The sequence below is a fragment of the Centruroides vittatus genome, unplaced genomic scaffold (genome assembly GCF_030686945.1).
Source record: "Centruroides vittatus isolate TY-2023 unplaced genomic scaffold, ASM3068694v2 contig_2574, whole genome shotgun sequence".
In the NCBI taxonomy this organism is placed as follows: domain Eukaryota; kingdom Metazoa; phylum Arthropoda; class Arachnida; order Scorpiones; family Buthidae; genus Centruroides; species Centruroides vittatus.
Window position 1 is genome coordinate 7447 of NW_027121635.1, and position 72089 is coordinate 79535.

The following is a 72089-nucleotide window of genomic DNA, read 5'->3' on the forward strand; positions in this document are numbered from 1 at the left end:
ATAATCCTAAACAATAATATGTCTAATTTCAGTTAGTCTTAATTAATATAAACGTGATAATGAGGTTGAGATTATGGGATGATCTCAATTTATTCTTTAACTGCTTACTATTGAGACCTTAGTGAATAATTATTGCTTTTAGAAAGATATTTTATTCAATAACATACTTTTTTTATAATATGTATTTTGGCCAAATTAATTTGGCCCTCTTCAATTGTACTATAAATTAAAGTACATAAAAGTTTCAATTATATTAATGAGTTATTCTAAGGGATATTTTTACAAAATGAACATAATAATTAAGATAAATCTGAAATGTCTTGAGTTGTATAATGTATAAACTGTACATGTAATGATAAAAATAAAAAATTTTATATAGGTGAAACCAAACACCAATTAAAATTCAGAATTAAAGAACACAAAGCTGATATTAAGGTTAAAATGTAGAGAATCTCCATGGTTTATGCATGTCACAGAACATAAATGTAAAATAGATACAAATAATAATAAAATTTTATGTAAAGAAAAAAATTTAATAAAAAGGAGAATTAAAGAACACCATTTAATAAAAAAGGCAAAAATCTGTTAAATTTAAATGATGAACTAAAATTAAACATGTGTTGGAAATATGTTGGTGTGACATCATTCATCAATACACTCAAACCTGTTTTTGTGCGGTCTTTTTTTTGCGATTTTTTACACGTGCAATGTGTTTTGTGCAATTATTTTTGTGCAATATACCAATCTGATTGAAATTCATAAATCACACAAAACAAATCGCACAAATAAAAAATTGCACAAAAATAGACCGCACAAAAACAGGTTTGACTGTAAATACATAGGTTCTATGAACTACATTAACACATTAAAAACTAATTCTAGGAGAGTAGTTAAAGTGTACAAGAAGGGAAAAGTTGTAAAGTCAAATTTGTAAAACTACTTTAATATATACATATATTTAAAAATGTAACAAAAATCCAAAATGTAGTCATTTTATAATAATTTTAAATATTTAAGTAAAAAAACTATAATAATCATTTAATTTTGATGTAACCTAGTAAAGAAAAGAACTGAAAACATTATTAATGAAAAAAGAATAAAAATTAAGATGACGACAAACTTTTTATATGTGAACAGTTTAACTGTAAGTAATATCATAAAAGATATTACTTACAGATAAACTGTACAGCATATTGTATAAACTGTAACAGTTTGTACAATATACAACTCCAGACATTTCAGATTTTTCTTAATTATTTTGTTCATTATGATGAATTAATTTACATTTATTTTTTAACATTGGGATAATACATATTTCAGTATCTTTAAAAATTTTTTAAATTTATTGTATAAATTCTTTATATATGGAAATGAAAAATGTATGACATTCTTTTTATCTATTTTGACATTAAACCCAGTATTTTTAAGATTATTATGTAATATTTTCAATATTACATAATAATCTTTGACGTTATTTAGATTAAATATTTGCTTTTTAATAGATTTTTACATGAAAAATATGCTTTGTTTCATGCTGTTCTGATCAGTGGTTTCTGAGATATAGGTTAAATTAATGTTTATTCGTATTTTTTGATGAGTGTATATTGTAATAATTTAAATTAATTCAATCCTTAATGTCTAAAATAAATTGTTTACATTAATAGAAATATTTTCTTAACAATTATCATTTAAAATTCAGTAACACATACATTTATTTATTTATTTATAATTTTTAATCATAAATTATACAATGCCACCTTAAGAGTATTATGATTCTAAAGTAAAATTATTATATTTCTAGAAAATATTTCTGAAAAATCATCAATATTGTCATATATTAGTGAGAATTCATATGATTATTCTGAAGCAGTAAGTAATTAATGTATTGTTAATTACTTTTTAAATGTAAATATTTTAATTATTAAAAAATTAAATTAGTTAGTAAGTAATGAAATATTACCACTCAATTAATTATTATTCCATTTTTATAAAAATGATATGTTAACTTATAATGTCAGACTTTAATATTTTTTTATTATTATATTATTAGTGAAAATGTAATTTTATCTGTTAGCAAAGAGAACTTTCTATTACTTTGTTTGTTTGTTATTAATATAGATAATTTTATTCAGAGATCAAACAACTTAATATGTTTTTGAAAAGATATAACAAATTTTATGATATGTTAGAAGTGGATTATATAATAATATAGATTTTTTGAAATTGTTGTTTATTAATGTAAATAATAATTCTAATGCAAAATTAAAACATCATTTCAATATTATATACTTTCTGTTTGACTGTTTGAATCAATATTCTCTTCTTGAATCAATAATCTAACTTTTTGCAGTAACAATTCACTTTGCCTAGTGGTAGGATGCTATACTTCTTGTTTTATGCATACCATGATACTCATGCACTTATCTTCTCTGTGTATCAGCTCACTGTACATTTGAAGTGTGAAACTATACATAGGGAGAAGAGAAGGATCCTGGATGCTGAAGCTCATGTTTCAGAAACAGTGGAACTACTTTTTTTGTTGAGATACCTCCAACTTTCTTTAAAATATTACTTGAAAATTCAATAATAATTTTCTGTAGACAAAAGAAAATAATATTTTTACAAAATAAGATTTTCATAACTAGTATAATACATTCTATAGACAAAATAGTGACACATTCTTAAAAGGAAGCATTGAAATTTCTTGTCAGTGACTCAGTGGAATAAACAAACTGATCAAAAAACTGTCAATCAACTTTGGATTTAAAATTAAATTGAACTGAATTTAACTGAGTTTGTGATATATATATATTTGATTTTGCTTTTACTGTATACTGTATTAAAATCAATATAAATATAATGTTGCAATGATCATTAAGAGAACACTTTTCCCATAATAGTTATAAATATTTAAATTTACAGATGACTTCTATAAATATTTAACATTATAAACTTAAAACTGATCATTAGTGCTATTTCATATATAAAAATAAGCTTTTTAATAAGCAAGTTTAATATGCTATATCATAAAATCCAATCTTTTAATATCATAATCTTATTTTTTATGTCAGTGACAAACAGTTTAGCTTGATCCTTGGATGCATAGAAGTAATTCTGGCCATTAATACTTTATTCTTATGCAATAAATGACAATGAATTTGACTCTTAAGTCAGCAAACCATTCTTCTCCAGCTACTGACATTCTAAGCACAGAACTAATGAATGCTACTCACTGTGGTGAATATCCTGAGTTGCATCATTTTCTCAAGTAGTATATTCAATATGCTGTGATGAAATTTTGCTCTCTATATTCAGAAATGCTGAACTAAAATCTTATTCAATAGAGTAAAAACATAATTAAAATGTTTTAAACATATTTTAAAGTTTTTAAATTAATTGTAAATAGTTGTACAAGTGTACAACTATTTAGACAAACATCTGGAACTAAGTACAGCACAAATTTACACAGAATTCCATTTTATTTAGTATCTGTTGACATGAAACCCCACATAAAACAAGATCATACTGTAGTTTTATGTTTTGAAGTTTTTTATATATTATCTACCTGGTAATTAATTTTAATATTGTATATCATATTTTTGTCACATCCTTTTAATAACAAATTTTTTTAATTTTCCAGCAATCATTCAAGAAATATAATCTAAGACCACGTAAAAGTAAACATGTGAAAGAATCTTTTATTAAACAAGAAACATTTCCTATAAAATAGTGTGTGTGACTGTAAATATTATGTAGAAAGATTATGTAATTTTTCATTTCACTTGTATAGATTTCTTAGTATATTTTACTCACAGTTTTTTTATTTGATGTAGAGTATAAAGATATGTGATGATTTAATTTTACTGTATAGAAATAAATTACAGACATTTAATGTCATTAATTTACTGCTGAAAACAAGGTTTTCTGTGAGAAAATACCAACTGGGAGTGTATTTCTCATTAATTTAAATGGAAAAAATTATAATGTATTACAATATCAACTAATATCCTAAAATATAAATAAAACATATATAAGTTAATTAACAAATTGTATTATTTGGTGATTGTTAACAAACAGTTTCTGTGTACTGTATGTAGTAACATATACTAGTACAGTATCTATGCCACAACCATAAATATTATATTTACAGCATGGCACAGCAAATAGCATACAACAATAAAGAAATTTTCTGTAGTAAACTATTACTCACTAATTGAGAAGAAGACTTAAAGATTCAAGAAAACACTCTTTTCAAAACATCCACAAATGATTCTGATACAAGGTACATTCAATAGAAAACTGGAAAAGTGCCATAAAAAATTGAGAGGATGAGCAATAGTATAATAATTTTGACACACAAAACTTCCAAGTCAGAAGCAATAGTAACTGTGACTGACAACACTATTGATGAGCAAAGATGTAAGACCATGGACCTATATAATGCCTCTCCAGCAGTGCATGAAGCAAGAGCAGTGTAATGTTGTTCGATTTTTGACAAAACTCAATCAACATCCATTGGTACATGAAGGTACAGTACATTAAGGAGATGACTGCATGAGTTGTACACAAGTGTACAAGTAGAGTTCTAAGGTTTACAAAAATAGCCACAGTTCTGTGGAAGATTCTCAATGGCATTCATTGTAGTCCCAGCCATAGAGAATCTTCCACAGAACTGTGGCTGTTTTTGGAACCTTAAAACACTTTGTACAGTTGTGTGCAACTTATGTAATTGTCTTCTTACCTGCATGTACAAATGTATGTCAATAGGTTTTTGTCAAAAAATTGGACAACACTACACTGCTCTTGCTTCATGAACTGTTGGAGAAGCATTGCCATTTTATTGGTCTATTGTCTTTTGTTCTTGCACATCAATAGTGTTGTCAGTCACAGTCCTATTGCCTCTTGCTTGAAAGTTTTGTCAAAATTACTATGTTATTGCTCATTTTCCCAACTTTTAATGGCACTTTTTCAGTTTTCTATTGTGTATGCCTCTTGTACATTCCAAATAAAATTTGGAAACAAATTGAGACACTATATTAGTTTTATTGAAATATATTCATATTCTATGAAGTTGGATATTAAAAATCAAGAGATGTTCTATTAGAAAAAATATTAACAGGGAAGATGTTCTATGAAATATGCCTGTATCTTATAAGTAAACTAAGCATTTTAAAATTAGATTTAATTTTAGTTTGCTTTTGTTTTTGTCTTTCAATAATCATCTAAATACAGAGTAGATGATGATTTAAAAAAAGAATGAAAAATCACAGATGATTGAAGCAAATTTTATCAAAAATTAAACGAGCAATTATTTATTGTGACATCGTCACAATGCCGCGGGCTGCAAATTTTTATCATATTTTTAATTTATTTAATTTAAAATATATGCTCTCCACCTCAAATTGGTGCTGAAGTGTCTTGCCCCTGTAAATCATACTTTTCTGTTAGCAGTGGAGTCGTGCCTGTCATCTATTAACTGCTTTCAGGGGAAGTTCTGAATTGAAATAACGTGACTTCCAGTTTGCATTGGTAGTTCGTATATAGTTAACTAGCTGTACACGCGGCTTTGCCTATGCGGATTTTGCAATTTGCAAATAACCCTCCCTTGGTACTTTAAGATTCTCAATCATTCAATCATTAGTTGTTACTAATTTGGTACAATTACTGATTTTTGTTGTTTCAAACTAAACCACGCTTTAGAAATACTACGGCGCTATCTATTGATTACTTGATGAAACTGTCTTTACATGTTGCATATAATATAATTTGTATATTTTTATATATTAATACACCTAAGTACTCAGAAAATACAACACTTATAAAAAATAAATGAAGACTAACTAAATCGAAAAATTCTGAACTTTAATTAACATCAATTAAGTACTATATTTCAAACAAATCAAAAAATATTTATTAAGACAACGAAATTATAGACAGAAACTTTTAAAAGATAACAAATTTATTCAATCTGCGCAACAAAGCTACAAAATTCGACCAAAAATTTGTTTTCCAATATATACTTTTTCACCGCCTTAGAGGTAGAATGTTGAAAATTAATTTCTTAGCGGTTATCTATGTCATTATAGGAATGTACTGTCAAAATTTTGCCTCTAGGTTCAGTGGTTTGCTCTGGGCGGTGATGAATCAGTTAGTCAGGACATGCAATTTTATATATATAGATTGGAGCCTCCTGCTCTAAGGTTTCCATATCTTGTCTAGTCTTTCATCTGTCTAACTCCCTTCTAGAGATTAAGGAAAGACGGATAGATGACAGTGGGAATTTATAGTCTACAATTATTTTAAATTGCAGTCCAACAAGCACAATTGAATAAGAGAAAATATAGTAAGACCCCGCTTAACGCGGGTGATGCGTTCCTAGACGACAAAGCGCTAAATGAAACAGCGTTAAACGAGATCATTTTAACATAGAGTAAATAGGGAAAGTGGAATACTCGACCAAAAATAAACAGATTTTACTTTAATTTTAAATTATTTTTATATTAATGTGTATAATATGTTAGATAACACAAACATATGTACACAGAAATGTAAAGTTCATTTTTTATGAGGAAGGACCTGACTTTACTGAAATTCTTTTTTTTTTTTTTTTTTTTTTTTTGCAATAAAGTCGCAAAGTTTCATTTTTCGCTTTTTTCTTTCCTTAAGCAAATGTCGGTAGCAGATCGCGTCCAAAATGCCTCGTTTTGCTTTTGCACTGCTTTCAAAAGCTGGATCATTCGCTACAGTTTGATCAACGATCTCGTTTATCGTTACCAAACTTTTACTGAGGAAGTCTGTAGAGAAATTTTTTGGGTTCTTCGTTTTCAGAATCTCTATTTTCCAGTTTTACACGAATTCCGTGTTCTGACAGTTCTTGAAGGTCGTCGTTGGTAAGGCTCTCACCAGAAACCTCCTGTAACTCCTCAATATCCCGCTCGTCTACATTTCCTGCTGTATCGATTAGGTTGAGTCTGGTCAACCTAACGATACAGCGATAGGCTGTTCTCGTTGAGAATTCTTGGATACCTTCAGCCATACTTCTTCCATACTCTGTTCGTGCATTTATCAGTTAATTCTTGCCAAGCCAAGCCGATATTGCCTATAGCATCCATGATGTTATATTTTTTTTCCCATAATTGCACCAAACAAACATAGATTTAAAGAAAGTACACCTTTTTGCCACCTTTTGCTGACTGGTTCATGTTCGTAAATAATCAATGAAATGTCGCGATAATTAAAATCGGCATAAATTTTGCTCTTTTTTAAGGCTTCGAGCAGACCGTGTTATATCGAATCAGCGTTAAGCGGGGTCTAACTGTGTATTAAATTTTTTAGCATACATAATTTTTAAAATAAATTTTTTTTTATATATCTATTTAAAACATTGTATGTATAAATTTTTAAAGAATATCTAATGATTAAATTTTTTAAAGTCAGGGTTATGTTTCTGGTGAATAAAGGAAGTTGGAAATGGAGAATATTTTTTATTCCTATGGAAATGACTGGGGGTATGATCAATTGCTGATTCATTTCTTCTGCTGTCATTTTGCTGCATAAGCCCACCGTAAACAAATATGCAAATATTTTGCGTGTGAAATAAGCAACATTCCTGTGCTTCCACGTATTCTCAGTGCTTGTGCACATTTCACACCAGGAGAACACATACCACAAATAAGCAGGGCTGCGGAGTCGGTGAAAAAAACTCGACTCCGACTCCTGATAATTTTAGTAAGCCGACTCCGGCAAAATTAAAAACCAAGTCATTTTATGGAGGGCAGAGGCGCTCATAGGGCCTTACTCTATACCAGTGTTTTCAAACCTTTTTTGTGCTATGCCCCACCTAAGCCTTTCTAAAATTCTTATGCCCCAACATATACATTGAACTCTTTTGGAAGGTCTCTCGTTCTCATGTTCGTTGAAGTTTTTCTTGCACTTAATTGCCACACTGTTTTATTGTAACCATGATAAAACCCGATCCTTTCATCAAAGTCTCTTGCACATTCCAGTCGTTGCCAAACGCGACCCGGAACACCACAACTCACGTCTGCCCACCTCGAAGAATGGGCAAAGAATGTCTTTTCTCCAATCAAGTAACAAACACCTTATTCGTTGCCGAGGGCGTTTATTAAAAAACGAACGTTTTCGTTTGTTTTTTAATAAACTCCCTCGGCAACTAATCTTCAGGTTGAAACCGACGAATATGGAATAACCATCATAGAATAGAACTCCAAATTCAAATTCAAAAATACAAAAATACCGATAACGGAGCAACTAATTAAAATAAGAATTAAAGCGTAAAAAATACATAAATGTAAAAATAAATAACATACTAATAATTAAGAACTGTTGTATGTTATTTATTTTTACATTTATGTCTTAATTTTTTTCAAATTGTGGTCCAATTTAAATAAAGAAAGAGATGCACACCAACGTTGTTAATTTAAATAAATTTTTATCATAATCATATACTAAATAAGAAAAATTTCATTTTAATTTGCAGCTTCTATTTCGTGGCGGCGCAGAAAGGCGCTTATTATCAACGGGAGGCTTGATTTGAATAAAATTAAAATTAATATATATCAAATATTTTAATGGATTTTTTAGCCCCTGTCAACTACATGAAACTATCGATAGTACGCTCTCATGGGTTTTGAATTTACTCGCGATCAGCATTGATAGGGCGGTCAAATATGCGTAGCACGCAGGCGGCTAACAGTCCAAAACATGTCCTGGTGGCATCGACAAGAAGAGGTCAACATCTGCTTCCGACATATTGTAATATTTTCCATTATCAGAAATTGCTTCAACAACAGCTACCGTGAGAAACTAAATTCATTCCACATTAGATAAATGTCCTAAAAACTGAAACACGAGAAATAATTTCCTCGGGCTACAAAGTATTAATTAATCATACCATTTATCTTGGTTCCAAGGGTGATCACCTTAAGCAGGAACTACCTTATTTCTATTTTCATATAAAATTTCAAATTATATGTCTACAAAGACTTGAACTAAGTATTAGTTTATTAAACATTAACTAAATATCTGGTCAAAACTATGCTTTTCCCGAAATTCGTTAAAATTTTATTTAAAAAAAATTAGTTTATTTTTACTTAAAATTTATAACTTTAAATAAATAGATTATTAATTCTTGCTGTATTCATTAACATTAGAATAATTAAAGGGGCAGGATTAACTATATACAGGGTTCCTACTCAAATTTTTGTTTTAAATTCCATGACATTCCGTGACCAACTTTGTACAAATTCTCCAACAGTACAGGTACAGCACATTGACAAAATAAGAGAGCATACGACTTACCATGCAAATATGCTATTGCTTTTTTGACCTTTCAGTCAATTATTTTTTATAATTAACAGTTACCTAATTTATATAATTGCTGAATAATTAAACTTAAATATAAAATGTTTTATTAAATTAATCCAAAACTATGAATCTATGTGGCTTTGAAAGAAAGTAAATAGCCATTATTTATTGATCCATGTAAAAAATATATATAGATTGAATTTATCTCTTAAAAAATTCCCTGGACTTTATAAAATATTGAATCAATAAGATCAGAAATTGTTTTTATAACAAAATCACATAACAGATGGCGCCACACACGATTCCATTTATTATATCGTAGTTAAAAAAACAAAAGTTATTTTCTAAATAACAGCCAAGGAAGATGCGCAACTCGTTGCCAGGTTTTTTGACTATAAAAAGAAAATTAAATCGTTCGTATCGAGCAGCAGGCCCATCACTTTTCTCCATTTCCGTACAAAAACAACTATAATATTTTGATTCCTTGGTGTAGAATACGTACACGATATTTTCTTTGGCACAGGTAAATTCATAAAATTCGCTAACTTAATATATAAGTCACTTTAATTAACGTTTACGTAACTAAACTATAACACGCATATTTCATATAACCAACGTCCGATGACGTCAGTTAACCTCTTTTAAAATGGCGTCGGATAAACGAAATATTACGAAATTTAGCAAAAATTGCTCTGTCGGTCAATCGGAGAATACTGGACGAACGAGAGAAATGATTTGTTCTAGTTTTGGGGGTGGCGAGATAAAGATTGACGTTCGATTATAGAAAATCTTGCTTCTAACCTCTTGTGGAGAATGGAAACGGAAGGCGGAGGGCGGTAGGGAGTCTCTCGATCCCAATCCGTCGTCATTCGGGGGATAGAAACGTAAAAAATGCAGATACTTAGCCTTAAAATTCAAAAAGAATCCATTACGTCAACCGCATTCGAATTCGTTAAGCGCTTTCTAATCTCCATAGAAACGGCAATTGTTGCCGTTTCTATGTTTCTATGGAAACGCCTATTGTTGCAACACGATTTTGCGTCACTTTGCACGTTTTTCGCTTGCCGGACGGACGTGTGCGCTCTTTGCTCCTGTTTTCGGTGTGTTTTGCTACCCGAAGTGGTTTTAAGAAGACTTTTGGACGCCGACAGTACAAGTAAGATTTTAATTAGAATTTAGCTAGCTGTAAGATTTTATTTTCGTTTCGTTTACTCCAACTTTCGGAGACGGCATCGGCCAGCGTATTTGCGTTTAAATCTGCCGTCGCTTGTGAATTAGAACTTTTAAACGAGCCGCCACATCGGAAAGCGACCGAAGCGCCGAAAACGGATTAAGTATTTGCTCATTGGTTTATTTTCGTAATTAATTCATTTATATTTTATAAAGACTGTCAAAGAATAAGAATTATTTATAGAAATTCAATTAAAAATTATTTAATTCTAACTTTAAATACGAAGTCCATCGTAATTTTAACTGAAATATACTCTGGTAACATTGATGGACGGAGACGGCATTCTGAAAAATGGGATGTTCCTTGGACAGCAGGGGCGGACTGGCCATGTGGAAAATGTGGAAAATTCCACACGGGCCTTATACAATTTGGGCCGTTTTTCTAAATATGTACATAATATACCGTTTTGTTTGGTTTTATTTTAAAAAAAAATTCATTTATTCTTTTCGTTAAGTAAGATAAATTTCAATTTTTAGGTGTAATATAGATATGTGTAGCCCTTTATCGTTTTACCCGGTTCTACCAGAGGCCGAAGTTAAATTAGGCCAGCCGACCCGAGTCCAACACTACATTGGCCGACTCGGCCCAAACAAAGCATCCTAGGAGAAAAATAATCAAAACAGACAAAGTTAATCATTTGTTTACGTTGCTAGAAACTATTCACCACCCCTATGAATCTTTGGAAGCACAAGTTACTGGTTTTTCACCCAGCCACCAAAACGTTGATTGTAATCATAACGGATTTAATGGCCAATTATATCATTTCCTTTATTTTAGATAAGTAAAAATGTTATTCAATAATAATTTCTCTATATTCCAAAAATTTGATTAAAAATAATCTATTTTTTAGGTTCGGCTAACTAATTTTTAGTTTGCCATTCACCCACAATGGCGTTGATTGTAGATGGGCAACCTGCGAAGTCGAACATAATATTACAAAACAATATAACGCTATATAAAATAAAAATTTAAAATACTGACATCTAGTCGTTTGCAATCGCACTAAATACCAAGAGCACGCTTCGTACATATATTCGACGCAACTAGAGTTGGTCCTTGGGTTAGTTCATTTTTGCGTCTTTAAGGGATGATAGAATTGTGTACAAATGCACATATACTTTCGTAGACTGTCCATACGCGCTTGACCCCTTTTCAAGACTAAGTGAAGTCCAAGGGAGTATACGTATGTACTGTACAGTACATTCGTAAACGATTCTATCATCCTTTAACTAAAGACGCAAAAATAAACCAACCCGAGGACCAACCCTAATTGAAAAGACTATTTGGTATTTTAACCCGACTTCACTGGACACTTCATATAGAGCTGTAAAATGTTACTACAGTTTAATCCAGAAGCAACTCAATATTATTTCAGAATTGCAACATTTTAAATCGTCATGGAATATTTTAAAGGAAAATGTCAGTGAAACTTTTATAAAATTAAACGAAAATGAACATTCTACTGATGATCAACTAGAAAACGATAAAGATTCGATTTCATCCTCTTACTGCAAAGCTTGCAAAAATTGTCTTATTTGTTGTTATAATATATTATTCGGATATAACGTGTTAAATGGTGCTTATTCTACACTTGGTCAAGCATACAAACATTTACTATCTATGTCTGTAACCAGGCCCGGATTTAAGGCGATTGGAGCGATTGGGCGCCCAATCGGGCCCCGCACTTGATGGGGCCCCGCATCACCACCAAAATTAACAAAAAGTTATTTTCGAAATTTAAAGCAAATTGCTTTTGACGATAAAGGATAAATTATAAATTATTCAAATAATTAAAAATATATTTATTTTAAGTTCGCATTGATAGATAAGATTTATTATTGTTTATTATAATATAGATATGCAATTGAACATTATAATATAGAATATGTAATTGTTTTTGAATTTTGTGCATTTTTATTTTTTAATGTATGTAGAAGTGTACCTATCTTATGATCCATGACATTTGATTTATATATATATGCAAATTCTATATATAAAATGCATTTTTTAAAATATTTAATATATAGAGCGCAAAAAAAATCCAATCGGGCCCCGCACTTATTGGATCCGGGCCTGTCTGTAACACAAGTGTCCTGTGAACGGAACTTTTCTACCTTAAAATTCATTAAGATCAAGTATCTCGCAAGAAAATCTAGAAGCTTTCGTGTTAATATCGACGGAGAAGGATATTTTAAATGAAATAGATTCTGATGATGTCATTAATATTATTGCTCAACAAAGCAAACTTCTAAATAAAAAAATTAATGTTCTAGACTTGTGCTTATTGCAATTTTTGTCAATGTTGTATTTTGAATATACTGTATTTAAATATAAAAAGAAAAAAGTCATTTTTTTTATTTATGGGCTGAACCGGTAATGATTTTTCCACACAGAAATTTTAAGGCCTGTCCGCCCCTGTTGGACAGGTCAAAAATTTCGCCCTTTGACCTCCGACTTCTCCATGCAATTTATGTATTAGTTACAACGCTTTTCAACGGCTTATTTTGCCAGAATTAAATTGTCTGCAAACACGATTAATCTCTATACAGGCTGGACACGAAGAATTCTTTTTCTTAGGCTCTCTGTCCCTTTCCACGAGGTGGTCTTTTCTGAGTGCAGTCGATCTTCCACACTTACGTAACCCTGTGCCAATGCTTTGTGCCATTTAAACGTTCGTGTCCCGAATGGCGAGTTCGGCTGTGGGCACGTTTCGCTTCTTCGTACGTTTGTCTTGTTTTTTGGACGACTCGTTGGCAATTTCTTTGCACGAAACTCTTTTAAATGCCGTCGTTGCGTTTATGTGACATACACGTTAGGGTAAATTGCTCTATAACGAAACACTTGTTACGACTTGGGCTCGAGTGCCTTTTCCGCATGGCCACGTGCGGCGTGTGTTTAATTTTCCGTCGTACAAATACAAATTACATGTAAGAGAGTTTCTTCGTTCCGGGTCGGTCGTCTCTACTGCAAATGCAGTTGGAACGTTTTAGCAATTTCCGCTGGGATCTAACGCGAGCTATCCGAATTCCGATTCGTCGTGAACTTTTTTTGCGTTAAGTATATCGGAATCCTATTAATATATATATATATTTTTTTTCTTTCTTTGCAGAATGAAGGACTGGCGGTTTTGGCGGTGGCTGCGGCCTAAGAAGATGAAGAAGTGTGAAGGGCGTTCTCCTTCCGCAATGGATGAAGAGAGGACCTTTTCCCCCTTTGAGCGGGGAGAGGAACTCTCTTCCATCAATTGCGGAAGGGGTTCTTTCTTCACAAGAACGACTTCAGGAATAGAAGATGTCGACAGCATTCTCTGTTCCGCGTTGAACGGAGAGGAGGCATTTCGCTGTTCGGACTTATTCCGAAAAGTGAAAATTCTCCATGTTGACGACATCATCTTTGCCGCACTGGGAGGGAAGGAATGTTTCGATCATTCCTCCCTTTTCCAACGAGTGGGATCCTCTCGTTCGGTGTGGGCAAGGATGCAAAGGAAAAAGCGTCGCTTCGCAAGAGATGTGAACGACTTTTTCCTTTGCTATTTCTGAAGTATCATTTAAATTTAAGGTTTTAGTTTCAATTTAGTAACGTAGTATAAGAAGGCAAGAGGTTTTTTAATTTTTTTTCCTCTTGTCGTACTAACATTTAAACTAAAACCTTAAATTTAATTAATTTTTTTTCTATTTAATCTTTACCGGATTAGACACTTTTCACCCGGACTCGACACCTTTTCCCGGACGTGACCCACGGACTTGTCTCCCGAACGTGACACTCGGTCGACGACAACGGATTTGACTCCGATTGTGACCACCCGGACGTGACACGTTTCTTCACCGGACGCGACACGTTTCTTCACCGGACGCGACATTCGGCCGACCTTTCTTTCCAAACAGCTGCTATGAGGATTGAGCTTCCGGTTAGGGTAGGTTAGTTTAGGTTAGGTCAGGTCTTTCGCTCTTCTCATAACACTGTTCGGGAAGAAAGTCTGTCTGATAAAGGTAATAATCTTCACCTTAGGTAATGAATGAATCAACTTCTCCTTTTCTCACTGTGTTTGTGTTTTGTAGGAACATTTGGGAGGGAGATTCTTCTCCCTTCCCAACTTTACCACGAAGAGGACCAAGTGGACATGTGAATATTTTCCGAAATCTCCGATGGTAAGAACTCTTTCGTTTCATTTTTTAACACATCTTATTCTCGTATCGTAATTTACTGTTTTTTTTTCTGTTTATAGGCATGCCGAATACGTTCTTCGATCACAGACACACACACACGGACACAACATCACTGTACACGAAGATATACACCGTTTAACCTTTACTAGAATTCTCGCACTCACGCACTTACACGCCAAGTGCCACGTTCTGTGTAATTCGGCACAATGAAACAATTCGAACACTCGCTTCCCACAAATCCAACCCCTGAGTCCTCGTCCCGGGAAGTGGAAACGCCAATTTTAAAGATTAAAAGACTTTAAATTGGCGGCCGAAGGGGCTCTGGTATCACACATCTTGCATGGATTAAATAGAATTTCAGACATTAGCATCAATAATCGTTTTGTGATAAATTTTTCTGTTAAATTTAGTGTGGTAAGAAATTGTCTGCGCACAAATCTCGCTCGTATTTTAGTATTGCTAACTGTTACCTAAGATCATTAATTACAGATCTTCGATTTCATTGTATATTTCATCACACTTGTATATTCTTTGTTTTGTTTATAGAGGGCCGTTTTAATCTTACCCATCGTCGGTTTCTGAAGATCCACAATTTGGGCTGCCGGACTGTCTTGACACATCAGGTACAGATCGCCCCGGGTTTTTCAACAGCCCGAAATCGATCTGAGAGCGGTAGACTGAAGTCTTAATCGCTGAAACATCCGGCCGTCACCTTGTTATACTAGGTGTTGAAAGTAGAGAAACTATTATATAAACAATTTCTTATTGTACTCTAGACACTTACACAGGCCGGATGGCCGAGCGGTAAAGGTGGCAGCCTACCGCTCTGGGGGACCCGGGATCGAATCCGAACGGGTCGAATAATCCCCAGGAATTTTTCGGGGGGTGGTCCGTTCGGATATGTCGGGCCCCGTCCCTCACCACCCGGTCGCCCCATTGTGGGCCTGGCCGAACCCATAATGGGCCTACTAAAAGAGGCCCTCTTAGTGCCCACAGGGCGGAAAGAGTTAAAAAAAAAAAAAAAAAAAAAAAAAAAAAAAGACACACATAAATTGTTTTGGTTTGTCGGCAATGTACCACATCTCTTTCACAATATATCATTTCGGGGATAAATAATGTTTTTCTGAAGCAATTTAATATATAAAACAATATTTTTTTCTGTATTTCTAATAGTCAAATTCATTAAAACAGACAATCAATATAATATATTATCTAAAACTTTATATTTTTTAATTTCTTAGAGCAAGATGTATATTAGCCAAGAGGTTAATTGGTTTCAATTCTACTAATTCGTCAGATTCATCACATTCGGGACATTCCAATTTTCAACGCTGACTCAGCGCTGATCTCAACGTTCGATAAAATTTGTTCCTTTTTTCAACGTTGAAGGAGCGCTGTTGTCAGCGCTGACTCAATCACAGCTTACAATAAGAAGGCTGTGGTTGAGTTGTTATTGTAGGCTGTGACTCAACGCACTCAGCACTCCACAGATATGTTGACAGCTACTTTCCAATGAATTGTGGGTAATTGGAACGAGATTTGAATGAAAAATGGCCACAATGCAGATGTCGATACTGTCGATAACAAAACATATCACTTTGTGGTTGAAGAAAAAACAGCAAAAATGATGACGGAAGGTAAGATTTTAAAAAGTTGAATATTATTTCGAGTAAGCAATAAATTTATTTTTCATTGTTTTTGACATTTCACAATTATTTACTCGCGTATATTAAATATAGACAATATACATTTATTCGAATAAGTATTCATAAATTCAATATATTAACCAAGCATTTTTGAAACCAGAGTATTACGATGAGTTGCCAGAGAAAAACATTAATACCAGAGATAAAATTATTGTTGTAGAACATAGAAAACTTTTACAAGACCTAACCATTTTATATGTAACGGTAATTTCACAATCTTACAAACGTTTTCTCTACTTTTATGGATTATCTGTGTACTTCATATGCAAAGAATTTTGTCAACAATATTTCTTGTTCACTATATTTTCATTATCTCAAACTTAAGTAAGCACAAGAAGTCTTTTAATTCATATATCTTGCCGGATGTTTATTAATTCTATTGTATGTATCGAGTAGGTCCTTCAAATATAAATTAACCTTCTAATTACTCGATTAATTTACTGACAAAGTTATGAATTATATTTGTCTCTTTTTGCAAATATTTAATTTCTATGTTAAGAAGACATTATTAATTCTTGACAAAGTATTAATAATTTAATGTTTTATGAATTTTTATATTGTGAAACTTAAATTGTTAGTTAAAATGGTAACAACTAAATGAAGAACATATTTTTCATTAGAAAAAATTCTCTGCACAAATTAAAGAAAATTCTAAAAGTTTTACTTTAAAGCAAACAGCTGTAAGAGACTGAAGATTTGCAATTAATATTACGTTTAATAATGTATTTTAAATGTTTCACAATTACGTTTATATCTAAATGTACTGTACGTAAAACCTAATAACTATTAAAGAGAAAATAATAATAAAACGTTTGGAGTTATACAAAAAATAAAACTTGAAACTTTAAATAACAGATGAACTATTTGTGATCTTACCGTCTTTAAATTCTTCTGATCCAGTTGAATCTCCCACAATATTATTAAGTTGTGAATGTTTCGTATTTAATTCAAATTCACTTTCATCAAACTGAAGGATGTCCAATTCCTTTTCTGCTATTTCTTGACACAAGTTAACTCATAAACTGTCAGAATAAATTTGTATTTATTAATTTTAAACTTACTTATTAGTTTATTAAATTTTTTCCTCGTTATGGCATTAGGTTTTTCAAACGGGATCCCGGGATCCCGTCGTTTTTTTAACCCAGGAAACATCTTGGGAAATCCCGCAAATTTTTTAAAAATTCACTTTTTTCTTATTTTATGTTAAGGTTGAGGAAATTTTGCAAATAGAAAGCATAATTAACTCATAAACTGTCAGAATACATTTGTATTTATTAATTTTAAACCTACTTATTAGTTAGTTAGTTTTTTTTTTTTTTTTAATTTCTGCCTATTATGGCACGTCACAAATAGTCAATAATCAATAGGTAGCTTATTTGTGGCAGAACTCTCAAAATTCTTTACCAGTAATATCTGGAATAAGTGTGCTTACTCTGTCTTAATTTTTAACCATGCTTAGTAGCTTCAATAACTGCGTAACGCCAAGTTGTGCAAATTGGTCAAGGATACAAACGAGTACGAAGTCTGCAAGTATGAAGTTTTTCTTCACAACCTGATTATTAAAGACAAACGAACTGCCGAATTATTGGGCTATGATCTTTCTGTTAACGCAGCCGAGGTAGACAAATCGAGAATACTAGAGAACAAAAGAAGTACTACAATCTCGAAAACGAACAAGAAATCTTTTAGGATACAGATGAAAACACATAATATTTGTCTTCTCTTAAATGCATTAAACACGATTCCAATCACATCAATTGAATCGGTAAAGGCATTCTCGGTAGCAAGACTTTTCTTTACTAAAATAAGAATCAGATTGAGTGATCGGAGTATTGACCATCTTTGCTTTTAAAATCTTATAAAAATTTACAATATTTTGTATTATATTTTATTTAAAAAACGAAAATTACCTTCTAAGTTAGAAGTTTGATCTAAATTCATTTTTTCTTTAAATTTTTAACTCAATTCAAAGTCTTTTTTTTCTTTGTTGTTGTTGTTGTTGTTGTATGCAGTTTCCAGCAAACTTTAATACATTTTTTCTATTAGTGAACATTTCTACGTAATTCAAAGATAATTTTTAATATATATCTTACACAGCGTTATTAATGTGATTTTGGAGGTTGTAGAACGTATTACATTACTTTAAAAAATGAAAAATAATCATTTGATTTGAAGCTATTTTGTATATCTTAAAAATAATGAATTCTATCCCGGGATTTCCCGGGATCCCGGGAAACAGTTCATTTTTATCCCGGAATCCCGGAACAAGCAAAAGACTGGGAAACGAGAAACTCTAGTAAAAAGGCAGTTGGACTAGCGTAACCGGTTATGTAACAAAGGAACAAAGAGTGCACAAAGATTACACACAGTCTTGACTCACGGAAGGTCAGCGCTGGAAAAGGGGAGATTGAAATGAGGTCACCTTCCCCGAGGGGTCAACAACGCCACCAACCTTTTATTACGTCAGAAGAACATCTACAAAACATCGCGATCGTTGATTCCAACATTATATACCGAACTTCGTCAACTATTTTCTATGCCGAAAAAAGTTGAGGCTAGGCTCCCTGATTCAGATGATTAGCCAATTGTCCTTCTCAAACTAGACCTACTATAAAAATTATTGCTGTTTTGGCTTATTGTTAAGTATCGTATCGTTTACCTCGTTTAAAGTAAAACTGTAAAGAAATATGAATGACGAATGAATTACCGTTAAAACGATTATTTCTATTTTATTTCATTAATTTCTGTTTTCTTCCACCAGATTATTCTTATATTAAGATAATGTTATAAAAAGCCAACTTTTGCGTATAAAAATTATTTAATTATAATAGTGGTTTTCAACCGAGATGACGCGACTCACTGAGGTACCGCAATGACATTTCAGGCGTACCGAGAAATGTAGTGCTTAGCAGCGCCATAACAGTTCTTACGTGTATTACTAAAAGTACAGTACGTAAACTGCAAAAGTCCTAGTAAAGAAGTATAGGTGTTGCAAGTAAAAATAATTACTAAGTTGTAGTAACATTATTAGCAAAAAATTTTTTAAAATATTGACTTACATTAACAGGATTAAATATTCTTTATTAATATTTTTATGAATTTTTATTAGTTTCAAAACTTTTTCTGTATATTTATATATAAAAAACTGGATTCGATTTGAAGTATTTTGGATTTTCGTCTGATATCAGACCGACATCAATAAGCACAAAATGTCTTAAAGTTTTCTATCTACGAATTTAATTAAAAAAGTTTATGTTTTATGTGAAAGACTAGTTTTGTATCGATAACAGCATATAACTTATTACTAAATGATATAAATAAATGGTTGTAAATGAATAATATGGGAATATAATCTTTCCTAAAAAGTAACCATAAAAGGTCTTAAATTGATGTACAAAATTAAAATAGTAAAAGAATAATCAAGTTAATAAATAAAATTGTTGTGAGAAAATGCGAAATTGTACAGTACAGTATATACAAATTTATATATTAATTAATAATAAGCCACTGTTTAGTTTATATGTATTTTCTTTGAGTTTTTATTTATTACATAGCTTTGTAATATTTAAGTTTTGTTAAATATTCCGTTTTATTTTTACATTTCAAAAAAATAAAATATATTCTTTTTAATATTAGTTTTATATTCCTTTTTTATTCAAAAAATTTAAAAACATTACAATTACCGATCACTAATCAATGTTCTGTATTCACATTTGTATGTTCAATGTTATTTTCAACACTATTTTTTCAATTCAAACCGTTATTAAAATCCTTCATATCTATTTTTCTTCTTCTTGCTTTTTGAAAAAAGAAATGTTTAGATGTCTTTCTGTTATTGTGATAGCAACAGAGAGCAAAATTCGATGTTCCGCATGCATCTCTACATTGAAGTCCACAGGAGTACAATTTGGATTGCAAGTATTAATACATAAAATTAATAGAACGATACCGAATGCGGTGATCATAGCGGGAACTAAAAAATACGAAATAAAATTGCAAATTATTATTCATTTTAATATAAATTATAAATATTTGATTACCATTTACGTATAATGAATAATAGTATTTTAATTACAAAGATTTTTATTTTTATGAATAATGTTCAATAGCAATTTTATAAAAGCAAATACAAAAATATAAGGCGGTCCTTCATTTTCGTATCTAATTGGTTTCTGAAATATGTATAAAAGTTGATATGTACGAAAGTAAAAAAATGTAAAAAAAATAAAGAAAACACCAAAAAGAGTTTTTAAAATAGTTTATTTTTTTATTGATTAGTTTCTCGTATTTTCTTTATAAATTTGTCAAGAGATAGTTGAATTGTACTCTTCTTTTTCTTTTCTTGATAAAGATTCTGTAACATGCTGTCTTTTTCTATTGACTTTCGTACATGAGATATACGCTCTCCATTGGGATCACATTCTTCCATGGTGGTCAAAAATTTTTAACTACGAAATGTGTACGAAATAGTTTAGTCCAATCAGAATAGAGATAACTTTGCACAAAACAAATGGTTCTTTTTCTACTTCTTTGTAAGTAGTTGGCCGTCGTATCTTTGATTCGTCTAGTTTCGAGTAGATTTAGCCTACTGAAATTTCCCTACTATACAAAATATAAAGATAATAAATTATATGTTTCTTTATTAACCTGTACCAGTACAGCCAGCAACGAGTCTTCCTTAACTACATTTCTTCATCTGCACACCCAACAACAACGCCCACATACCGGATGGCCGAGCGATTACTGCTCTGGGAGACCCGGAATCGAATCCAGACCCTCGAAAAATTCAAAATACAGTGGAACCTCCGTATACGACCTTAATCCGTTTCTGATGTTTGGACTTATACCGAATAGGACGTATACCAAACCAACCTTTCCCATAAGAAGTAATGTAAAAATGATTAATCCGTTCTCATGTAAAATAAACTCTTTTTGATATGGTATATTAATGGAGTTGTAAAATAATTGAAACACTGTTTGAGCACATTAATAAAAGAATAAATTTTATTATAGATTTTTAAAGTTATTACAGTAATAATCGCAAATAATTGCTTATGATACGATGTCGCCAGCATTGTTTTTCAGTTATCGAAAGCAAAAGCAATTTCTCAACATGATCTAATGTCTCCGATCTCTGTTTAGAAATTGATTAAACCCCTTGCGCAACGTTAGCAGATTTAATAATGTCTTTATTTTTCACGATTGTCGATATCGTCGTTCTCGGAATACGGTATGCAACAACTAAATCTCGAACACGCATGCCACCTTCATATTTCTCGATAATCTCTTTTTTCAGTTCCATTGTGATTCTAGTCATTTTTTTAGTTTTCTGTTGCTTTTCGTTTGCCTTTTTGCAATTCATAATTAATAAAAAGTTTTACTTACAAATTAAAGTCAGAAAAAATTTAACAAAGTTATAGACCGTGGCACCGCGAACGTCTAGTCTGGTCTAGTACACCGATAGTGCTACTTGTTCATAGATGGTGCGTATAATTGAATTAAGTCGTATACCGAGCAAAATTTGTTTTGTCCAAACAGGACGTATTCCGAATTGGACGTATTCTAAAGCAGACGTATACCGAGGTACCACTGTGGTTACATTTTTGCCATAGATAGCACTGTAGCATTTGTAAATTTGTTAAAATAAGAATAAAAATGTTCTTAGTGTAAGCTTTAGTAACAACTACACAAATTATGTAATCTTATCAAGCACCATCTACGGCAAGAAATGTAACTATTTTGGTACTAAAATTTCTATTAAACATTAAAAAATCCCGCTTCTTTCTAAGCATTTCTGTGAAAACCGCATCATAGCTGGGGTCATGTAACTAGTAAAAATTCAGTAGCAAGTAAATTATTCTCTCTTCAAAAACAGTTTGCCATCAGAATTTCAAAGTGCTGCAGAACTGTCTCTGTTAATGCTTCTCTGATACTAGCGGAGCTCCTTCCTTTGCCACTATGTATTGTAGAAAAGGTTCTAATGGGTGTTCCACTATGGCAGGAAACGATAGTTGTGCCCAGAAAATTCTTCGAAAAAAGTATACGAGAGCGTTATACTTTCACTGTGCTAGTCACAAACTGAACTTAGTTGTAAACGACTTGAACGAAATAGCAGTGATACGAAATACGGTCTCCACAATAAAAGAAATAATAAGATTCTTCCCAGAATCGGTCCTTTGTCGAAAATGCATACTGAATATACTAATGCTCTGTAAAACCCGTTGGTCTCAAAAATATAAAAGTGTTGCCACATTCAAAGGAACATTATGTCCAAATCGTTATGGTGCTTGAAAAAATATCAACAGACGGTAACAATGCAACGAGCGCTGCTTTTCAAATGCATTGCGCTGCAACAAAATCAGAATTCATTGTTAGTGTTTGTCTCATAGCAAAATATTCAGCGCTCCTGCAGTCGGTGGTAAATGCTCTTCAGTCAAAAAGTGTGGACTTACTTCAATCTGCAAATCACAGACATTATGAGAAAACACCGCGGAAAAGCGGTTGTTGAAAGTGTTATAGCAGAGAAACAATTGCCGAGCATCTTGGAACAGATTCAATACGCCGCGAGTCACAAATTATCAGAAACATCGTGCGAATCCACCAGCGAGTTTTGGAGAAGATCACTAATTATTCCGTACATAGATTCATTAGTAATGTCTCTGGAACAGAGTTTTTCTGAGGAGAACTTGTCCGCATTCTCATTGCTTACGTTGCATCCTCACGTAATGCTTGATATGACGTATGAGGATTTTTTATAAAAAAATAACTACACTTTTCTGTAGTTACTACAATTTGAATGATTTCCTAGGTGAAGCTGAACTTTGGTACAACCAATGGAAAGGAAAAATGTGCCAAATGCCGAACTGAAAGAGATAGAACTAGCTGCACTAGTTAAAGAAACGCAATTGTTTTACTCATCCATAAAACAGGCGCTACTAATCTCACTTATACAGTCCTGCACAAGGTGCACTATCGAAAGATCCTTCAGCACCTTACGCAGGTTAAAAACTTAGATGCGGTCAACAATGACAGAAAATCGGCTTATCGGTCGTTGTATGATGATTGTGCATAAAGAGAAGGTTCTGGAAGCTAAAAAGAAATTTGAGAAAGAAATTTTGACAAGATTTAGCCAGAACTCGCGTAGGCTAGTGCTGAAATAAGATTTAGGTAGTTTCGAATAGCATTGCAACTAATTACTTTTAGCGTTTTCAAATGTTCCAATAAAACCATTTTTTAATAAACAACGTTATCTTATTTTTGCCCCCCTGGAGAAAATCCTGACTACGCCCTTAATTCATCGTGATATTTTATTTTATATTTTAAATAAAAATTAATTTTTTACGAACATTCTAAGGAATTAATATACAGTAGAGCATCGATTATCCGACTCAATTGGGGATTGAGGTTGGTCGGATAACTGAAAAAACGGATAACCGAAAAGTATGAAAAAATACATTAGTATAGTGTATTAGTATATTAGTATATCCCATGTAATAAGCATATTAGTATATCGCTATTAACCTACTTCGCGTTGAATTTTCATCGATGTTAAGCCTAACAAAATTTTTTTTAAAATAATAATCATCGTTAAATTATTTCTTTATTTTGCACAAAATAAATACAGAAATAACGAAAAAATAGAAAATTAAGCCTGGTTTTAATACTGGCCTCCCTTTCATGGTCGAGCCAGTGTTTCCAGCTAAAACACGCAAAAATTTAACAAAAATATTATTAATATGTCTATTTAAACCTTGCTTATGATTATATTTCAAATTACATTTTATACGATGGACACTACATTCACTATATACACTATATACAGTATTAGCAAAAGATTTCCTCGCCGTCAACCATAAGTGAAACTGACACAAATTCCGTTGCCGCGATTGGCGCTGTTTGCCCTAGCGGCATAATTTAGAACTAATGCTCTCTCTGGAGCTAGACTCTTGCATACGTCACTCATCGTTCAGCAAATGTAACTATCGTGCCGTTGCTAAATTCAACAGCGCTGCAACATTTTAAACACTTAAAGTAAAATTGTTGCCAATAAGATCGCTGCATGTAAAGCGAACTTCCAATTTGAGAGTATAATTTACAGCAGTCTTGGAAGTAGCTTTTTTAGGTTTATCAAGATGGCTGCTGCGTTCATGGATGGACTCGTGAAGATTGATAATTCTTGATTATAATGTTACTTTTCAGTCTGTTAAATCAAGAGTTCCCAAAGTAGTCGATATCGACCCCGTGAGGTCGATTTGAACTTTCTAGGGGTCGATAATTTCGATGAAAAAATTTGGGGTCAACGACAGCAAAAATAGACGCCCTTACTACTGTTATATGTTTGTTACTTCAAAATATCTATTATTTCAACACGTACCTAATTAATATCGAGTACTGTACAAGTTTATTAATTTGAGTAAGTAAACGACTAGGGGGCGACGATGACGGCCGGATGGCCGAGCGGTAAAGGTGGCAGCCTACCGCTCTGGGGGACCCGGGATCGAATCCGAACGGGTCGAATAATCCCCAGGAATTTTTCGGGGGGTGGTTCGTTCGGATATGTCGGGCCCCGTCCCTCACCACCCGGTCGCCCCATTGTGAGCCTGGCCGAACCCATAATGGGCCTACTAAAAAAGGCCCTCTTAGTGCCCACAGGGCGGAAAGAGTTTAAAAAAAAGGGGGGGCGACGGTTTAAAAGTTTTTGGTAAAAGGATCTGCGGCCGAAAAGAGTTTGGGAACTCTTGCGTTAAATAATAAAAACTAAATACATAAGAATTTAAACGCTTGTTCGATGACTGCTATTGTTAAGCTTAATCCAGAATTTAAATACTTTTGCATTCTAGTTAAATGTCATTAGCGGCCGAAGTTTGAAACGCGAAAACGTGTACGTCGGACGTTGAGCGCCGCTTTCCTGTAAGTCTAGAAGTTTGACAATGGTGTTTGGAAAATCAGTGGAATCATGTTCGACATTCCAAACGCCATTGTCAAACTTCTAGGCTCGTCCGGATATGTCGGTCCCCGTCCCTCACCACCCGGCCGCCCCATTGTGGGCCTGGCCAAACCCATAATGGGCTTGTTTTTAGTGCCCACAGGGCGTAAAGAGTTACCAAAAAAAAAATTAAAGAAACTAAACGAATGTGCTTTAATTAGAATAAATGTAAATAAATAAGACAGGTGATAAATCGAAATCGTACCATACAGATGATTTCTCCTTACGTGCCACGGGTTCGCTACCCCTGGTCAAGACCAGGCATGTCAAACACGCGGCCCACCAACACCTGGGTTGCGGCCCGCCGAGACTTTAAAAAAGTTTTTAAATATCAGGCTTTAACGCTCGAAGTTGGAAAGTTTGAACTTTTTTGAACTGTACGATTCCCACCCTTTTTGTGTTTGTCCGTTCCATATTTTGCCCAACCAATTCAAATTGGTCGACGCTAGGAAAGACAGTTGGATAACGGCCGCGGCTTTGAATCTACGAACGATGATTGGCCGGCGAACATCGTACGAGAGCGTACAGTACGTCGTGGAAGACTGCTACGTGCTGATTTGTCCATCAGCGATTGCTACAATCCATATAAAAGGAAAGTTTTGGCGTGAAAGTCAAGTGTTTGCTGGAACGTCAAGGCGGACGTTTGTGCGCTCTGCCGTAAGGTGTTTCGTCTGCTATTGCCGTGACGAGTGACTGTATCCGAAATATACGTCGCAAGGTGTCTTTTCGACGGATCTGTTCAGGAATAGTGACTTTCGGAACTTTGACTGTTTGTGTGAATCTACTTTGTAAACGTCGTAATTTTTGTGATTTGTAAATTATATTCGAGCAGGTGGACTTAATAATCTCAATTTGCTTCATTTCTGGAAGATAGAATGTGAATACACCGATCTACCATATTATACGGAAGTTCGTTGGCTTTCGAGTCATAAAGTGCTAAAACAATTCTTCAATTTGCTGGACTAAATCATAATTTTCTTGGAAACAAAAAATTATGAATGCGCTGAATTGAAAGATAGACAAAGGATAAAGGTCTTGGCTTTCTCAGTTGATATTACGAATCATCTTAATCAACTTAATCTTAAGCTTTGAGGCAAAAATTGTGTTGTGACAACGCTATTTGATAATATTAACGCTTTCAAACAAAAATTATTTCTTTGGCGGAAACAAATAGGAAAAGAAAGCTTTGAAAGCTGCCAATATCTATTGCTTAAATCACCTAAATTAAAATTTACAGAATTTGATCGAAGATTTTCTAATTTTAAAAGCTGTGAATTACAATTTCGTCTTTTTACTTCACCTCTATCTATTGATATTGAAACTGTTGATAAAAACTTACAAATGATATTAATTAAAATCCAATGTGATAATTTGCTGAAGCAAAAATATATGGAAGTTGGAATTCCAGATTTTTATACATATTTATCTGTAGATCGGTTTCCTAAAATGTTATCGTTTGTTACCCGTATACTGGCTATGTTCGGAAGCACTTATTTATGCCAGCAACTATTTTCTTTAATAAAAAATAACAAAAATCCAGAAAGGTCGAGGTTAACCGATAACATTTAATCATCAATTTTAAAAATTGCATCGGCTGAATATATTCAACCAAATTTTGATGACTCGCTTTGTGAAGAACGTTGTCAAATATCTTCTAAAAAGTAATATTAAACTGTGATTTTGTTTATTTCTTATTATAACTTTTGTTTTTTTTTAATAAAAAATATAAAATATTTTTAAGTTTAAAAAATAATATGAAATATAAAATGTCTACGAGGTCTGTTCAAAAAATACGCGGACTGACGTCATAAAACAAAATGTACTTTATGTAGAAGTTACATGTCTGTGTTCCCTTCAAAGTACTCTCCTTCCCAACGCACACTTATCCCAACGGTATTTCCACTTGTTGAAACAGTCCTGGTACAGGTACGCTTCTTTTGTAATGTCCTTCAACGCCTTCGTCGCATTTGCCTTAATCTCGGGAATCCTCTCAAATCTTCTTTCTTTCAAGGGCCTTTTGAGTTTGGGAACAAGAAAAAGTCACAAGGAGCAAGATCAAGTGAGTGGGGGTGGGGGAAGAACAGTGATCGAGTGTTTGGCCAAAAACTCACGAGTTCTGAGGGCTGAATGGGCTGGAGCATTGTCGTGATGGAGAAACCAGTTGCCACTCCTTCACATTTCTGGCCTTTTGCGACGGATGGCGTCCCTCAGCCGTTTCAGAACATCAATATAGTAAGTCTGGTTCACTGTGGAGCCTTGGGGAGGTACTCGTGATGAACAACACCCTTAACATCAAAGAAAACTCAGCATCACCTTGACATTGGATCGAACTTGACGAGCTTTTTTGAGTCTGGGGGACGTTTCACCCACCCACTGGGACGAGTGGACCTTCGTTTCAATGTCACTGGGACGATTAGACCTTCGTTTCCAAGTTTAACACAAATTTCACAGCAAGTCGTTGCTCCTTCATGTCATTCATTATGAAATCCGACAAACGAAAAAATCGCATTTCACTAAAAACCGCGTAGCTAATCAACAAATAAAGATATCTGTAATCGGGAAATGGCTTTATCACCATGAGATCTGTACAAACCTAGCTACACCAATCGGATTCCCCTGGAACCAACTGGAGCCGCGCAATTCAAACAGTCCGCGTATTTTTTGAACAGACCTCGTATGTACAGTATGTATAATAAACAATATATTGAGTCTAATAAATACATAATATAATCATTCTAAAAATCGTATTTTATTAATTTTTTGAACATTAAAAACATGCGGCCCCCGACTTATACAAAATAGATCGTGTGGCTCGTAATATCGTATGAGTTTGACATGCCTGGTAGTTTGACCCTTGTAGCAGAAGACAACATATCGCTCTGGAGGACCCAGAATCGAATCGGACGGGTCGAAAAACTCCAGCAATTTTTCGAGGGGTGGTCCGTCCGGGTATGTCGAATCCCGTCTCTCATCACACCGGCTGCCTCATTACGGGTTCGGGCCAGGCCCACAGGGCGGGAAGACTGAAAAAAAGTCCATATATAAGTAAATATTATTCTCAACAAATTCAATTAATCCAAGTTTTTAAAAACAGTTTCAGCAGAATTTTTGAATTAAAAAAAAAGTGCGAAATTGAGTAATTTTTGTGTTTCAGCTGGTCTATGATTAATTCGATACAGTGTATACGTTTCCTGATTCTGATTAAGATAGTCATAATTAATAAATCCGACTAATTTATCCCGAGAAAACTTTAATTATTTTTTATTAAATTTAATCAAAATACGTGCCGATTAAAGTAATAACGATGTGAAAAATTTCTCAATATTATGTTAAAATGAATAAATAATTGCAAAATAAAATTTAGTTCTATTAAAAACCTTATTAAAAATATAGTAAACAATATTTATTGCCTCATACAAAACATCAATTAATTTCATACATAGCAATTAATTTTTCATAAAATCTTGATTAGAAAGCGCAAAGAATTTCAGATAAATAAAGCTTAATCTACATATATGTTTCATAATTTTCTAAAATTATAATCGAAGGTAAACGTATGATATAATTTCATTACAAGGAGAAATATTCATGATTTCCGGTTACGCTTCCTGTAAAATGGCGCCCGTTATCAGTTGGAGTTGCCGAATGTAGAGTTTTGTAGGATATATCTGTTGTCCCTGTATAAAATCATTTATTTCATGTGATACATTCCAAGAAGATTCATTAAGTCAAGCTTTATACGTAATTGAAATCATTGTTTTCCCTTTAACTACAGGTGAGAAATTGATTAATTTTGATGTACGGTATTTAAAACGTGTATATGGGTTAACTTGTTAAGAGTTTGTGTGTAATATTAAGGGAAATATCGTTTTTAATTGAGTTTATAAATTAACTTTCATTTTAATGTGTGACAATATATCCGTGTTATAAATTAATGGTTATAAATTATATGCCAGTTTTACTGTTTCGCGTGGAAATATTTCTGTGTTATATTGTATTTCTTATCCATTTTTAGTAGATTGCGATTTTTAAAAAAACCTTTTTGAGTGTATACATCTTAAATATTCGAGCTGTTTAATTGAGATTTGTTAGTTTATAACGGTATAAGCTTATTTCCGTTCTTTATTGGTTAGGAAAATAATCAGAAAAATTATTTTTGTAAATGTATAATATAAATTAGCCAAGTTTTTCACATTTTTGCAAATTATTCTGTTTGTTTTTAAGGTTACAAACACAAAAAATATAGATTAATCTAGAAAATAATTTTGAATTTTTTTGTAAAACCAGAAATATTTGCAAAATTCTTTAGAAATAGTGTGCTGAATCAATTTACAATAAAACTAACAAGAAAAATAGGTGGTGTGTTTGCATAATTTGCAGATTATTATAGAATTTAATTGTTTCTTTTTAATTGAAAATGATTTTACAGTTTTTTAAACTTGTTTGACAATGCAAGAATGAATTCTTATATTTCTAATTGAAATAAATGTCTAAAAAATTAAGTAAAAAATAAAAACTAAGTGTTATATAACAAATAAGTATCGAAAGAATGAATAGAAAATGGTTCTTTTTCAGAAAATAGCTTAAACTATATTAGAACTATTTACCGTGATTATATAACAGCTACATAGTTTAAGCTAATTGCTTTATTGGAGGAATAATAAAATTCTTAAATATGTGAGATAACTATAAACAATATAATTATTTTATTTTTTTGTCTTCATATGACTTTTTAAATTAAACTTTATTTTTTAGTTGAACTGTAGGCAATGAACGTGTTAAAAAACTGTTTAAAAAATATATAGAACAAGCATATTTTATTTTTTGCATTTCCCTTTTATTTGAAGTTTTGGTTACTATTTGTACATTTCTATTTTTGATAAAAGAAAAAATCTAAATACTCGTCATAAATGTTTTTATACAGAAAATTTATGCCCTTGAAAATAATATAACAATAATCTTTTATGTGGAGTTACTAAGATATTGAAATGTATTTTGAAGTGTTTATAAGTAAAACACTAATTTATTTTGGCAATAAAATAATTTTACTAATAAGTACTAACTTCTAAAATTATGATATATGATATATATTCGAATAGATAAATATTATTTAAATCAAATTTAATGAATAAATTACATAATAATTTAGCTAAATTTTAAAATTTAGAAATTGAAGAAACATTTTTATATTTCTTAAATTGTTAAACCACATAATAAGCTATTGTTTAATCATAAAATATTAAATTGATTCTAAAAATAATTTTTTTTTTATTTAACAGATTTATCTAGGATAGTTTATTATGTTCTTGCTAATTTAATTTAAATGTTTTTATTTTAATTTTATTATTTTCGGAATATTTCTTTTTTACTTTTTGATTAATAAATCGAAAAGTCAGAAAGAAATTATTATTTCTAGTTTTTTATTATTAAGTCTTCAAATATAAAATTTTTCTTTTAGATGACAGGTTATTTATTAGATTAGTTCCTGAAAGTTCAGTAGTTCATATACATCATCTAGCAGCTGTTTTTTCTATCTTTTGTACTAGATTAAAAAATCTCACATCTGATAGATTTTGAAATGATTTTTGATTTTATGATGATCTAATGTCAAAATTACAAATTTTGTGCTACAATGATAGTCTGAAATTGAAAGGTATGATTAGACTTCTATACTTTCAATATTAAAAAGAATTTTCAATGAAGTTTAAAACCAACTTAATTTATTATTAAAAAATAACCAATGAAACTTATTGAGAATTGCAAATATACATCAAACAAACCTGATAACATAAGCAAATATACCAACAACTGCCGTAAATGATCAGTTAGCCAAAATTTAACCCGATCGTTTACGGCAGTTGTTGGTATACTATTGAGAATTGTAAATAAACTTACAATTTTAAATGATTGATTGATTATTTTATTATATTATATTAGCAAATTCATTAACCACTGTTACATCCGTATGTTCAGTTTAACTCATTAGGCAAGTATTGGATCAGTTTCCAAAAAAGTTGACAATTCAAATCCATCATATGGTAAATGTTTTTGTATTTTTAATACTTACTGTTATTTTTATTATGTATTCTTAATGTGAAATATTCGAACTTGAGATATATTCAATTATATTAGAAATGACAGTTTTAAATAATTTCTCATATTTGTAAACAAATATTAAAACATTTTGAAGTTTTAATATATACAGTATTTACATAAATGCAAAACAAATTATCAAAATAATTTTTAAATTTAAATAAAGATAATTAAGTAACCTTCTCATAAAAAATTATGCTAATAATTAATAGAATTTTTTAGAGTTATTAATAAGTTTCATCTCAAAAATGACTAGCAATTAACATCATAAATTTCAATATATTTAACTCAAAAATTATTTAGCTGAGATAAGTTAATATTGTTGGCACAGTTTCTCATCTTTGTGAATTTAAAATTATTGTGTTTAAATTATTTAAATGATAACATATGGGCAAGATGAACACCGATTATCTTTTTAACTTTATATATTAATATAAAAATTAGGAATTCAGATATTTTCAAATGATTTTTTGCATATGAAGACAAACTCTGAGTATTACAAAAAAAAAATTTTCCTCTTAACTTACAAGCATGGCTGTGTGAACCATTTTCGTCACTGATATGGAAATTCTTCAGTGAACATAATAGAAGTTAAGTTTTAACTTGATTTCTACTATGTTCACGTGCATTTTGACTTGATTTCTACTATATTTTGACATGTTACATCTGACAACAGATATTAAATAAAATTTTTACATTTGGCATCAGGATGAACTATTTTGAGTAATGTAGTATTTTCATAAGTTTAAAAGAAAAAGTAAAGAATTTTAAAATAAAATCACAAATATTTATAAACATCATATATAAAATTTTGATGGTATGTTGTTGTCAGTAAAGCTGAAATAATTTTTCACTAATTTATTAGTGACAATGTAATTATAGTTCATAAAGAATTCAAAAGAAAATTAATCCATTATGGCATTATCATATGCTATTTATGAACAATAATATGATCACAGAAGTAAAAAATTATGTAAGCTTAAAATATTGATTTATTTGAAAGAAGTTTATTTCAATATTTTTTTTTATGGAAAAATAAATAAATCAAAATAGAATCCATGAACTAAATGCAAATTATATTATCAAAATCCTTTGTTAACAACCTATCCATTGTTATGTTTATATAAGATTATGCGCGCACACAATTTCATTTACCAATAAAATTTATTAATGTAATTTTCTAATTTATTTTTTAGTATTACATGAAGACATTCCATATATTGTAACAATATGAGCGGTCTCTTAACAAAATTAATTTCAAAGAAGACTTCAAAGAAGGAAGTTTCACTTCCTCCAGCTGAAATTGGGAAACCTTTTTCAGTAAAACATAATATTCATGTTGGTTGTAATCCATCCACTGGAGAAATAGAAGGTCTTCCTGATCCTTGGCTTAGATTATTACAACAAGCTAACATTAGGTAAGTAAAATCTATTAAACAAATGCATAAACTGAAAACTAATTGGTGATGATGATAATAATAATTAACTCTCATCTTGGGGTGTATGTATCCAGAAAATACATGGCCAATTTCTCAAAAATAAATAACAGTTCAACTGGGGGCTTTGTATTAGTTCTCAACTGATATGTTCTGAAGCGATTCCTACAGTGGTTTTCAAGTTTATGACCCTTTTCTCAGAGAAATTTTATGAAAAACAGTACCTTACTACCACCTGCAGTAAATTCTCTTGCAGCGTGAGTGCACTTTACTCTCAATTGTTGCACATAACAATTGTAATTTAATAAAATAACAATGTAGAATATTTAAACTTTACTACAATGCTACACTTTGTTTTTTTTTCCTGGTTTCAATGACCAGACCAATATCAATTCATTTCAAATTGGTGGTCCATGCATTATTTTTTTGAGCAGTTCATTTCCCATATAGAAAACATTCCTGTGTAAACAATCGGCAACAAATTTTCATATTTTCTAATATTTCAAGCAATGTCTATTTTTGAAATTATGTAACTGATTTTTGAAATGTGCACAACTATCTTCCAAAAAAATTAAAAGTAAAATTATAAATTCATTATTGGCAACATCAGTTGTTAAATATAGAAAACATTCCTCTGAGTGCAAGAAATCAATTTGTTAGTCATTTGACCCACTACTGACAGAGAAGGAAATTTTTGAAAACGAAGTAAGAAAATGATTAGCATTTTGCCGACCTTTACAGTTGGGGACTGGCCCAGTCTATTACATGATACAATCCTGTAAAATTTAACATAAATCTGATGTCAATAAGTGAAAGTTGAAATAATTTATAGTGAGTTGAAAATTGATAAGTTTTTAGTTTTTTGCATTTATAGATCAAATTACAATACATGTACTGTACATAAAAATTTTATTTTTTTTAACCCACAAGTGTTTTATACTGTTAGTAGAGAAAATGAGAAACCAACGATATAATTGTAGTCAAGCATATACATCTGTAAAAATATAAAAATTGCATTCATTTGCATTATGTATCCTGTGGATACACATGCTTCAAGTGAGCTCTTAATACTCTATATGCCAAGATGAGGGTTAATTAATATTGGTATTTAATATTCATTCATTTACTAATATTGAAAATTAGACTTACCATAATATTTTTTTCTCAAATCGGGACAATTTTGAGAAAATACAACAGAAAATTAAGCTTACTAGGATAGGTACCTATTATTGAAAAGACCAAATAAAGTAGTTGTTAACAAAATCAACAAGTTAAAAGCAATTTTTAATAACTGAACTAAACATATCTTATTATTAAGAAGTTATTAATATTTATCACTAGTGTGAACTTTCTTAAAAATTCTTTGCCACTTAAATTGGTACATTTAAAATATGACGGGGATACTATAGATTACTATCTATGGAATTTCAGGACTTTGATTATATATCTGAACTGAGGGGACCGAGACGAGTTCAATGATACCCTACTTTTGGACTGGAGACGAAAAATAAGAAAGTTATCATAGTTTTTAAGTTATCGTACTTTTTTAATGCTTTCATACAGATGGCACCATAGTTGCTAGTGCTGCCATCTCGCGGTAAAGTCTGCAAACAAATTTTAAAAAAACACGCTGAAGGGCAAGAAATTGCACAAACAGTCGAACGCCATTTCCTTTTTTTCTTTTGTTCAAGCATCACGACTCCCAATTGCGATAGTGCAGTTGGCTAGTACTACAAGCCAACTGCGAGCGATAGCGAGACTGAGGGGCAATAGCCCCCGAGATCGACTAGCAAGGATGTGTGAAAAGGACTTAACTCGAACTGTAGACAATCAGTGTGCTCATGGATCAACATCTGCCACTGTTGAAGGTATATATGGCTGACTTGCCAGACTGCCTGTTAAACACACGATAGGCTTAGCGGAGAGAGCAACGTGACTCCCGATCATTGCGCAATCACCAAAAAAAGTATGATAACTTTCTTATTTTTTGCCTCTGGCCCAAAAGTAAGGTATGGTTGAACTTGTCTTGGTCTCCTCAGTTCAGATAGATACTCAAAGTCCCGAAATTCCATAGATAGTAATCTATAGTACACCCAATATGACAATACATTTGAGGAAGTTCCTATTGCTTGCCTTATGTTTGCACATTTCAAGTGATTTTTAATGTTTGAATGCCCACCATGAGTTACTGAAAATTCTGAAAAGCACAGTTCATATTTCACTTGGTCAATACGATCACAGACTTTTTCAATCATCAGTAAACACATGGTTTCTTTTTGGCATTTTAGAGATTAAATGAATTTAATGTACAGTACAAAATAATCGCAAATGCCGACCATAATTTGAACTCGACTAAGATATGACATGCATAGCAATGACGTGGTAGTGTAAGTTTCAATGTTGCCAACTCTAATTGAAACAAAATATCTAAAAAAATGAAATAAAACTATCTGGATCTCATAGGCTACATACTATTATAAATTCTGTGAAAAAATATCTGAATGACAAAATAAAACATTTAAATTCATTAGGCCATATGCCACAAATTTTGGGGGAAACATCTAGACAACATTAAAAGTAATTAGATCTAGATATGAAATATTTAGATTGGCAACAGTGAGCATAATAGAGGGGTAATTGCCAAATTGCCATTTTACCTGAGGCTGCACTATTTTTACTTCTTGTATATTCAACACTTAAAATTTTACCAAATAACTGAGACAAAATGACAAACTGGCCAGGACGCTGGGACAACATTGTGAAACTGGGACAATCCCGGTCAAAACAGGACATCTGATAAGCCTATTAAAAATAGCTTTTTTCTAAAATTGCAGTGGTAATTTTAATATTTTTTCAGATATCATTACCTAACTAATATCTAACTAAAAAGGTTAATAATGGAAATAATACATTTACTTAAAGAAAAGAGCATGAGATGTTCCTTTTTTGTGTATTTTGTATTTATTAAGTATTATTATTATTATTTTTATTATTTAATATGTTATGTATATTCATAATATATTAAACATTTTCTTTCTACATTGTGTAAAGCAAATGTAGAAAGTAATGTACGAAGAGAAATGTAGAAAGAATGTAAAAAACAGAAAATAAAATTTCAGTTTTGTTTTTGTATTTGACAAAGGAATATAGATAATGTAAATAGATACTTAGAGACAATTGTTGCAATTTATGGGTAAAAACCAAATAGTGCGTTGATATAAATATACTTTGTATATAAAATGTTTATGATGATACAAAAATGTATTAGTATTACAAACACTGACCAGTTTATAAATTGTTTACAGAAATATATTTAAAATGAATAAACTTTGGAAAGTATTTTTGAATATGTAGATCCTGTAAATTCTAACTGGAAAAGATTCTGCCAAAATTTTTTTGAACAGTCTGATCATATGATTAAAATGAACCTTAATATTTGACTGGCTAGATTTTAACAAATTTTTCAGAATGAAAAAGTAGTTTTTACTTTAATTTTAATGAAATTTTCAGAAGATTACAGAAGTGTTGATCATCCAAAAAATCAATTAACCAAAATCAACTTCAGAGAGTACAATTGCAAATTTGTAATTGCAATTGTACTCTCTGAAATTGCAAAGTATTTATGTAATAATCATTGGCCATCTTCTGTAGGCCCATTATTGAGTATATCATTATTAACACTACTATTATATTTTATTTATTACAATATAAATAGAAAAAAATGTTAAGTTACAGGCTTCTAATGCATTAAATTTTTATGCCTTTTATTATTATTAAACTCTTTTATCATTAACCTCTTTTATTATTATACTAGAATTGAAATTTATAGTTTGTTTAAGGTATTTATCTTTTCTTTCTCCAAAGCTTGCTATGCATATACTAGTATACCCGAAGGTATGGATGATGATGTATTATCCATACATTAAATTATACTGGATAGATGGCATCTGTTCAAGTATATTGGTACTGTACATGTTAGCTGGCTTAACAAGTGTGATCAGTTATCCAATTATTTCAGATAATTAACACTACTGTATTGTTACATTTTGTATTTCTATTTAAAGTTAAGCATCCTTTTATTGTATATAGAGGTGTGCAAAAAGTTGCATCAATTGCTGTGTAGGGTGTTAGTTACTGCTTTCAGTACCTAAGTTGTATAAATCCAACATAAGCTGTTGTAAATAATACAAAAACCAAAATTTTGATACTTTTTATCCATAAACAGAATATATTTAATGAATTTATATCAGATCCTTTATTTACTCACATTTTTATGCATAAAATTTAATATTTCTGTAACTTTTCACTGGTGAGTCAGTTTGTGACTAACTGAAATTTGATGTTAGAACTATTAGCATGCAGTGTCTGATGTGTGAGAGTATAGGATTGAGAATGCAAAAATTTTAAGACATAGTAGTCAACAATCTAACTAAAGTTTGGCTGCTCTCCATTGGTAAAAGTTAAGGTGTGTGCAACCTGAACAAGTATAGGCTTACCAAATTGACTCTGCAAAGTCATAACCTCATTGACAGATAGGCAGGCTTGAACAGCTTGAGTCTTATCAGGGCTACCAGATGGACATATAGATGCCTATATTTTTAAATTCTCAGTGAAAAATGACAAGCTTAAGCATCTACGAATTTTTTTATGCCCAGAGCAATTGTAAGTGAATTATAGGCAAATGTTCACTTTTTGAAAAAAAATAGCTAAAATTACAAAAATTAACACACAAATAAGAAAATTTAGTGTAAAATGAGCATGAAAGAAAATATTTATGGGCATAGGCCAATGAAAAAATCTAGCCACCCTGAGTCTTATAAGTATGTACCAGTGCTGTATTTACATACAAATAGTTTTTTGAAACTAACTTATGTGACTAATGGATTACTTAAGTTAACTCACATTTACAAACTTAATGAGTCACTGTGACTCAAAATTTTTAGGTTAGCACATGTTCTATATACAGTCGAGTCTGCATAAGTCGACACCCGGATAACTCAACACCATCGGTTAAGTAGTCAGTTTTCTGTGGTCCCGGCCAACTTACATAGGCATTAATGTTAAAAAAAACTCTGATTTACTCGACACCGTTTAACTCATCATCACTGGATAAGTCGACATACTTTTGCTGTCTCACATTCCAATAAGTGAAAAATGAAATGAATTCACTCTGCACGTATGGTGCAAACTCATTTTTTTCAGGAGGGGAGGCAATTTATTTATTAATATATAATTAATATATTTAATAATATAATAATATATTAATATTATTAATATATATATACATATTCATAAAAATGCCTTAACAATTTATGTATTTTTATGTATAAAATAATAACAGATAAACAAAAAGAAAATGTACAATCTACATCAATGTCACACCAGAATCCAATTATGCATTTTTTCATGCTAGAGGCATTAAGAATCTTTAGACGTTACTTGCCAACAATTGACAATTGCGAAGATGTTTTAAAGGCGTTCGTGATCATTGAAAAAGAAAATCGAGACAGTTAAATGCTCAAAACAAACAACACTAAACAAATTTTTCAGTTTTTCATCTACAGAGTAATTGTAAATGGAGGACACAATGTATTGTAAGCCTATACTACTGTATAATGCACTACTGTATTTTCCTAATTGTAGTTTTGTGGTTTTTTTTTCAACTTTGCTTTAGTCGTCATATCGGATAACTTGACACATTTTCACTTCCCCTTGGGGTGTCGACTTATGCGGAGTTGACTGTATATTAATTGAAATAGGGTTTCAGTTTTCCAACTTAGTTTAAGTAAACAGCTGGGGCTAAAAATACAGTTCAAATATCAAATTAAAGCTTTTATACTGTAAATGATGCTACTGAAGAAAGATTTGAGAAAGGTACAATGATTCAGGTGTGGTGAAATGGAGAGATACAATGTTAACTCTATGGGAAGGCAAGCAACAAACACATCGAGCACTAATGTTGCCACCAGCCAGTTTTCACCTGGACAAGCCAGTTTTTAAATTCATGGTCTGGATTGATTATTAATTTGTCTGGTTTTTGTAGAAATTGTGAAATTATGATGCAAATATTTTTATAAATTTATTTTTTTCAAGTATTTTATTTTAATGGTTAAATACTATAACTTCACACCCCCATCCAAACTTATCCTCATCTTATCCTTTATAGAAAATGTACTGGTTTAAAACTGGCATGCACATTATTCAGTTCTAGGCTGTAAAATGACATTGCACATGCCTCGTACAGTTTCAAATTCAAACCAGTCAGGGACTTCCATTGGAACAAACCTATTGTCCAAGTCAGCAATTTTGAAAACATGGCAACACTATCAGGCACTCTTATGTTGTCCAGCAATTTAGATTTTCTTAACTGTTTGAATAACTTGTTCATCATTAGCAAAAAAAGCAAAAATTCATAGTAATTACACATTAATTAAAAGACAGTTTGCATTATTTTTTCTATAAATTAGTTTGTCAATATTGACCACAGCACCATCTATTAACTTTTAGTGCCTATCTCTATTTTTATTTTACTGTTACTTTCTGATGAGACCAAAACATAATTCTAACCATTCAATTCATTACTTAATGCTAATTGATGGCTTTCTCGACAAATCTATCAACTAAAAGAAGAATAAACTGGAATACACAACTGTTAGTAGGTTAAGAGTTTTATAACAGCCAATGAAATTGCTGTGAGGTGGGCTGACACTATCCTCATTGTTAATCCAAAATTCTGTCAGTTGAAGTTGGTTGGCCTTAGGAATGCTAAATTGCCATCTTGGGACTTGTATGCTGCAAAATTGAAAGAAGTCATTGTGAAAGAGGACTGGTAGGAGGAGTTCCATAGTACCAGAGAACAGGTAGACATGAATCACCTGCTGCAAACAGTGATTTGTTGGCCCTAATATATAGTGAGGCCATTCCTGGTTTTGATACTTCTATACCACCAAAAGGATGATGCAATCACTTGTTGCAGGAGGCATAAAACACAATTTTACTGATAGTTGTAACAAGTTCAAGTTATTGCACAATTGTATCAAACTTTCAGAAAATGTTAGTGATACAATATTTTTGTTAACCTCTGTAGTATATGTTAGTCTAATATTTGATTAGTTGTCTAATCATAGTGTCAGAAAATGAATTTGTATTTGTCGTTGCACATATGTCTTGTCACACCACTACCTAAATACCACTTTTTCGATCTGTTTGTGAATTCTACAATGCATGCGATTGTAGTAAGGACACCGCTAGTAACTTTTACCTCCATGCATTTTGTTTTCGATTTACAATTTCTACTGGTATGTCCATTTTTACTGCAGCTGTAGCGTCTTCCATTAAATATTTGGCCACTGAATCTTGTATTATTTTCCCTCAAGTTCGTTTGTGTCTGCTTTACACGGTCAGACTTTCCCTTTGAATTTTGCGATCATTAAGTCCATCCTCAAATAATAAATCACAATTTCCCCTTTTTCGACTAATTCTCGAGTGATGCGATAGCTTACGTCAATATGTTTACTATGCTTGTGAAAAACCACATTTTTCAATAACTGTATAGTGCTTTGGTTATCACAGTAAACACAAGTGGGGTTTTTTTATACATCTTTTAAAACCCATATGTACTAACAGTCTTTTTATGGAAGTTATTTCTTGTGAAGCTTCAGCTAGAGCTGAATACTCTGCTTCCATGGTCGACATTGCAACAGATGTCTGCTTTTTTGACTTCCAACTAATCAGACCTCCAGCTAATATCGGAATGTTACCTGTACACAACTTTCTGTTGTCTACATCTCCAGCCCAATTCAAATCTGTGTAGGTTTTAAGCTCTTTGTTGTTCTTGTCGTATATTATTCCATACATAGAAGTACCTTTGAGATATCTCAAAACACGCTTCGCAATCATCCAATGTGTTTTACGGGGATCAGCACAAAAACAACTTAATGTGCTCGCAGCAAAAGCAATGTCTGGATGTGTCGCGTTTGCCAGGTAGATAAGACTTTCAATGAGCTCTCATAAGGCCGATTTCTCATGTCTTGTCTCTCATTTTCTGAGATTGGACCCATTTCCTTTGAAATTTTCATATTTGACTCTAGCAACAGTTTTTTGCATCCACTAAGTTGAATCTCTTCACCAGTTCATTAATATATTTTGTTTGCATCAGACGAATGCTGCCTGTTGGTCCTTCTCTCTTTATTTCAATGCCTACCTAGAATGTTACTTATATGGCCTATGTCTACTATTTTGAATGCTGACTTTAGTTTTGATTTAATGGTCTCAAGATTTTCAATCTTCTTCGATGCCAATGTTAAATCGTCTACATAAACGATAAGTATCACTCAATCTTCTTCCTTCCCAAATACATAAATGCATGGATCAGCTGCTGTGCTCCCGCCTCCAATACTTGTGATAAAGCCATCTAACTTCTTGTAGCTCAGAGACGTAGCAGACTCTTCCAGACTGTTTTAATCCATATAAAGGTGCAAAATACTTTGCAACGTTTATTGATGACTGTACACACTATATGGAAACTCTAATGCTTTGTACAACGTTGCCTTTCTAACGGGACCTCATGACTGGAATATTGCCTTAAATCCATCCCATGCTCTTTAGACATTTTGGCATTTTTCATGTGGTTCAACTGCCCAAGACTAAGGCTTAGATTTATTAGCACCAACACCTTTACATCTTGCTTGATCCATTCCTCTGGGCTTCTTTCTGGTTTAATTTCAGTGCCGTCAATGTATTTCCACAGGACACTATATACAAGAACACTTCTCATCTGTATTTTCCAAAGTTCGTAACTGTCCTTGTTCAACTTCTCAATATTTGAGAATCCACTAGGACCCGCCATACCATATTAGCTAATAAATTCATTTACTTACTTCTTATACTAGATATTCTTTCCTTGTAAGCAAACCTGTCAGAAAATGAAGCAAATAAACGAATCTAACGATGCACAGAAATATAGTTATATGTAACACAGATAAAAGCTGGATGAGGGGATACACTGTGCCACACAGAGATGTAACAGACCAAACAAGACGGTGACCTATGACCAAAAAAATGTGAAGTTCACCAACGTAGCACACAGGGATTAGATTTTTACTTTCTTTCACACATAGGATCTAAAATTCAATTTTCAAAAATCTCTTTATACATTTTTATAATAATTATAATAATAATATTCTCAAAGAAAGTAATAATTACAGTAGAGTGTCGTTATCCGAAAGCCGGTCAACCAAAAGCTTTCCAGTTAGACTGTGTCGTGCTGAATCAAACGTTTTTGATAGTAGATTAACTAAAGTATAATTCTTTTGTTTTTATATTTTTCAATATATTCATTTTGTTTGTACAAAATAAAGAAATAATTTTTAACGATACAATAGCCTCAATTATTATTATAAAAATTTTCGTTAGGTTTAAAATCGACGAAAATTCAACACAAAGCAACATGCAACAGAGAAAAATTTCAACATCAGATAGGTTAATATATTTTATCGTACATAATCAGTTATCCGAACAACCCCAGTCCCCAATTGATTCAGATAAACGATGCTCTACTGTATTTTTATTTAATTAATGCTACTGAAATTTTTTATATTTTAATGAAAAAATTTAAAGATGATTTTATTTTTTAGTATTTGTGTTTTGTATTTATATTGAATTGTAATGAACCATGAAATAATTTGATTCAAAACTTCTAATTATTTTAAGAAATTTCAGTTATCCTTATATATGTATTTTTGTTTTAGTAGAAAAGAGTATCATCAGTTTTATTTTATTATTAAATTTTTAAAAATATATTTATATTTTACTTTTAATTTTTTTATTATATTCAGGAGCTAAAATTCATGTTTCCAAATGAAAGTGTGACTTCTCTGTCTTTCCCTGAAGTTGGTAACAGGGTTTAGGGATAACTTGTGAAAACATCTGTCCCATTTTTGTTGTCAATATTATGGCATATTCACAGTCAAAAACAGCTTGCTTATATATTTGGTGAAACTAGTAGCTATTACTCACTTAGATGAAAGGCTCAAAGAAAGTTTGATTAACAAACAAAACAATAGAACTTGCCTTTTTATTAACAATAGTGTAATGTTTCAAAAGTATAAATTTATTTAATTTATGCAATCAAAATTACAGGGTCTGTACAGACCTGGAAAGTCAAGGAATTCAAATACCATGGAATCCATCTGTCCCTCTTGCTCCTTTTTGATCCAAACATGTCTTTAAATTTAGTTCAGTACAGGGGGGTGTACAAAAACTAGAGTGACCAAACATAAGTGTGACAAATCTTGCCATTTATCTTGTAAACTATAAATGATAATCTAATGATTTAAATTAAATTTTGTTGGATAGAAGGTTTATGTCTGTATTTAAAATGCTTGATAATGGGGGAGCACAGCTGTGTGGAGGAGGGTAGCAGTTGTATGTGAACACTGAAAATGTCTGTGTAGCATGGTGTTTGGGCAGTGAAACTTTGGATTGTGAGGAGATAGGACATTGAAATTGGTGTTGATTTGGTACAGAATGACAGGATCTACAATATTATTTAGCAATAATAACTAATAAAACAGAATTTGTAAAGTTGTAAGTTGATAACTGTGCAAGCTGAAGAAAATTTTCATAAGGTTGAAAAAACTGCAAAAGAAATACAAACAGAAATGTAGTAAATGTATGTCATTGGAAAGAAAAATTTTAAAGGAATCAGAAAAGCCCAAAATGACTAATGTCTAATGATGCAGATTGTATAGTGTGTGTAAGAAAACCGAGCAAGACAACTCCAGTGCAAATATTTTGAGTGCTCCACTAACTGAACCAATAGATATTGACTTGTGATAAACACCAAGACTTTATTCCTTTACATCTTATCCTTTCTCTAATAACACAAAGACAGATTTATGCCTTAAATGATTGCAATTGTGTCCTGTACACAACCTTTCCAATTTTTTTGACCTATATGACATTTGGTTAACTCATTGCAGTCAGTTGATGGGGGGAGACAAGGAACTGTCAGTCGGCCTAATCATATTGTGTATGGGACATTTTGGACTGTGTGGCAGACCTCACGCAATTCACGTATTTTTATTCATTGTTGACTCCACAGTATGTGGAGATAACAATTCTGCTAATTTTGATGGATTGATGATGTATGATATGTCTCTATCTCCATCTTCAGATGGTTTGTGAAATTTTGCAAGTATACCAAAATATTGCCAGAGTTAAAATCGGGTTTTCAAAAATACCACGACAATGATCTGCTTTTCTGCCAAAACTCTGCAGTTCCCATTAAGTTTCAGGGAAGGGATGGGAAGAAATGTAATATGCTCAACCAAAAATAGCATGCAATAAGCAATTTCCCCCTCTCACAGAGTGCACAATTTCTTCTGTTTAAGTTATTTTGAATTTACCATCTCCACCAAGGACTTACATTTTTGTCAATAATTTAGTGTATTCTGTATTTTATTGGTTTGTTTTAATTTTATGAATATTTGATAAACCAACCACTTGTCTTTATACATTATACTTTTATACATTTAAAAAAGACTGTGTGTGTTCTATTCTAATTTTAGGTTTAAAAATTGCATTTGATTTTATTGCCTGATGATGACGATTGTAAGTCATCAAAAGTACTTGCAGTTTTTATTAAAAACATGTGATTTTAATGCACTTTTAGTGTGGTTTCTCTTCAGTAACATTCCCACCATAAATGGTATATTATTTTTGTCAATTACTAACACAGCATTTTTAAAGTTGCAAAATGTTTTAAAATTTAAATAGACTGATTGATATTATACTAGGGGTTGAGATTCTAGTGTAATAATAAAGCAATACAATTTTTAAATGTTAATGTTTTTGGTCTACTTTATACTGATCATAGTCAGAAATGATTGAGTTGCAAGTTACTGTAATTAATGATGTAATAGATTGAACTGGTGTGGGGGAGTCTTCCTTGTAATTTCTCCAAGGAGGGATTTATTGGAAATGGAAGGATTCCCATAATTATCCCTAAAATTTAGCTCCTGATATTCTTATACTTTTATATTATTTAATATTAAATAATAAAATTATAATTAACATGAAAATAATTGACTGTCATTTAATTAATAAAATTATTTAGCAAATCAGAGCAAACTCAAAATCCAACAGCTGTACTTCAAGCTTTAAAATATTATGCACATTCCATTAAAAAAAAACCAGAAGCAAAATATCTTGGTACTACAGAAACTGTTGAACAAGAATCTGAAGAAATTGAAAATGTTATTTCAGGTATGAAGATAGAATGTTTTCTAATGAAATATATATTATAATTTGATGATTATAACAATAATCATTGTTATAGTAAATTTTCTTCATTAAGATTTATTATAATTTTAATACTTTGAACCATAAATTGATTATTATATATTATAATTTAAAGTATCAATATTTGGATTAACTTTATTTGATTGAAATTTTTATATTGGCTTGAGTGTTAACTTTAATTATATTTCAAAAATAATATTTTGATCAACTTTTTAAACCTGTGGATAAGTAAAGCTAACCTGGTTATTGAGGCAATTTAAATATGTAATTGCACAAGCTATTGTATGATAGCCAGCCTTCAATTAGAATGTTGTCTTATGTTGAAGTAATTTTAAATCTTTCAAGTTACAAGCTTGATTAGTTTTGTTCAGTTTGGATCTTTCAGAATACAGGCACACCTTGCAGAATGATTTCTGATTATGTTTTTCCTAATAGAACAGCTTTCTATATTTAATACCCAAAATCTGTATGATGTATGGCTCTCTTAGTACTTTTTTAGCTGCATTTTATTTAGGAAATAATTATATAGTCAGTTAATATATTCTTTAATTTTCAAGAGTCAGAAACATTTTTAAAATGTGCTACAATTTATTCTGTTTTTTGTTGTGTGTTCTCTTTCTGTGCCTTAAAATATGTTCATGTATAACTTGTACATATTATGGATACAAAGTAATTATTTGATAACAATATTAATTGTTTAGTGACCAGAAAGTGATGTTTTAAGCATTTTGCATTCTAATATGATAGTTTGTTATTTATATTGAGTATATTTATATTTATCATATTATGGTTAGGTTTTAAAAAATTGGTTGATATTTCACATTAAAATCTTTCTGATATAAAATAATAAAAAATAAATTCTGGTTAATGTTTTCTGGCAGAAAATCTGATTTAGAGAAATTTATTACTGGTATTAAGCTGGAGAATGCCTATATTTCTGTAATTGAGAATCCATTTTTCATTTATTTTTGCATTTATAAATTTCAAAATTATCACAATTTAGTGTGCAAAATAATTATAAATTTCATTTAATAATGCTTTTATTATGGACTTTTTCCATATCTACCAATTAAACATGACTAAAATAGTAATTATATATTTCTAATTTTGGATGGATTCATCATAATTTACATGAAATGAATTTTTAATTATGTATTATTTTAAATTGACATTTAGTTTCTTTTCATTTTTTATCTTAACACTGATAAGCAAAAGAATTACTAAGTAAGAAAAGCATATAAACGAGAAATAAATTAATAATAATAAAAAAATGACATTAAAATTTGCAATAGTTAATTAAATGATGGCAAAATTATCATATTATACTAAGATTTTTACTTTATAATGATAACCAAGATTATGTAGTTACATCTGGATTTCAAATTGTATTTCATTAGCTATTAAGTTAATAGTCGATGCAATTCTGGATTGAAAGATAATATAAAGAATAAAAAAATGAAAGATTTTTATAATTTAAAAGTTTTTTAATTAGTTCAATTAATAATTTATTCTTCAAAATTGCAAATAATTTCTTTCAGCAGAAACTATTGAAAAAGATGATGAAAATAAAACTCAAGAATCCCCATTAGAAAAAAAAGAGAATAAAAATTTAATTCCTAAAGAAGAACTAATTGAAAAGAATGATGATAAACTTGAAATAGTAAGTTATTTTATATTCCCCCTCTATATTACATGTGAAAAATTTCTATAAAATGTTTTGCATTTATTTAATTTTAAAATATTTAATTAATTAATTTTATATATTAGAATTTTTATTTTTTATTAAAATATTATAACAAAATAGAATATATAAATTTAAATTTACTCTTATTATTATTAAATGCTTTGTTAATATAAAAGTTATTAAAATTCTCAGACCCTAATTAACATTTTAAATAGCTCTATCAGCTATTTAACATGTTAATTTTAAAGTTCTTGTAACTTTCCATTTCTCTATCTCTCTTCTATTATTTAATTAAATTCTTTATTTATATTCTAAAGGATATATTCTAGTACAGTAGAGCATCGATTATCCGACTCAATTGGGGACTGGGGTTGGTCGGATAACCGAAAAGTATGAAAAAATACATTATTAGTATAGTGTATTAGGCCTGGTTTAAATACTAGCCTCCCTTTCATGGTTGAGCCAGTGCTGCCAGCTAAAACATGCAAAAATTTAACAAAAATAATATTAAAGTAGTCAAGACATAACCAAATATTGTAGTGCCACATCACTAACGGACATTTGAATTTGCCGACTAGAACGCGGTCGGTTAACCGATAAGTCGGTTAATCGGGGGTCGGATAATCGATACTCTACTGTATTTCCTTTTAAATAAGAACAATAAATTTAGCATGTTATTCCTACTTATCTTTGTCATTATTGCAGAGTGTTTATTACATCTATCATTTCTTAAATTGTCTTTGTTGTTGTTTGTTAATATTCATCTTTCCATAACAGATCTAAATAAACATTTTTTCTGTTTCATTTTCTTAATTGTGATGATAGGAGTAAAATTATATTATGTTGCATCTTTCATACATCTTTATTAAATTTCTACTGAAGACAAACAACTTTGATTAAAATGTCTCTAAATATCATTAATATTAGATAAAACAGAATGTGTATATGTATACATTTATAAAGCAGCAATGTTTTAAGTCTTTTCACATTATTAATTGTGTGTAACATACAGTAGAATCTTGTTTTAACAGATCACTCAGGCTGCCAAAAATCATCCGTTGTTCCAAAAATCTGTTACATTGCAAACAACAGATTTCCTGCACTCCCAGGAAAATATTCGTTATTTAACCCCTAATATAAGAAATACTTGAAATTATTCAGTCTCTTGAGATCTCTGTTCTACAGAAATATGTATGTTAGAAAATAGTATATTATGCCGTACGTGTGTACGACAAAGGAATGGAAACTGTATATACTGTAAGCACAAAAAGAAGCAAATTACATATGCCTGTTAGCATTTCACTTGACTTTGATTTATTAAAAAAACTTGTCCATTTTGGCTGTTTTGATACTGCTTTTCTGTCTATTAAATACAACTGCTTGATATTAACAATGCCATGTGTGATGGCCGGATGGCCGGATGGCCGAGCGGTAAAGGTGGCAGCCTACCGCTCTGGGGGACCCGGAATCGAATCCGAACGGGTCGAATAATCCCCAGGAATTTTTTGGGGGTGGTCCGTTCGGATATGTCGGGCCCCGTCCCTCACCACCCGGTCGCCCCATTGTGGGCCTGGCCGAACCCATAATGGGCCTACTAAAAGAGGCCCTCTTAGTGCCCACAGGGCGGAAAGAGTTAAAAAAAAAAAAAAAAAACAATGCCATGTGTAGCCTGTTTGCTCATGCTGAAATTGTCAGGAATGTCTTTGTGACTTTCCAAGTCACAAAGACATTCCATCCTTGCTAAATTTTGATGCTACACTTTGATCAGTGTCAGAATGTTCATCAGGCTCCTCCTCAATCACATTAGCCTGCTGACATTTTGTACAGTTTGTCAATTGTACTGTACATAATCCCAGATATAACAAGTATGTCATCAAACTTTACAAATTCCCAAATATTAACCAAATGTTGAAAAAAAACAAAATTTACAATAAATAGGGCTGGAGAAAAATCCATTATTTCAAGTTACGTATCATTTAAAAGGAAGTAAAATTACATTGATTTGGTGGGACCTGGGGGGACCTGGGAACAACAGATCTGTTGTTCAGAGATCTGTTAAAATGAGATTCTACTGTATATATGAATTTTAGAATACTAATTTTAATTAATACAGCACTTCTTTTAACGAAAAATAAATTTAACACTGCACGCATTTAATTATTACACAAAAGTTATAAAATTCTTTATTTTCAGAATAATGACATTGAAAAAACATCTGATAAATTAGAAACAGAAACACCCATAAAGGATAATGATGAGAAAACGATATCCCCTGTCATAAGGAGAAAACAGCAAAAAAAAATGTCTGAAGAAGAAGTTATAGCAACATTAAGTAAATGATTTACTTTGTAATCTGAATTAATTATACATAAAATATTAATAAGAAAAGTCTTATCTATTTGTTTTATCAGGAACTATTGTTAATTCAGGTGATCCCCATTCCAAATATGATTTGCTTAAAAATATTGGTTCAGGGTAAGTTTTTATTGAAAATTTTTCATTTTTGATGAAAGATTAATCTTGTGTACATCTTAGTGTACTTTGCATTTTCATTTTTATTACATACGGTCTCTATAATATTATATTAATAGTATTATACAACAAATGTAAATATATTTACTTGATATAATGATTAACTTACAAATGCAATATCATAATTACTGCTACAGGATGCTCACTCAAATCCACATACAAATTTCCTGGCTATTCTCAGTTTTTCCTAAAAAAATAGTTTTTTTTTTTTTTTTTTTTTTTTTTTGTTGTTCATTTTTAATTTTTCACAGGAAGAGCCTTTACAATTTTATAATTCATACTTCCATTACAAAATAAACAATACTAAAATAATTCATTTCAGTTTTAATTAAGAAACTCAATAATTAATTTAGTAAATTTTATATTAGTATTATTAACCAATTTCAATTCAATGGACTTCAAATTTTTAACAAACAAAATTCTATATTTCCTGAGTTTGGCATTTCTTCATTATTTTCTATAATGAAACAGATTTTAAAATTCATTCTTGTTATGAATATTATTATTATTTTTAATTTATATTCAAGGTATTTTCAACTAAAAAGTCAGGTAGTCATTTGCTTTCTTTTTTTTCAATAATAAAATTGCTTTGAATCATCTAAATATCAAATTTTCAGTAACAAAATATTTGAAATAGGAACATTGGGGTGTGTGTGTTTATGGATCTTCTTTATCAGACTTCATTGCAAATTATGTTTGCAAAGAAGTATTCAATATTTCATTGTTTCTGTGTCAATAAATTATAATACAAGCAGATTCTGAGAAATCGTTTAGTGCAGGCTGTGATCTGTATTGCTAACTATAAAAATGTGTGTGGAAAAAATAATTTATGAAAATATTTATTAAGTAATAGGAATTTTGAATATATTTAATATGTGAACAGAGATGAAAGACTTAATTTAAAAATGTTTGTGTGTAATTATCTTTTATATATGTATACATATTATAAAATTTAAATCTATGTTGTGTTTTAGAGCTTCTGGAATGGTTTATACTGCAATTGACAAAGTGACAGGAGAAAAGGTTGCTATTAAAAAAATGGATTTATCTCAACAACCTAAAAAGGAATTGATAATAACAGAGATTTTAGTTATGCGTGAAAATAAGTAAGTAGTTAATTTTTTAGGTTATGAATTTAAAATACAGTTACTTGATTACATTATTTCTTATAATTCACATTAAAAATACGACATTTATTGAAATGTGTTTAAAAAAAATCTGTTGTGTTGGTTGGTTTGAAAAATGAAGTATCTTCATATTTAGATTTTGACTTCATTACAGATTTACAAAAGATTACACATTCCAATTGTTCACCTGATATGGAACCATATTTGTTGAATTTGTGGCCAAATATTCACAAACAATAAGAGCATTGTGAGCAGGTGCATTATCATGGTGCAAAATTCATGAGTTTTCTTGTCACAAATCAGGTCTTTTATAACAAATTGCTTTGCACAAACAATACAAAATGCTCAAATAATAATCTTAGTTGACAGTTTGGCCAGTCAGAGAAATTTATGATGCACAACACTACAACAATGAAAGAAAACAGTCAACATAACCTTGATTTTTGAGCACCCCATTGATGGTGCTCGAAAGGACTCACTTCACACCTTTCAAGTTCCATTCACTTGATTGTTGAGCTGTTTTGGTGTCAAAAGCATAGATCTGTGTTTCATCACCCATAACAATGCATTTTAATAATGATTTGCCTTGAATAAGCCTTTCCTTGGCCACTCAAACACGATGATGCTTTTGGAAAATATTTAACATTTTCAGGATGATTCGAGAAGTGACATGCTGCAAGCTCAAATGATCTTTTAAAATTGCTCAACAAGACCTAAATGATACAATAATGTCTCTAGTTGTTAAAAAATTACTATTGAGTACCAAATCTCCTGACATGAGCAATGTTGAAATTGATGGTCTACCAGAGTGTGGTTCATCTTATCTTATCAAGGCTGCATTCTCTGCTCTCCTTAAACATTTTATACCATTCAAACTCTTGCTTTTGATAGACTATTGTCACTAAAGCTTTATCAGTAATTCCATTGCAAAAACAAAATTTAATGCATGTTCTTTTGCTGAATTACACTTAACATTTTGAAAAATTGCTGGCACAAAAATTCTTTATACACAAAACAAATGTTTATGTAACATCAGCCGGGACCAGGGAGGCAATCTCTAATGACCACTTACTCGGCACGAGTTGGTGGAACCTGATCTCTGTCTGTTGGATGGCTCTATGATTAATTGTTGGTGGGATTGCAAGATCTAGCTGTTGTCAGGATAGAGTTGAACGTGTCCTAACCCATGAATTTTAATGAAAGGTTGAATAGGAAGGTCTAATTTATCGAGTGGGGAGGTCAATGAGTAAGTCAATAAGTGTCCAAGGTTAGATAGAGACAAGTAGCCAGGTTAATGAATAAAAAATATAAGTTTAATATAAACATCTAAACCTAAAAATACTCAGAAATGCAGTAAATACATTTACAGAAGTATGGAATTTACATAGAATACATAGACATTTTTGTTGTGTCACCTTATATCTGCTACTTGTTCTTGAGAGAGAGTTTACAGAAATACCTCAGAGAAAGATGTGGTTCTCTGTCTTTGTGGAGGTTGAGCCGTAATCAATGTCTTCCTTTCTTATAAGGTGATTCATCTTCTATGGGAAAGTCTGCTTTAGGCTGTTTGGGATATGATGGGACGGAAGTCTTCTCCTTTATTTGTGGTGTCAGTCTTGTGATCACATTCTGGGGATAGCTGCAGGGAACTGAGTGGCTATTGCCGGTGTATGACTGTCCAGGCTGGTTCACACAGACTTGAGTTCTTGTCTCCCTTTTATCGATTTGGCTTGGAAAAAAGAGTCAGATGATCGACTGTTTGGCGATGCATCTGCAGGTGTGCGGTCAGAGGTGAGCCGCTGATGACGTAAGACTGTCATTGGAGCAGTCATGACCATGTTTGGTTCGAGATTTGTACGTTTCCTTCTATTTATATGTCGACAATCAACTTTATCCTCCTTTAACACTGAATTGTTTATCATTATGTACTCTGATGTTATATTTGTTGATAGTATGGGTGATATTCAATCTGTTTTCTGTGTGATGTTTTCTTTACGATTACAGTGGAGAAATAGGCTTAAGATTTTTCTTAACTTTACACAAAATCGCACCTCGCTTCTCACTTTTATTTGCAAATGAAAACAGATGATGACATACAGATTGCTGTTATGTGTTGATTAAATTTGTACCAAATGGCAAAAAATGACGACAGTGCCCTTTTGAACACACAGTTTAAATAAACCATTCCCAATACCTTTTGATTACAGTGGTACAACATTCAAGATATAAATGGAAGAAGTAGCTTATTCATATTTTTCAAGTTTATATTTGAAAACATTACAGCTGCTTAAATCATTTTCAAAGTTTTCTGGGATTGGATATTGCATCTAGTACTGTTTGAATCATGCTAACATATTCTTTATCTTTTTACCTTAACAAAATCATCACTGAAAATCTAACTTTTATTATTCTAAATTATTCCTTGTGTATAGAGAATTTATTTTTTAATATTATATCTGAAACTTTGATTTAAATTTAGATTTATATATATATTTAATTCAGAGTATTTTAATAAAAGCAAAATTAACAGAATTTGGTTCAAGCAGTTTTGGATTTGTATTATCTCTGAGAAACTCATAAAAAGTTCCAAACATCAAGTTGTCAAATAACGTTCTTTAAGCATACAAATAATTATTTTATTTAGTATTTTTAACATTAATAAAGAAAATTAACAAAAAGAAAAACTTATAGAATTCCATTACTGTAGTATTATAAACAACTTTAGTTAAACTTTGTTTTATGTTTGTTTAAAGGTAGGATGTAATGTTTGAACTTTTTTGAAATTGCAATTAACAATGTTGTTTATGCCTTCCTTCATAAATCAAAGATAATGCTGTAATTGATTCAGCAATTACAGCATTATCTTTGGATACTGTAACCATGTGTGTGTATACACTTTGACTTTAAATAAAATATAAATGTATACATATATAAGCTTTAATTTTTGCTTTTTAATATATATTAAATTCTTTAAGGAATTTCATCCATCTTTCATTAGTCGTGACAACTTAAAATTCACAAATACAGTGATATCTTGGTTTTCGTCGATAATCCATCCAAAACTGGTGAAAACCAAAGCAATTATTTCCATATGAATCAATGTAAATCCAATTAATTCATTCTAGACACTCCAAAATACATACAAACACACATTTTACAGAGAATTAATATAGCATTAAATACTAAAAGCAATAAGAAATTAACATAAAAGACTAATTAGCATAAAGATAAAAGCATTAAGATGAAAGCAATGGAATTGTTTGGCTAGACACGCGGGGTAATGTCTTGTAGAAGCTAGTTGGACGTGAGCTTCTAGCCTATATCACCCCATAGTAAAGTGTGACGTAATTGTCATGTAATAGTAGTTGTATGCATTTATGACAGTCATATCGAGGGAAATAATGGCTTCTGGGAAATCTGTTTAAGGGTAAATGGCCCCTATTCAGGCGTTACAGATGTGGAGAAAACCCAGAAAACTTCACGTGGCCAGTTAACCCTGGCAAAACGTGAACCCACGACTGAATTCCCAGTGTTCAGGGAACGGAATCATTGGCCAGTGGTGGACTGTCGTGGTGTAATGTTCACACAATGAGAAATAACGCCACACTGAGCCAGAAAATGCATGGGCCGCTCTTTGTTTTTACAAAATTAGCAGCAAGGTCACTTGGGCATGCCAACGAAAATCGAGACAAATTTTTCGCAAAAAAAAATCGACGAAAACCAAAACCAATGACAACCGAAGTCAATGAAAACTGAGGTATTACTGTAAATATTTTCCAGCAGAAATGCTTTCAGCCTTTTTTTTTTTTTTTTAATAGGGCAAAAATAATAATTAAAATTTTTGTGCTATAAAAAGGGCCAAAGAACATTTGTTGAATAAAGCATTTTTGCTGGAAAAAAGTTGTCATGAAAGTCCAAAAGACAAACTGAACCTGACTGTTTATAATGCATTAATATGGTAATAATGATTGAAACTTTTATAGGTTCCTGAGGATGGATATGAATCTGAAAGCACTTGAATGCAAATATTATTGTAAATATATAAAATAAATGCTTTAATGGAATGGATTTTTGTCTTAGTATTTGTATTCTTTTAGATAATAATTAAGTTACATATACAGTAAATTATAATTTATTAAAACTTTACAGGCATCCTAACTTGGTGAACTATGTGGACAGTTATCTCGTAAAAAATGAACTTTGGGTAATAATGGAATATTTAGAAGGTGGTGCATTGACTGATGTTGTCACAGAAACTGTCATGGGAGAGGGACAAATGGCTGCCATTTGTCGAGAAACATTAAAGGCAATGTTATTTCTTCATTCCAAAGGAATCATTCATCGTGACATTAAAAGTGACAATGTATTATTGGGCATGGATGGCACAGTAAAAATTACAGATTTTGGCTTCTGTGCTCAAATTTCTCGTGATGAAAAACGTGATACCATGGTGGGAACACCCTATTGGATGGCACCGGAGGTAGTAACCAGAAAGCAATACGGCAATAAAGTTGATATTTGGAGTTTAGGAATCATGGTGATTGAAATGACTGAAGGAGAACCTCCATATCTTACAGAAGCACCATTAAAAGCACTTTATCTGATTGCCACTAATGGTCAACCGGAAATAAAAAGGAAAAACAAATCAGCCGAACTCACTTCATTTCTCCAACGATGTCTAGAAGTGGACGTAAACAAAAGAGCTACTGCCGAAGAATTGCTTAATCATCCATTTCTGCAGAAGGCCGAAAGCTTATCAACTCTCGTACCATTTATCAAAGCAGCAAAAAAGCTATTAAATAAGCAATAAGAATTTGTTAACTGTTTTTTCTTTGATAAGTCATTTAATTAAGTCCATAATAATTTGAATGTATTATCAAAAGTTTTTTTTAATGTATTTGATGTACTTAAATGTGATCATGTTATCAGGTGAGAAAAGATAAATGAAGATAATTGAACTCATCAAATTTTAAATGCAAACTATACTAGTCAATTTGCATATAAAATTTTGTATATATCGTGTTTCTAACACACACACGTCCCAAAAACATTTTGAGCTGAATATTTAGTTAGATAATTGTCATTCTATATTAAGAGTATTGATATAAAATCATTTTATACATTTGTAAATTTTTAGATTTGATAAATGCAAATTTCTTTCTTACTAAGTAGCTTTTGAAAATAACAATCTTTTATATAAAAAATGTAATAATAGACAATATCTTCAAGAGTTATTATATGTAGATTATTATAAAGGCCTTTAAAACATTTCCATAGATAATGAACAGAATTATGGGCCTGTTGCCTGGTAAAGCTGCCTGCTTTGTTAAAAGATATTTTAGCAACTTCTGCTTCAAGTTTACCACTAAGTGTTAGCACAGAGAAGTTGAGAAGTGCCAAAGACAGAATTCTAAATAACTGCCATGAATGGTAAAATTTTTAGATGGGAATATGCATGCCATTGGCTGCTTTCATTATTATAATTTTTAATAACATCAGCTACAAGCTGCGGGACCTGATGCAAAATTAACTAAAGTTTTACCAGGCAATGCAACCCTATATTATTGTATTAATATAGTGTAAAAATGCAATTCTATAAACAAATGAATTGTTTGCCATTTCAATATGGATAGAAATACCGAAGTGGTTGAGAAGTGCAAAATAATTTATGATTGCAGTAGTAGTAGTAGTAGTAATTATAAAATGCTGCTTATTAGTTTTGTAAATTAAAAAATATTTGACTTATTGAAAACCAAAGTTTTTATTAAAAGGACTTGACTCTAAATTATTCAGGTCTTCCATAAATATTCAATTCCTAATACATGCATGATGCAGTATTAGTTTTAAATTTGCAAACAATATAATCAAGAATTTCATTTTAAAATACTTGTAATAATAATACAACAAATTTATTTTCTACTTTTAATGTAATTATTGATATCTTTTAATCTTCATGTAAGTATTCTATTTTTTTAATTGCATTTCTATTAAATATTTTTATAGAAATCAAACTTTTTTTTAATAAAAAAAAATCTTGTTCTATGCAAAGAAGTTCTTAATTATTTAAAAGTAAAATGAAGTATATTGTATATCTTGTATGTATTTATTCACAATAAAAATGTTACATTTTAAATAGTTGATTTTGTTTTCTAATACATTCAGAGAGAAATTATCCAGTTAAAAAAAAAGTTTAAAGCTGAGAATCAGATTTAGCAAAATACAAAATTCTCTCCATTGTTAAGTTCATTGTAACTGTAACTGTATCTGCATATGCAGCTTACTAGTCAGATATTTGACATATTTAATGACTAAAGTAACAAATAAATAAAATTTCAGTATGTGATTAGTAATTCACATGAATTTATACAAACTATTTGAAGATTTGAAAATGAACATATGTCCTGCTAATCCACAAAATTAAATTTTACATATACAAATGCATTATTTTTTTTATTTTTAATGTAATTATTGATATCTTTTAATCGCATTTAAATTAATTATAACTTGTCTGTGTCCAGATCTCGTGCTGGACACAACCAAAGTTATAAAAAACTTAGCAGATGAAATCCTATGCTTTCACAATAACTTCAAACTTGCTTTATAGAAATAGTAAAATCATTTTTATAGAAATATTTTTGTGTTGTTTTGTTAAATTTTCAATTTTTAAAATATTGAATCACAGATATTCTTCATATAACACTGTAGTTACATTCCAGAAGTTAGCAAAAATATACTAGACTCTGAAAATGTTTTAATTTTTTGTAAATAGTCTTAACATTCAAATTAAATGAGGGTGTTTTCTTTTTACAAAGTAACTTCATCATCTGATCTTTTTTGTTGATCTGATCAGAATAGTAGCATCTTCATTTTTTTATCATCATTTTTTATGGATGACAAATTAAAATAAAAATATGATCTAGAGGGTCATGTTTGTTCAATCAAGTACCAAGAGATTTTTCTTCCAGAATTTGTGTTCAAGTTGAGAACTGTTCAAATACTACTGTATTTCATGAATGAAATAATCATTCGTAGGTAAGCAATATCTATGGTCAAAAAAGTTTATTTAAACTTTACTAAATACAAAACACTGTGACAGTTAAGAGATAAAGTCTGAAAGCAATAACAATGACACCTGGTTGATAGGACAAGGAAGAAAAAATTGTCCTAACTTTCCTATCATTAAAGTAACCCTGACAAAAAGCACAAAATAATTTGAAAATTTCAATATTCTAAAATCCATGGGCAAATTTGAGACAACCCACTGCTTTATTATTTGATATTTTTTTATTTATTAAAGTTTACACTTAAAAACTGTGAAATTTTGTATGGAGGATTTCTAAAACTGTGTTAGAGCAAAACTGGAATTTATGTTGTACGGGAGATTATCCCAATTTTCAAATTGTGTTAGAGCAAAACAGTGTTGTAGCTGTATGAGGGATACCTGTATACATTATTAGTGAGGTTGAGGTCGAAGTTTTAAACACAGAAACGTACGTCGGACGTTCAGTGCCAATTTCCTGTAAGCCTAGATGTTTGACAATGGTGTTTGGAAAGTCGAGCATGATTCCGCTGACTACCCAATCACCATTGTCAAACTTCTAGGCTTACAGGAAAGTGGCGCCAAATGTCCAATGTACACGTTTTCGCGTTTAAAACTTCGACCTCAACCTTGCTATTACTTATTATGATATCTTAAATTAAGCAGTAGTCATCTTGTAATTCACTAACTTTGATAAAAACTATGTTGCTATTAAATTTACAAATTTATGAAATTAATTTCTTAAAATAGGTGACTAAGACTGGTTTGGAAAATAATATAATCAATAAAAATAAAATATTAACACTTATGTTTAATCATTTTTTAATAATTATTTTATTGATTATAATTTGATTTCCATAATAAAAACAGCTCGTGTTCTAATACTATGGCATTTTATCAAATAAATACTTTCAGGTACCTGATATTTATCATCCATCATATAGATATTTTGTTCTCTGGTATATATAGGTACTCGGCTGTTGTGTGGGTACCTGTTTTAAATATTATAGAAATACGTGAAAAAATCTTAAAATTTAGCAAAATGACTAAATTACATAAAATGTTTACTAATCTGTTTTCAATTAAAAAACAGCTAACAAATGATTATTTTCAATTTTCAAACAATCAATATTGCAAACTAAAATTTTTAATTAGAGAAAGATGTTTTTACAATCATTGAACTGTTTAAATAAGACATACAGTGGAACCTCAGTATACATCTGCTTTAGAATACATCCTGTTTGGACGAAACAAATTTTGCTCGGTATACGACTTAATTCAATTATATGCGCCATCAATGAACAAGTAGCACTATCGGTGTACTAGACCAGACTAGACGTTCGTGTCCCACGATTTATAACTTTGTTAAATTTCTTCCGATTTTAATTTGTAAGTAATATTTTATTATTTTTATTAATCATGAATTGCAAAAAGGCAAATGAAAAGCAACAGAAAACTAAAAAAAAAATGACTAGAATCACAATGGAACTGAAAAAAGAGATTGTTGAGAAATATGAAGGTGGCATGCATATTCGAGATTTAACTGTTGCATAACGTATTCTGAGAACGATGATATCGACAATTGTGAAAAATAGACATTATTAAATCTACTAACGTTGCGAAAGGGGTTTAATCAATTTCTAAACAGATTATTAGTATTAAGGAGAGTTTGATTTAATGATTTAAATAATATAACACAATATATTGTAATTAATAAAAAATTAAATTTTATTATAGATTTTTAAAGTTATGTGCTCAAACAGTGTTTAAGTTATTTTACAACCCCATTAATATATCATATCAAGAGGGTTTTTTTAACATGAGAACGGATTAATCATTTTTACATTACTTCTTATGGGAAAGGTTGGTTTGGTATACGTCCTATCCGGTATAAGTCCAAACATCAGGAACGGATTAAGGTTGTATACCAAGGTTCCACTGTATTATTAAATAACAACAATTTATCCACAACCAAAAAGTTGTAGTTTTTTCTTTTCAAAGCCGTTTTTAAAATTTTTTATTCATTCAACCAACCCTGTAACCACTTTACAGAAGTATAAAAGAAACTTAAAGAAAACTTGAGTCAGAAATTTTCTTGGTATAAAAATCAAAATTATTAAAATGATAAATGCTATCACTTAAATTACAATTATATATAACTTTTTTTGCATTGTTTTTATTTTCAGACTTATTGATATCTGCCCTCAAATTAAGGGTGTGAAAAGTATTTAGGGGGTTGGAGAGTTAAAATTTTTATCAATGCTAGATTATTGAGAGATGACGACAAATTGGCAAAAATATAAATTTGAGAGACCAAATTGTAATACAGCAATTGGTATTATACAGGATGTCCCACACAAAACCAGACCTCATTAAATGACAAAGATTGGTTATGATGCAAGTTTCCATATCTTGTGAATAAAACTAATCTTCCACGGTTTCTTTTGTCTCATTTGTCTCGTTTTTCCAATATGAAGATTACAATGATTTACTGAACTCGCCAATGGGACCTGTTTTATGTGAGACACCTTGTATTATACTAGGAATTCCACTCAACTCTTGGCCAGCCTAGTCCTGGTTGTGATGATGCTCTCCTTGTTTCATTTTATAACAATTTTTCACATAGAATACTTTTTAAACAATTGGGTTTACATTTTTATTTTAATATAGTGGTGTCTCATATTTCGAATTCAGTTCATTCAAGAAGGCTATTTGAACTCCAGACCAATTTTTCCCATTAGAAATAATGGAAAGTGAATTAATCCATTCCCAGACCCTAAACAATACCCATTTTGATAAATTTAAAACAGCAAACACATATACTATTAGGACATTTAATTTTATTATTTTACCTTAAAGTAAATTAAAACATGAAAATAGTAAATAAAATATGTAAATACTGTACAATAGGATGAAAATTACATTTACTGGTTGCACGCTGTCATATATATATGAGTGTGCAACTTTCATGCTTCATGATAAGTTGCATGATAATTGGTATACGTGTGGCGGATCTGGCAGCCATGGTTAATATTATAATATAAATATATACATATTATAATATCTGCCACACGTGATGGAGTAGTAGAGGCTTGAACAGCACTAATCACAAAATTAATTTTTACAAATAATTTTTTAGATTTGTAAATTTTACAAGAAAGTTTTATTATTAATATCTCGAAGTGAGTGGTAATTTGAAATAATACAACACGGAATTTATTTTTAAAAAATTTGCAAAAGCAAATAATCCGTTAATACCCGAAACTTATGATAAAAATCAACCACAATTATATTCTGTCGGTAGACGCAAATAATCTTTACGGGTTTGTAATGAGCGCATATTTCCCTGTAAATAATTTTAGATGGTTGTGTAAAGACGAAATAAACACTTTAGACATACCTAATATATCTGATGAAAGTAACAGCGAAAGTAATTTAACTTTAGAAGTGCATCTTAGAAGTGGATTTAAAATATCCCGAAACTATTCATGGTAGGCATAATGATTTACCATTAGCTCCAGAGCATATTAATATTTCATATGATTTATTATCAAAAAACAGTATTAAATAAATTAAATTTAAAATACACTAATACTAATAAAAAATTAATTCCTACTCTTTTTGATAAAACAAATTATGTAATTCATTATAGAAATTCAAAATTTTATCTAGAGGAAGGTCTGATAGTAACTAAAATTCATAGAGTACTGGCATTTTGTCAAAGTGCATGGCTTAAAAAATATATATATTTTAATAATAAAAAAAGACAAGAGACAACGAATGATTTCAACAAATAATTTTTTAAATTAATGAATAATACATTAAAAATTACCAGGATGAATTCACATTTAAGAAAAAATATAATTTCTTAGAAGATTATACATTTACACGAGTCCTTATCCTTCCTTGTTATTGCTTGTTATTCCTTGTCCTTGTTATTGCCTCTAAAAAGTGTGTGAAGGGACTGGAAGGATAAGGACTCGTGTAAATGTATAGTCTTGTAAGAAATTATATTTTTTCTTAAATGAATAATAGTTTGTTCGGCAAAACGTGTCAAAATGTAAGAAAGCGTACTTAACAGTAACTTAAAAGCAGCTATGACATCAAATCAATATCGCAGATATCTATCTACGCCGCCTGTAGAAAATTTTCAAATTATAAACGATAATCTCACAACATTTAAAATGAAGAAACCTAATTTAACTTTAGACAAACCTATTTATATAGGTTTCTGCATATTAGAATTAAGCAAATTACATATATATGAAACATTCTATAAAATATTTAATAACAGATATGGAGAAAATGTACATTTATTATATACTGATATGGATTCTCTAACACTTCATAAACATCATTTGTATAAATTTGAAGATTTTAAATCATTTGCCGATATCTTTGATTTTAGTAATTATCCTAAAACTCACAAATTATATAACAAAACGAATAAAAATATATTAGGTTATTTTAAAGATGAAACACTATTGAAACCAATAATTGAATTTTGCTCTCTAAAACCGAAAATGTATTCTTATATTTTTGATAAACAAAATAAAAAAACCATTAAAGGAGTAAAAAAATCCGTAGTAAAAACATTTAATCACAATAAATATAAAGAAGTTTTATTCAATACTGAGCTATTAAGACATTACCAATACGGAATTAAAAAAGAAAATCATGTAGTAACAACATATCTACAAAATAAAATCTCTTTTTCTCCATTTTACGATAAATTCATTTTAGATAATGGAATAGATGTGCTATTGTTTGGGCATTACAATTTCTACTTTTAATTCTTACAGATATTCTGATATCATCATCATCATCATCATCATAATATGGGTTTTTAATAGTATACAAAAGAAAAAACTATGATACTTGAATACTTTGAGTATATATATATATATATTATATATACTCAAAGTATTCAAATAAAAACAACAAATAACATATAAAAAATGTTTATTTCTTTGTAGACAATCACAACCCCCAATTAACTGGGAATATTTCTCATTATCACCATTAGAAGAACGTACTATTCGTCATTTTAAAAATTATGTTGATTGGGATATCATCAGTCAGAGTCACGATTTATCTAACACGTTTATTTCGGAATTCGTGGATAAGTTAAATTGGGAATACATATGGAAAAATTACAAATTTAATGTTGCACTTATTATACAACATATTAATTATGCAAAATAGGATTTAATTTGTCAATATCAGCAATTTGATGAACATTTCCTATCCAATTTTTCCAATCATTTTGATTGGAATAACATTGCAGAATTTCAAACTTTTTCAGATAATTTTATTATTATCTTCATGCATAGGTTTGACATAAAAAAAGTTTTAAAATACCAACAATTAAAAAGCATAACTTTATGTGAATTAGAAGATAATCTAAACTGAAATTTTGTTTCTCATTACCAAAAACTTGATGAAAAATTTATCGACAATTTCCAATGTCAACTTTCTTGGTGTCACATTATAAAATATCAAAAATTAGACTGAGATTATATCGTTTGCAATTGCGAAAATATACTCCTGTACTTACTTGGAGAAATGTGTCTTGCTTTAGATAAACTGAAGAAAAAAACTGGAAACACTTAAATAAACTGTATTCATGTAATGTAAACATAAAAAATTTTTAAAAATAAATTCAGTGTTGTATTATTTCAAATTACCACTCACTTCGAGATATTAATAATAAAACTTTCTTGTAAAATTTACAAATCTAAAAAATTATTTGTAAAAATTAATTTTGTGATTAGTGCTGCTCTCAAACCTCTACTACTCACATGTGGCAGATCTGGTGGCCATGGTACATATAATATAATATGTATATATTTATTTAAATTAAAATAAAGACTAAGTCTGCCCAAAATGGGATCACCTTTTATTTTGTGTTCCAAGAGTCTTTAGTCTTTATTTTAATTTAAAAAAATTTTTTCTCCATCGGACGAAAACTCAATGATGTATATATTTATATTATAATATTAATCATGGTTGCCAGATCCTCCACACGTATACCAATTATCATGCAACTTATCATGAAACATGAAAGTTGCACACTCATATATACATAATATATATATATGACAGCGTGCAACCAGTAATTGCAATTTTCATCCTATTGTACAGTATTTACGTATTTTATTTACTATTTTCATGTTTTAATTTTATTATTTTACCTTCTGCTCAGACTCAGCTTCTTAATGAATACAGTAGAAACATACAATACACCTTATCGCTGAGAACAAACAATTTATTACCTAAAACTAACGTTTTCGGCCCAATTTATGGGCCATCTTCAGGTTACAGTTGTTCGATTCCGATACAAAATCGAACACATTCAAAATTAAACCAAAATAGAACATACGTTTAAATTAAACCAATAGAACAAGCATAGTACAAAATAATAAATAACAAAAATTAAAATAACACGAAAAATGAAAATGAAATTAAAATACAAATAAAATACTGTGACTGGCCGTCAATCTTAAGGAACCATTCGTTTTGCATTAACCCAGAAGCCTACTGAGTGACGGCAGACTCATTATCATGTGTGTTACGTCTTACTATGTATTTCCAGGATGACGGTAACACCGTCGCATCCTTATAATTTAAACATCTGCCAGCCAAACTCGCTCTGTAGATTTCACATTTCTCAGTTATGGACGACAGCGTTGGCGAGTGTACTTTTACAAGAATTTTGGCGTTTACCTGTACTTTATATTCTTTAAGAATATAAAGTACAGGTAATGGTTCTGTACTTTATATTCTTAAAGAATATAAAGTACAGAACCATTAAAGAAATAGTGGAACTGGAAGAGAATTTGTTTCGAAAGAACCCGGATACATTAGCGAGTATCAATTCAAGAGTAGTTGGGTTAACGAACCAAATAAGCATTAGTTTAAAGAAGAAGTACAAGAAAAAACTGTTGTGGATTTCGAAAAAGCAACCGTCCAAGGTTAAGAGCATTTTGAAGCCAACCCCGTATATATTATGGGATCAGATGCAACTCCCGCAGTATGTTAAACGTGTTCTGGAAAAAGGTCCTAATTATGTTCCGGACAGCAGTAGGAACTGGAGAGGCGTAGTAGCCGAAATAGAAAGAGGAATTACAGGAATGTGTGAAGTGGATAAGGACTATTACAGATGGAAGACGGCATTCAAAACTGAAAAATGCTCCAGGAGGCAAGATAAAGAATTGTGCATTAACCAGGCTAGAAGATGGTTGAATGATAACGATATAGTGGTCACTAGGGCGGATAAGAGTAAGCATTTGGTCTTAATGAAGAAACAAAGGTATAATGAAGCCCTAGATGACTATATAAGAAAAACGGAATGTGAAGAGGTGGACAGAGGTATTGTTGAAAGAATTGACAGAAAACTAAAAAAATTGGAAAAATCGCCCATAGCATCGTTATTCCCTTTCCTAAAAGGGGCCCACATTACCTGCCCAGGGGTACCTAGGTTGTTTGGATTTGCAAAAATACATAAAAACAGTAAAGAAATCAGACCGGTTGTAGAGAAATGTAAAGGACCAACCTACATTTTGGAAAAACGTATGCATAGGCATTTAACACCACTTATTGAAGACTACCAATTTGTCGTAAAGGACCCGTTTAGTTTGGTTAATAACCTACATGATATGTCGTTAATGGACAATGAGATTGGGACTGTTATGGATTACGAGAGTATGTTTCCATCAATAAATCTTACCTCATGTTTTGATGAGTTAGTGAACCTGTTATGTGGGTTGCACCCAAAAGCATACAAGCACAAAAAAGATTTAGAGATAATGGTAGATCTAATATGCTTTCAGTCATTTTTCAGTTTCCAAGGTAAAGTTTATAAGCAGTTAAGAGGGGTCCCAATGGGCAGCCCGATGTCTGGCCTGCTCTGTGAATTGGTAGTGAGAAGGATTGAACGCATGACAGTTTTCAACTATAATGAACACATAATCATGTACAAAAGATATATAGACGATGTTCTAATTATTTGGAAGAATGACACAATGATACAGCGATTCCTAGACCAAGTGAACTCTAACCAACATGGCTTGAAACTTAACCTTGAGCAAGTTAGTAACAAAGAGCTACACTTCTTGGACGTTGCCATTGAATTTAAGAATGGAGCTTTATGCACGAAGGTGTACATCAAGCCCACACATGATCCGATGTATATTCCTGGCGAGTTCCAATGACCCAACGGTTTATAAATTATCCGCATTTAGGGCCCTAATCAGAAGAGCGTTTTTATATTGCTCAAATATAATGGACACGATGAATGAGCTGGGTAGAATCAAAGAGATAGCAAAGGAGTTAGGGTTTGGAACAAGAACTATAGAACGTTTAATAGCGGCGTACATAAAGCCTAGGAGCAGTTCTAAGAAGAAACCGGAGTCTGGGGGTAACTTCACAAAGTTTACATATAATAAATGTCTCTTCCCGATTATGAAGCAAATAGCGAGGCACAAAAACGCCAGTTTAATATGCAAAAGAGCCCCCACAGTGTATAGGTTGATTAGAAATGACAAAGAAAGAATTGGTGTTAAAGAACAGGCGGGAGTATATGCAATTCCCTACAAAAATGACCAGTTGGGAATCGATAGGGACTACATAGGTGTCACTAATAGAAACCTTGGAGTGAGGATAAAGGAGCATCGGTACGATGTCACAAAAAACAGGTGCACAACAGCGTTATCCAAAATGGCGCAAGCAGATGGTTCAGTGGTAGAATGGGAAAATGCCAAAATTCTTGTAAAAGTACACTCGCCAACGCTGTCGTCCATAACTGAGAAATGTGAAATCTACAGAGCGAGTTTGGCTGGCAGATGTTTAAATTATAAGGATGCGACGGTGTTATCGTCATCCTGGAAATACATAGTAAGACGTAACACACGTGATAATGAGTCTGCCGTCACTCAGTAGGCTTCTGGGTTAATGCAAAACGAATGGTTCCTTAAGATTGACGGCCAGTCACAGTATTTTATTTGTATTTTAATTTCATTTTCATTTTTCGTGTTATTTTAATTTTTGTTATTTATTATTTTGTACTATGCTTGTTCTATTGGTTTAATTTAAATGTATGTTCTATTTTGGTTTAATTTTGAATGTGTTCGATTTTGTATCGGAATCGAACAACTGTAACCTGAAGATGGCCCATAAATTGGGCCGAAAACGTTAGTTTTAGGTAATAAATTGTTTGTTCTCAGTGATAAGGTGTATTGTATGTTTCTACTGTATTATTTTACCTTAAAGTAAATTAAATGTCCTAATAGTATATGTGCTTGCTGTTTTAAATTTATCAAAAGGGGTATTGTTTAGGGTCTGGGAATGGATTAATTCACTTTCCATTATTTCTAATGGGAAAAATTGGTTTGGAGTTCAAACAGCCTCGAATGAACTTATTAATAAAAGTTTTAAACAGTTACACACACCAAATATTATTAGAAAAAAGATAACATACCACTGTCTGTCAGTGTTACAAAAAATAATTTATTTTGTGAATACTTTGTGAAAAGTATTCTGTCAAAAGTACTCAGAAACGAAATTATTTTTTTGTATTACCAACAGACAATGGTATATGTTATCTTTTTTTCTAATTAACTTATTAGATTTTGGACAAAAGACAAAAAATTCTTCCAGTTTATGATGATTTAGGTTTGTGCTTGGCTACAAACTTGGACTTTTGTTATAATGTTCATTTATATTTAACTGTGTATATTCTATTATAAGAAATAATTTATTAAATGACAAAAATCAAAAATATTAAGCAGTACTGTACTTTATTGAATGAAATCTCCATTTCAAATAAGTTTCATTCCACAATTACAAAATTTATCCATTGAAAGTGGAAAGTACTACAAATTTGAAATGAAAAATTTTCAAAACATTCCTATACACACAAAAAAAATATTAATCTATTTACAAATTGATAATTACAGAAGAAAATATTTAAGATATTGAAAATACATAAATAAGTTCTTCTATTATTAACAAATGCTCTAATTGATTTTTTACATTTTCATATATCATTCATTATTTTCCATGCATAATAATTACAATTTTATTTGATAATTTAATAAATTAATTTGAAAACAATCATAAAAGTATTTACATATAAACTCTATAATAAAATGTTTATTATTTAGAAAATAGAATTTAAGCTGTGTTATCATTTCATGATAGTCTACAAATAATTCTTTAAAATCTTTGTACGCTGTCATAAAATGTGTATATTGTATAAAATTACTGAAGGTCATTTCTTTTAAATAATCACCTACGGTATATATTTCAGTTAAATTTACAAAGGTAAATTTTTATTTTTAGTAAATCTAATTTTCAATTTTAAGTTATAATCCTTATATATTAGTATTCATTTTGAGATAAAAATATTTATATATGCATTTGTATATACACACACACACACATATATATTTATATTTATTTATACACTGTAAAAAAATGACAATACTTTCTGTAACAATCTATAAATTTTTATAAATCAAATGTTAGGAAAACAAAAGTAATTGACTCTGCCAATTTAGATATACTCATTTAACTCTTATTTCATTTAATGTCAATGAAAACTATTATTTTAGTTTCTGCATAAAGAACAGTAACTAATTATAAGTAAATATATTAAATTATCTTTTGTTCAAATTTTACATATACAAATATATAAAATTTAGAAAATAAACAACATTTTTATAGTAATTATTTTATAGCATATATAATTTATATTAACTGTTCAGTCTTAACAGAAATAATGCATATTTTGTAAACCATAATATTTTTATATATTAAAATTTCACAAAAGTAATAACTTACAGTGTAAAGAAAAATATTATGATTCTATGATAGGCAAAGTTCCTTATTATCAAACTTTAATTGGTATGGTGGTTAAACAATCTTTTTTCTTTTCCAACAATTTATAATATACATAATTTTTAAAAATAATCTGGCATCAGAAAGATATTAAATCCATCAGATTTTCCTTTGGCTGTGTCATATGTTCAGGAAAAAATTCAACTAATCTGTCAAATAATTGTGTACGTATTTCATGCTTCTCATCCACTTCTAAATCTGGAAAACAAACCATTTTTATATAAAAATTGTAATATATGTATTGTAAAAGTAAAATAAAAATTGGGCCTACAGATGAGAAATCTTTAACATTTTAAAAACTTCTTTATTCTCTACTTTCAGATGGATGAGTTTTTGAAAGTCATAAGATTTGAACTTTTTCTTTTTCTATGTATTGTTAAAACAACAATTATAAAAGATGCTTGTGTGCAAATTTTGTCAGGTATGTAAGATTTTATACATAAATAATATATATATATATATAGTGAAATTTAATTATTTCATTTATTCATTATTCTTAGACCATTTATCACTTTATTTTTAAATTTATGTATTAAATTAAGCCTTTTTTCCATTTATAAATTGTGTTCTTTAGGAATGAATCTGAAGATGCAACCAATTATAATAATTCTGATTGTCAATGTTAGGTGGCTGTTGCTTTAGAGAGTAGGATAATAGTATAATGGCATCATTTCAATAACTTGCACATCTTTGTCTAAGGTTTTTTTTTCCTGCTAGAAATATAGTCTTTGGCTAATCTTTTTTTGTGTTATATTATTGTCTTGAAGACTTTTAGTTGTACTGATCAGACAAAACATTTTTGATGTTTGTATTGATTTTTAATCATAAATTCTTGAGCTTTGTAGGGTTTGGAAATACTCATTCTTGCTTTTGACAAGCTACTATAATATGGTGGTTTTCTGGTGGTTGCAATTTTTTGATGCTTACGTGCATATTTCGTAAGGAGTTTTCTGTGAATAAAGCCCATTGCTATTAATGATAAAACTTTTTTCTGTGTGGAGAGTGAGTCTTGCTTTGTTTGTTTTTTAGCATTTTTTTTTATCAATTTATTCAGTTTGTTTGCCATAGATGCATTATATTCAAAGGATATCAAGTTTTTGAACTTTAGCTCTACTCAAGGTCTTTCTTGGTTGAGAATAGGATGGTTTTTCTGACTAGAGCCTTAGAGGTGGCTAGCTTGTATACATGGTATTGTTATTGGCTTTCTATAGATTTTCATTACTTTATTTCTTGCTTCTTGTTCATTGCTGTTCAAGTATTAGTAATATAACATGAAAAAAATGTAGCTAAAGACAATACTATATATTGTTAGCAGAAAAAGCCATAGATAAAGTTGTGCAGAGTTTGATGATATGAAATCACAATAATACAGCCATTTTTAAATAATACTCATAAGATTAGCAGAACTAATTACCTCATTTGCTAATTGTCAATGCCAGACAAGAAGGCATATCTCTAGATCTACGGGCATGGGCTACAAAGAACAATTTTTAAATGAAAACTGGATTAATTCAATAATATAAAAAAATAAAATGCTACATGGCCTAAGAATAATGAATTTTCAGTCATGTATAGTAAAAAATCCACTATACCTAACAAAATTCACATATATGCATCATTTATAACTATTACCATAAAAAATAGATAAAAGATAAAATTTTCAAATCTTACAACTTTCAAAATCTGAAGATGGAGGATAAAGAATCTTCAAAAATGCTAATGTTTAAAAAAAAAAAACAAAAAGACTTCTTGTCTGTAAATACAATTTACATTTTATTTTTAATGCTAAAACAGAAGTTGAATACTTGATCTTAATGAATGTAATATTTTTCTTATTTAAACACTAGTAAGCATTTTTTAAATGCAGCAAGCAATATTCCTTGATAGTGATTCAAATTGACAAATTGCTGAAACATGTTTTGTGAAGTAATGACAAAACATGACTAATTTAAAACAAATTTTGTACATTAATAAAAGTTATAAATACAGTGAAGCTCTTGCTAAATTTTTTTAAAATAACAGTCATATTTTTCCATTTTTCTCAAAAAATTGACCGTATATACCTTAATCTATATACATTAATGGATTATATGTCACATATAAACACCTTGGAAGAAACTTCAAATATGTTAACATTATATCTTGTAAAATGTTTATTAGATACAGTGAAACCTTGCTTAATGAGCACAATTCATTCCAGAATCTTACTTGTGATGTGAAACACTTGTTAAGTGAAACAATTTTTTCCATATTAATTAATGTAAAATACAATAATGCATTCCATGCCAAAAAAAAAATACTCAAATATTTTATGTATAACATTTATTCAAAGAAAATTATACAATATACATTGTTAAGGACCATAAATTGTCACCATCTTTTCTTCTAGTACGGAATAAACCAACCTGAAATGTAAATTCTATTTGCAGAAAACAAAAAAAATCACAAATTAATATATCTGATAAACGTTCCAAACAATATTCCAAATTCTTGAGCTATGTAAAGGCTATAATTAAATATTAGAAATTAACTAATTTGACTATAGGTAGGCAGTTATGCTGCCATCTCATATTAAATTTAATAATTATAAATAAATAATTTTTAATTCAGACATTTCTAAAATTAAATCTGGAATTGGTTGTTAAATTTAATATGAGATGGCAGCATAACTGCCTACCTCTAGTCAAATTAATTAATTTCTAATATTTAATTATAGCCTTTACATAGCCTAAGAATTCTGCAAATCGTTTGGCATGTTTATTTTATAACAAGCTATGATTGTTAATGTTTATACATAATATGTGTGATCACAAGTGACAGTAAGATGCTAGCAGAATGAGAGCTAAACACAGACTGATTGAGCATGTGCACAATCTGGAACTTCCCCTCTCCTCATCACTCGTTAAGTGAGTCATTTTTTTACAATTTGTTTTGCTTGTTATGCAAGGTTCCACTGTAAATTAATTAAGGATGTTTTAGAACAAAGTGATAAATTCACTACTTGTAGAGTAGTGAATTCATCACTTTAATTTAGCACCCTACAAGTGAGTTCACAACTGTCACAGCACTTCAGCCAAGAATGAAGTTCTCCTAGTAAATTCTATTGAGAATTTAAGGGGTATTAAGTCAATTGAGATTTGACAAGCATAAATAAAATGTTCTTATTAGTGCACAAAGTCTAAATTAAATTCTAGAAACAAATTCATGAAAATATTTCTCAAAAAAGAATTAGTATCTAGATTTATAAAATATTATGTAACCAGTACAAATACCATTATTCTCTAGCATTATCACATCCACAGACTTCAAAATATTAGCAAATCTACAACTTTACCCAGAAGCATTTTGAAAATTAGTTTCCTTCCTCAGTGAGCTTTCTTTCAAACAAGCCAAACAAAGCAAAACACTTTTTTTCATACTCTTACACAATATTTCAATATTCCAACCATTTTTTTCATAATAAAATCATTTTTTTCCTCTGTTCTTTTCTTTAATCATTCACATACTGCACAGTCCTCGTCATCATTACTTTCATTTGTCATAGGAAAAAGTGATTTTAT

The 72089-nt window shown here is 30.6% G+C and overlaps 3 protein-coding genes and 1 long non-coding RNA gene across 6 annotated transcripts in view; 3 read left to right on the top strand and 1 right to left on the bottom strand.

Annotated features, from left to right (window-relative positions):
• Positions 1-1849: 1849 nt before the first annotated feature.
• LOC136971515 (serine/threonine-protein kinase PAK 1-like) lies at positions 1850-55620 on the top strand. 3 transcript variants are annotated; one of them, XM_067265974.1, is made up of 8 exons: positions 1850-1869; positions 32706-32927; positions 45064-45212; positions 46787-46908; positions 49126-49264; positions 49344-49407; positions 50439-50570; positions 54741-55620. In XM_067265974.1, the coding sequence occupies exons 2-8, from the start codon at positions 32740-32742 to the stop codon at positions 55399-55401; spliced, it is 1455 nt and encodes a 484-aa protein (XP_067122075.1). In that variant the 5' UTR covers positions 1850-1869; positions 32706-32739; the 3' UTR covers positions 55402-55620. The 3 variants fall into 3 exon arrangements, with proteins under 3 accessions (XP_067122075.1, XP_067122074.1, XP_067122077.1); XM_067265973.1 differs by lacking the exon at positions 1850-1869 and adding an exon at positions 28929-29191; XM_067265976.1 differs by lacking the exon at positions 1850-1869 and adding an exon at positions 28929-29191 and having other exon boundaries at positions 46790-46908.
• Positions 16281-21437, top strand: LOC136971519 (uncharacterized). Its single transcript, XR_010880175.1, has 2 exons — positions 16281-16361; positions 21087-21437. It is a non-coding gene; the product is annotated as an uncharacterized lncRNA (long non-coding RNA).
• An 8774-nt stretch (positions 55621-64394) lies between the features above and the next one.
• Positions 64395-65843, top strand: LOC136971517 (uncharacterized). Its single transcript, XM_067265978.1, has one exon. It carries the CDS (start codon positions 64395-64397, stop codon positions 65841-65843), a length of 1449 nt encoding a protein of 482 aa, XP_067122079.1.
• A 1565-nt stretch (positions 65844-67408) lies between these two features.
• muskelin (muskelin 1) overlaps positions 67409-72089 on the bottom strand; it is a 90128-nt gene continuing 85447 nt past the window's right edge. The window contains exon 21 of the mRNA XM_067265977.1: positions 67409-68727. Coding sequence (XP_067122078.1) covers positions 68609-68727 — 119 coding nt within the window. The 3' untranslated portion in view covers positions 67409-68608. The remainder of the gene's footprint in view (positions 68728-72089) is intronic.

What these genes read in the sequence shown, in the direction of transcription:
- LOC136971515 (XM_067265974.1), top strand. Translation starts at nt 32,740, where the DNA reads ATGAGCGGTCTCTTAACAAAATTAATTTCAAAGAAGACTTCAAAGAAG. An exon ending in AATTGAAAATGTTATTTCAG is followed by an intron (nt 45,213 to 46,786) that starts GTATGAAGATAG and finishes AATTTCTTTCAG; the next exon opens with CAGAAACTATTGAAAAAGAT. An exon ending in CTTAAAAATATTGGTTCAGG is followed by an intron (nt 49,408 to 50,438) that starts GTAAGTTTTTAT and finishes GTTGTGTTTTAG; the next exon opens with AGCTTCTGGAATGGTTTATA.
- LOC136971517 (XM_067265978.1), top strand. Translation starts at nt 64,395, where the DNA reads ATGGTTCTGTACTTTATATTCTTAAAGAATATAAAGTACAGAACCATT.